Source organism: Nansenia antarctica, assembly GCF_963989245.1.
Source record: "Nansenia antarctica genome assembly, chromosome: 3".
In the NCBI taxonomy this organism is placed as follows: domain Eukaryota; kingdom Metazoa; phylum Chordata; class Actinopteri; order Argentiniformes; family Microstomatidae; genus Nansenia; species Nansenia antarctica.
The window spans coordinates 22557169-22618116 of NC_137688.1; the positions used below are offsets into that span (position 1 = coordinate 22557169).

Sequence of the window (60948 nt, forward strand, 5' to 3'; positions counted from 1 at the left end):
CTAGTTTTCCCACATGTACCGTATTCCCACATGTACCGTAACATTATGTTCAGGGAGTAACTGCTGTTTGTTGGAGTGTGAAGCAGCACGAGCTCTGCTGGTTTGATTCTCTTGAGGTATTGTATTCCCAGTTTACCGTTTGGTAGTTGCTTTGCTTGTCGAATTTGTTTTGACTTTCTTCAGACTGGTCTAGACGGGGATTTAAAGATGGAACAGACATCACCACATAAACGCAGCTTTAGAGGGATTTGCAGGTGGGTTTGGGGATTTAGCAGGAAGTTGCAGACAGGCTAGTTTATCGCTCATCGTGATCACTGCGAATGACTGATCCTCATGACATGTTTGTTTTGGTTCAAACGATGCGAGTAAACTAGCTAGGCACATAGCTAAGTTTCGTTAAATTTGGTGATATAAGTGCTGGTTCACAGGTAATTATAGAAAGTTGATGACAAGTGTGGTAATACATCCACAACAGACCAAACTGGTAAACTGGCAGAGGTCCTTTTTTGAGGAAAGTGAGTGAACGTTGAAAATCTGCGTCAATTGCAGGCAACTGACAGTAGATGGCGCACACAACTGCACTTTGTCTGTACTAGCTGGTAGTGGTGTGGTGCTACGACTAGTTACACTACAGTTACACTCAACATTCAATACGCAAACAGCAGACGTTCATGGTGTGAAAGTAGAAAGCATTGAATAAAAGCAACCAATACTCGAAAAATAACATTCATAATGATCACAGGTTGGATCAGGATCAGGATCAGAATCAGAATCAGAATCAGAATGACTTTATTCGCCAAGTAGGTTTTCACATACAAGGAATTTGCTGTGGTTGTTGGTGCAAACAGGCAACATAATAATAATAATAATAATAATAATAATAATAATAATAATAATAATAATAATAATTAAAAGTAGTGCAAAAAACGTCAAGAAGCATAGATATAAAATAAGGTAAGATATAAATATGAATGAATATTTACAATATATAGTGTCTATGGGGGCGGGGTAAGAGAAAAGTGCTATACAAATAAAATACAAAAAAACCAACAATGTATAAAAATACAATGTAAATGTAAATGTAACCCAAATTAAAGACCAAATGTTGAATTCAAAATGAACCCTTATGACCTAGTGATGTCATAATTAGCCAGAGTTGCATTGTGATGTAAAATCGCGTCAGTACTTGGACCACCATGTAGACAGTTCTATTGGTTTAGTTCGTGAAAATCAGCAATATGGTAAGATGATTAGTATTTTCTTTCACATTTGACCTGAATTTGAAGATAAATATTGATCTATTTTAGGCAGAGGTCACATTGAAGAAGCTTGGTATTATAAAGTCCCAAATATCTTTTAGGATTTAATTCATCCACTAAATCAAAAATATAGTCACTCATACTCAAATACAGTCAAATTTGAAGTTTGATCAAAGTTGTCTCTATCTTCACAGGATAAGCCAAATAAAGCAAAGAAAACTAAGAGAAAGAAGAAATCAACCAAAAAAGTTAACAATGTGAGTGCTAACTCTCCTGTGTCATATTCTATCTTCAACCTTTATTTAGCTAAATAATTAATATTGTGTGGCTCAAAGTCAGCTATATTCAGACCCTTACTATTGTGCCATGCACTCTTTTTAAACTCCTCCTACTGAGGAGGTAATTCAGGAATATGTATCTAGCTTCTGTCATCAGTATCTATCACAGGTTGATAGTGTAAGAACTCAGTCCAATAACAGCTGTGCAGGGTGTGTATTGTTGGACAAAGAGAGTCTACTGTGTGATGATTGACAGGGTGAATAGGACTGTGAAGAGCCTTCTTTGACTGAATACAGTTTAACAGAAAAGTTATTGTGCTCTTTGTCTGTTCCTGATACACGTGATCTATTCCTTTCTATCCTTTTAGTCTGAGACCAGATGCGACAACACACTTAGCGATGTCCTGAGTTTGCCCAGTCAGGAAGGTAGCTAGAACAAAATGTGTTCCCCTTCATTTTAACTGTGGTAATTGATGTACACCTTTTAAGAAACAAATGCTCTAATGTAGCACATTGTCTTTTTGAAGTGCTTTCAGATTTTGAGACGGTGGAGGATCTCCCACTTGATGAAGGTAAAGCTTCTCTAAGATGTTGGTGTGCATTCAAATACACAACTTAGCTGTTTTATATCTATAAGACTGTTTTATACAATGCAGTATGAACTTTGTTTTGGCACATTTGTCGATGAGGTATGTCAACAACTAAGGGCTAAAATGTCATAACAAAAAAAATACAATTGCACAAATACAGCATATGTCTTTTTAAAACACTACTTCTTCATTCCAGAGCCAAACAAGAAAAAGAAAAACACTAAAGAGAAGAAAAAGGAGAAGAAAAAGGAGGTCCAAGCTGTCCGTGCTGCCCCCTCCAGCCGTGGTAATGATGACCAGGCTGTGTCACCTTCCTGTAACAAGGAGCCTACCATGGGAAGAGGCAAGCTGGTTCTCAAGCCTCTGGTTCTCAAGCCTCTGGTTCTCAAGCCTCTGGTTCACAGGCTGTCATCCGTCCTTAAACTGGTATGGTCTCTATTGTCTCTCATTGTGTAAAATAATCACAATCAATGTGCTCTTAAGGATGCCCCATACCGATGTCAGACCTTTTGATAACATATACCTCTATCTCAGGACTTGGATAAGAATCAGAAAGAGGATTCTGAGACCTCTATTGCTGAGGAAATTGAGGACCAGCCCTATGCCTCCTCCAACCACAGTGCAGGTGATCAGGCTGCCTCCTCCGCCCAGAGCAAGAGAGTCTTGGAGACACCAGCTATGGGGGAGGACAAGTCCTGTACCAGTGGACAGGCATCCCTGAAACAACTGGTGAGAGTTACTCTGGATTGAGGATAATATGGATAATAATAATTGATTAGTTCATCTATAGTGTCTCAAGTCCCTTGTTATATTGTATGTATTGGTGACAAGTAGAGATGTGAATCAGAGAGTAGCCACTATGTTTACTATGGCTCTGTCATGTGATGTTTCTTCCCTAGGATTGTGATGAAGAGCGTAGAGAGGAGTCTCAGTTATCCGTTGCTGATGATATCAAGGAGCAAAAGAAGAAAAAGGAGGTCCAAGCTCTCCGCGCTGCCCCCTCCAGCCGTGGTAATGATGACCAGGCTGTGTCACCTTCCTGTAACAAGGAGCCTACCATGGGAAGAGGCAAGCTGGTTCTCAAGCCTCTGGTTCTCAAGCCTCTGGTTCTCAAGCCTCTGGTTCACAGGCTGTCATCCGTCCTTAAACTGGTATGGTCTCTATTGTCTCTCATTGTGTAAAATAATCACAATCAATGTGCTCTTAAGGATGCCCCATACAGATGTCAGACCTTTTGATAACATATACCTCTATCTCAGGACTTGGATAAGAATCAGAAAGAGGATTCTGAGACCTCTATTGCTGAGGAAATTGAGAACCAGCCCTATGCCTCCTCCAACCACAGTGCAGGTGATCAGGCTGCCTCCTCCGCCCAGAGCAAGAGAGTCTTGGAGACACCAGCTATGGGGGAGGACAAGTCCTGTACCAGTGGACAGGCATCCCTGAAACAACTGGTGAGAGTTACTCTGGATTGAGGATAATAATAATTGATTAGTTCATCTATAGTGTCTCAAGTCCCTTGTTATATTGTATGTAGTGGTGACGAGTAGAGATGTGAATCAGAGAGTAGCCACTAGTTTACTATGGCTCTGTCATGTGATGTTTCTTCCCTAGGATTGTGATGAAGAGCGTAGAGAGGAGTCTCAGTTATCAGATGATATCAAGGAGCAATCAAGTAAACTACAAGACGAGCCCTCTGCCTCCTCCAGTCACAACCCTCATGACCAGGCTGCCTCTGAAAGTGGAAAGACATCCTTCCAAAACCTGGTGAGTTACCTGTAATTACCCAGTGTTATGTACAGTATAATGTCAAGAGTTAAGAGCTTGAGTTTAAATTCATGTTGAATTGATAGCTACTATAAGGTATTGGCACATCATTAGAGTGATCATTTGTCTCCCCCCAAATAACCAACCTCAGAATTGTGGCAAGGACTCTGAGATTGCTGCACTAAGAAAGGCTCTGGAGGAGGAGAGGGCAGCCAAAGCCGTTCTCCAGACTTCGCTGGACGGGGGAAAGTGCAGCTACCTCAAGATTCAGATGAGAGCCAACAAGATGGCCTCAGAGCTGAAAGAGGGTCAGAGCATGAACATAAAGCTCCAGGGGAAGCTCAAAACCGCCCTCTCCCTGCAGACCAGGGCACTGGAAGAGAGCAACCAGCTTGCAGAGGACAGGCAGGCCCAGGTCCAGAAGCTACAGGCCCTCAGCTCTGAACTTCAGGCCCTGCAGGAGGACAACACAGCCAAGAATGACCTCCTGTTATTGCAGCAGAGCATGAGCCAGAAGCTCCAATATGACCTGGAGACGGCTTTGTCCCAGCAGCGGAGAGCTGTGGAGGAGCGCGACAGCCTGGCTGCAGAGAATGAGGCCAGGGTTCAAGAGATGCAGGAGATAATGTCATCCCTGGAGGCAGAGAGAGCTCATAGGGCTGTGTTGGAGGACAGGCTTCAGAAGAACAGTGCTGTAAACGGGTCCAATGTGCAGGCATTGCATGACAAAATCACAGAAAATGCTGTCCTCGATCAGATGGCCTCAGACCTGGAGGTGGAGAAAAACAGAAGCCAGCAACTCCAGAACGACCTCATGGCTGCCCTCTCACAGTGTATGAGGGGGCTAGACGAACGTGACCAGCTGGCTCTAGAAAGCCATCCCAGGCTTCTAAAGTTAAATGAGCTGAGCTCACAAAATCAACAGCTCCGGGGAAACCTTGAGACTGCTCTTTCTGAGCACCAAATGGTACTGGAGGATCACAACCGGTTGGTTGTGGAGAGCGAGGCCAAGCTCAGAGAGCTCCAAGATTTGACCACAGCCATGGAGGTGGAGAGGGCGAAGGGTGTTCAACTGCATGAGGGGCTCCAGAAAGAGACTGCCGAGAAGCAGGCCCTTAGCTGCGAAGTGCAGGCCTTGCGAGTGCAAAATGCAGCTTGCAATGCTAGTCTCTCTGAGAACATTGTGAGAGCTACTCAGATGGCCTCTGATCTAGGGGAAGAACAGAGTAGGAGCAGAAAGCTCCAAAGCAAAGTCCAAACTGCTCTCTCTGGGCAGAAGATGGCTCTAGATGAACAAAACCGACTGACTGTGGAGCTAAAGGATGTCAGACAGGTTTGCACTGAGCTGGAAGAGGCTGTGGCCATAGAGATGGCCGAATCAGAGAAAATCTCTGAGCAGCTCAAGGACTGGGACCAACAGCTCTATGAGAAGACTGTAGCCCTGGAGAAGAGTGTCATCGCTCAGCGTGTCATTAGTTCATCCCTGGAGGTAGAGCGGAAACACTTTGAGAAACTGACTATGGATAACCAGACCAGGATCGCACAGCTGACTGAGAGCCTCCAGGCCGAGACCGCTGCTAAACAAGTAAGCTATTTCAATGACTGTGATGCATTACGCCAGATTCAACATTTATTTACACAGTTTGTTATCTATCTGTATCTGTGTTTACAGTACAGTTTAAGCATCTAAGATAACAATTTTGAGAATAAATATTACATTAATTTGCAAGTTTAATGCTTCATGTTTAAGCTCCCTTGTCAGTGCTTTCATCTACGTGTGTGCGCGTGTGTATGCGTGTTCATCCCTTCTCTCATTCATTCACTGTCTCATTCATTCAGGGACTGAAGTTGGACCTCGTGGATAACCAGACCAGGATCAGAGAGCTGCAGGAGCGGAACGCACAGCTGACTGAGAGACTCCAGGCTGAGACCACTGCTGAACAAGTAAGATATTTCAATGACTGTGATGCATTAGGCCAGATTTACTGAGTGTTTACAGTTATTTACAAAGGGAATTAAGATCTAAGATAAACACCCATGTGTGTGTTCTGTTATCTATCTGGTATGATACTGATATCTGGCAAGACCATTTTAACATTGCGAATTGAGTTCATTCATTCACTCTCATTCATTCACTCATCCATTCACTCTCTCATTGATTGATTCATTCTCTCATTCATTCAGGTCCTGAGGTTGGAGCTCCAGGAGTTGTCGTTGGAGCACCAGGCCCTGGTGAGGGAGAGTAAAAACCTCCTCTCCAAACACAACTTCCTCATGGTCAACCAGGTCAAGAACCTCCAGTCTGAACATGAGGAAATGAGGAGCAAGTATGAGAGCCTCATCTCTCAACTCCAGGCCTCTCTTAAACAGGAGCAGTGCTCCAGCTACAAACTGAAGCTGAGAGCAAATCAGATGGCCTCCAACTTCAAAGAGAAGCAGAGAGAGAACAAAAAACTTCAGAACGACCCCATTGCTGCCCTCTCTGGACAACAGAGGGTGGTAGAGGAGCGCAGCCGGCTAGCTGAGGAGCTAAAGGAGGCAAGGGACACCTATAGGGTACAGGAGGAGGCTATCAACAAACAGCTGGCTGAGACAGAGAACATCTTCAGCCAGTGGCACGACAGGGACCAGAAGATTCTTGACCAGACTGCAAACCTGAAGAACACCACAGCAGCCCTGAACAAGCTCAAGAAGAAACACAGTGCTCTTGTGAGTTCAAATCCCGCCTGGAATACCACCACTATTGTCGACACTTAGCCCTCGTGCACAGAGCCTTTTGTAAGTCGCTTTGAATAAAAAGCATCTGCTAGTGGCCTGGGGTGCTCCAGTTGTCTAGCACCGTGGTCCACAGTGCACACATATGCCCCTGTTGTCATGGCATTTTCTCCTTATTTTCCTGCCTATCTACACGACCTCCATCCATTAAAAAAAAACATGAGTGGGAGTGCGGGTCTGTCAGGTGAGCAGGCGTAACAGCATAAGGACTGCAGCAGACTTCCTTTCCCCTTGAAGGACCAGATCAGCTCAAAGGCCAAGTGACCCAGCAGTAGTACCAGAGGCAGCTGGACTGCCAGTCATCTGCAGGATTCCTGTTCCTCTCCCAGTTTGACCAGATTCACCTGTAGAAGTACATGACAAATTACAAATCTCTTCACCATTGACAAACAGAGTTAAACAGAATTGAAAATGTTGTCTCAGGTCTTCTAGTCAGATTATTGTAGATTGAGTCTACTTTAAACTGTGCCAAAGTCCTGCAATTATTCTCCCAAGTTTAAAGAGATCATAACGAGGAAGTAGCCTCTGCTATGATAGTACATCTTGGGTTGTACGTCACTTCAAATGCCACAAGTGAATTACCTGGCATCAAATCCCACTGAAATTCAACATGAAGCACATTCAGTCCAAGCAGCTACATGAATGATTCCTGTAAAAGACAAAGAATAAATGTCAGGACCTCAAGCCAAAACAAATCCAACCACAATCTTCAAATATTGTGCTCAGGGTTCTGAGATGTCATCACCATAAATTCAGAATGAGGTTGATATCAGCAATGCACAACATTCATTGTTCACTCCCAACACCAAAAGAACATTACCAGGCATCAAGGCCGACTGAAATATTGCAGGCATTTCAGAATCGACCCAGTACAAGCAGCTCCATGCTCGATTTAAAGATGGAACAGACATCACCACATAAACGCAGCTTTAGAGGGATTTGCAGGTGGGTTTTGGGATTTAGCAGGAAGTTGCATACAGGCTAGTTTATCGCTCATCGTGATCACTGCGAATGACTGATCCTCATGACATGTTTGTTTTGGTTCAAACGATGCGAGTAAACTAGCTAGGCACATAGCTAAATTTCTTTAAATTTGGTGATATAAGTGCTGGTTCACAGGTAATTATAGAAAGTTGATGACAAGTGTGGTAATAAATCCACAACAGACCAAAATGGTAAACTGGCAGAGGTCCTTTTTTGAGGAAAGTGAGTGAACGTTGAAAATCTGCGTCAATTGCAGGCAACTGACACTAGATGGCTCACACAACTGCACTTTGACTGTACTAGCTGGTAGTGGTGTGGTGCTACGACTAGTTACACTACAGTTACACTCAACATTTACACATTCAATACGCAAACAGCAGACGTTCATGGTGTGAAAGTAGAAAGCATTGAATAAAAGCAACCAATACTCGAAAAATAACATTCATAATGATCACAGGTTGGATCAGGATCAGAATCAGAATCAGAATGACTTTATTCGCCAAGTAGGTTTTCACATACAAGGAATTTGCTGTGGTTGTTGGTGCAAACAGGCAACATAATAATAATAATAATAATAATAATAATAATAATAATAATAATAATAATAATTAAAAGTAGTGCAAAAAACGTCAAGAAGCATAGATATAAAATAAGGTAAGATATAAATATGAATGAATATTTTGAGTTTTTATTTCTGTATAAATTGTACAGTAAGATTAAGGAAAAATTCACAAACCTATATGTTTCAACAATTAACACAAACTAAGATAAACAAAGCTGCTGGTTACCACATTGAGAACAATGGCAGATGGACACTGAGCATTTAGACTAGAGGTTATCAGAAGATAACAAAGTGGTATTTACTTAGAAGTGTATGACTTTTTTCCCCCCAATCAGACTGCTCGTGGGTGGATGTGAGTTAAGCAGAATTGAAAATGTTGTCTCAGGTCTTCTAGTCAGATTATTGTAGATTGAGTCTACTTTAAACTGTGCCAAAGTCCTGTAATTATTCTCCCAAGTTTAAAGAGATCATAACGAGGAAGTAGCCTCTGCTATGATAGTACATCTTGGGTTGTACGTCACTTCAAATGTCAGTAGTGCGCAAATATATATATACCCATTATATTTATGATATTGACCCCTCACTTTTGAGGAAGATATAAGGTATTTGCTGTAAAAAAAAGTTCTGAATCTGCATACAGAGCAGTACTACTTCTCACCATCATATCCCATAAAGTCAAGACAAAGAATAAATGTCAGGACCTCAAGCCAAAACAGATCCAACCACAATCTTCAAATATTGTGCTCAGGGTGCTATATTGTGCTATATATAGCCTTGTATTTCTCAAGTTTATTTATCTCTGCTTGAATGCTTGTCTACAAGTACAGATGCTACGAGGTGTAAATGGGAAAAGGATTTAGACATGGATATAAGTAAAGAGGACTGGTCTTTCTTTTGTCTTAAAGTTCATAAATGTTCTTACAATATGAGGCACAAACTCCTTCTTTTTAACATTTTGCATAGAACTTCACTTCGTTCACGCATAAAGTATTTTTCTCATGAAAAACAGCAGTCAGAAGTGTTATTACGGGTACGTTCGTAAATGCACGAACGGTCAGTTCGCTCGGACAAACCGTCTTTTCAGTCAGAGCACCCATCTCTGAGCGCTCCCAGAGCGCAGTGTTCTGAACTTGGCCGGGCTCTGTGACGCAGACACACGTAGCGCAGCGCCCCAAAAAATAAAAGTGAGAGTGTCCTCCTCTTCCCTCTCAGCCTCTAACCACTTAAGACCCTCTCGTCGTAACCTACGTACCCTGTCCCCCAGCGCCCTCTCTTCTTCTGTCCTATCCTCCCTACCCTCTGTCGAATCCTTCTCCCTTCTATCCACTGATGTGGCATCCTCAACCCTCCTGTCCGCTCTCACCTCATCCTTCGACACCCTCTGTCCACTAACCTTGAAGCCAGCTCGACCCTCTCCTCGAGCTCCCTGGCTCTCTGAAACGCTACATGCTTGTAGACTAGAGCTCAGAGCAGCTGAGAGGAAATGGAGAAAAACTGGCCTTTCTGATGACCTTAACCTCTATCACTCTCTCCTTGCCAACTACGCCTCCTCGGCATCAGCTGCTAAAACATCCTACTATCATTCAAAAATGCATTCTTCTGCCTCTAATCCTAGAAAACTGTTCTCCACTTTCTCTTCACTCCTTAATCCACCTCCTCCCCCTCCTCCTTCCTCCCTGTCCGCCGATGACTTTGTCACCTACTTTGAAAAAAAGGTGGACGACATCAGCAGCACCTTTCTCCCCCCACCGCTCACTCCTCCCACTAACAATGCTAACACTGTTCCCACTAACAATGCTAACACCCCTTCCAAACTCTCCCCTCGACACTCGATCTCTGGATTGTCATCTTTTTCCCCCCTCTCCCCCGATGAGATTCTCACACTTATCACATCAAAGCGGGCAACCACATGCCCTCTTGACCCCATCCCCTCCCCTCTTCTCCAATCCATTTCCGCCGACATCCTTCCTTACTTTACCACCCTAATCAACTCCTCCCTATCCACTGGATCTGTCCCAGCGGCCTTCAAAATAGCCAGAGTCAAGCCTCTCCTCAAGAAACCTACCCTTGACCCATCATCTGTCCACAATTACAGACCGGTATCCCTTCTCTCCTTCCCTTCCAAAACCCTTGAACGCGCGGCATCTAAACAACTGACTGACTATCTCCGGAAGATGGATCACTTAGACCCCTTCAATCCGGCTTCAAGGCTGGGCATTCCACTGAGACTGCGCTCCTTGCTGTCACGGAAGCCCTCCACTCTGCTTCCTCCCTCTCCTCTGTTCTCATTCTCCTTGACCTGTCTGCTGCCTTCGACACAGTCAATCACCAGATCCTTCTCTCCATCCTCTCAGACCTGGGCATCTCTGGCACCGCACACTCCTGGTTTTCTTCCTACCTGGCGGGCCGCTCCTACCAGGTGACCTGGAGAGAATCGCTATCTTCTCCACGAACCCTCTCCACTGGAGTTCCCCAGGGTTCCGTCCTAGGGCCCCTACTCTTCTCCCTCTACACCAAGTCTCTTGGCTCGGTAATCTCTTCACATGGGCTCTCCTACCACAGCTACGCAGACGACACTCAACTCTTCCTGTCCTTCCCCCCGTCTGATGTACACGTGGCAACCCGTATCTCAGCATGTCTCGCTGACATTTCAACTTGGATGGCTGACCACCATCTCAAGCTCAATCTTAACAAGACCGAGCTCCTCTTCATCCCCGGGAAAGCCTGCCCTCTCCAAGACTTCTCCATCACAGTGGAGAACTCTACTGTAACCCCCTCCCTGACAGCCAAGAACCTTGGAGTGATCCTGGATAACCGACTATCCTGTGCGGAGAACATTGCAGCAACGGCTCGCTCCTGTAGATTCCTCCTCTACAACATCAGAAGGATACGACCATTCCTTACCAGAGAGGCAGCGCAACTCTTGACCCAGGCACTGGTCATCTCCCGCCTGGATTACTGCAATGTACTCCTGGCTGGGCTCCCCGCTTCAGCCATTAGACCTCTGCAGCTCATCCAGAATGCTGCTGCCCGGCTGGTATTCAACCTCCCCAAATACTCGCATGTCACCCCTCTCCTTCGCACCCTGCACTGGCTCCCGATAGCAGCTCGCATCAGATTCAAGACCCTGGTGCTTGCATACCAGGCAGCTAAAGGGACAGCCCCTGCCTACCTGAAGGAAATGGTAACCCCCCAAACCCCTGCCCGCTCACTCCGTTCCTCCACCTCGGCTGGCCGACTGGCCCCACCTCCTCTACACAGCAGTCGGGCTGCCCGATCACGTCTCTTCACAACACTGGCTCCCCGCTGGTGGAATGAGCTCCCCACGGCCGTCAGAACGGCAGAGTCACTACCCATCTTCCGTCGTAGACTGAAGACCCATCTCTTCAGGTTACATCTTAACTGCTCCTCCTGAGACATCTTCTGACCCTCACCACTACGTCTCCTAAAGACACCCGCTTTCCCCTCTACTGTGTCCCTAAGAACTTCTACTGCCCCCCTTGTACTGTTTCTCAGTTTCTCCAGAAAAAAAGAAAAAAAGAAAAAAAAGAGCTAGAGTACTCTTCCTGCAACGAATAGTGGACTGCTGATTCACATGCTTAGTATTCAAATGTATTGATTGTAAGTCGCTTTGGAATAAGGCGTCTGCTAAATGCCAAAAATGTAAATGTAAATGTGTCATCAAGAAGATGAAGCTAAAAACTCAGCTAGCAAAGGCAGAGCTTTTGATAGTTTCCAATGTGTCTGGGTAAGCTGCATTGTAGAAGAATCTTGACAGTTCATGTACAGTGCAGAAATTGCAATACTATGCTAGTCTACGATAGAAAGCACCCCGTTTCATCCCACCTGTAATGTCATGTTGACCATGGATGCACCATAGCTAATGCTAGCACAAGCCAACTTTCAACCCTTGCCATCCTTTTCTTGCATAGCACCCGCAAATGAACACAGAGTGGAATAGGCTATATAACTGTAAATAGTTGATTGTCTTTGGATTTAGCCAGTTGGCGAAGATTTATGAGGAATAGGCTATTTAATTTGTGTTGCTCATCTAACAGCGATACGGTGTTGTTCAATTTACGGTCTTGTTTAATTTCTATGAGTGTTTTCCTTGTAGGCTATGCTTGAGTGACATGTGTTTCAGTTTGTAGGCTCATTGTAATTGTTGGCTATAAGCGAGAGAGAATATTTCTTATGTTAGTTTTGATACTCAGTCCATGTCCCCGCCGGTGACGTAAGCCTGTCGTGCCAAATACTCCCTCCCCGCGTATACACACTACCCTCTGCGCTTATGCGTTCGCTTCGTTCGCTTCCTTTCAATACAGCTTATTTAATTTAATTTATTTAAAATGAGTGCTAATACCATACCATCATACCAGAACATCACAGCAGGAACAACCTATCTCAAAAAAGCGATCGTATTGTAATAAACCAGTCCGGAAAGTTCTCTGTCGCTTAGCCTACCAATAATCTAACCTGGAGAAATCAGCTACGAATGTTCCCTCCCCTCGCAGGTTCATCATACATAAATGTATTACTGTTAAGTGTTGTTGTGGATGTTATCCCTAGTGCCATTCTGAGGTTAGCATTGCGATGTGTTCGTCTTAACGTTTACAAACTAAAATATACGATCGCATTTGTTGGGAATTTGTATTAAAATAACTAAAAGTGATAAATCATGTACTATGTGCTCATTTAAATAATATGTGACTGAGGTCAGTTGAGAACAATAGGAAGGTCACGCAAAGCCAAAAGAGAGGTTCTGTTTTTGAGCGACAAGAAGAAGACAAGCTCCTGACTAAAAGAAAGTTTTATGATTCAAACCGCCTGTAAATTACTTATTTTTACCTATGTGCTAACAACCATTTTATACCTGCTGTTATGATATTCTATTTTTCTGTACTGATTTTATACTTTCATAACTAATGATTAATGATACGTCTATTCTTCTATACTATATTTTAACTTGTAAATCGAATCCTAACTCATAGGACTGTGTAACTTCAATAGTTATGTTTTCACAAGCTATTCTGATAAGGACACAATGACTCGCTCAGTGGTCACACAAGTATATCATCATGACAACGGGAGGCCAGAAGAAGAAGATAACACACAGTACACTCAGAGTTGAAGGCCACATAACTAACTGAAACACTTGCTACAAATCAAATGGTCACAGCTGCAGCAGATTTTATGCTGACAATTAAAAACCTACCAGATAGCAGGGGAAGGGACAGCCCAGCCCCAAATGTTAAATAAAATGTATAAAGACTATGTACCAAGGCTAAACGGGGTTCTTGTTTGGTGAAGCTTCTGCAGTTAACCTGTTGACGGCTAGCTGATACTGGCCTGCGGAGGTGAAACTAGATGGGACCACTTTTCCATGGAAATGAACTATTATTGCTTGCTGATGTGCTTGAATAAATATTATCTTAAAGAACAGTTCAGTAGTGGTGCCGAATATTTGATTGGATAATTTTATCTTAAGAAGTTATATCAAGGACGTCTCGTTGAGATTAAACGAACTCGCTTGTAAGTGACGACTCAATTAAATTGATTCTGGAGAAGTTGATCGCCTTACACTTTTTAGTGATATGTTGCTCCTCATGTGATGCCCTGGAAACGAACACATAAGCACTCCGAACAGCTGTCAACGTATTTTGTTGCTATAGGAAACCACTACTCTGTCTGCTTGCGATTGATCAGCTGTCAGCAGTGTTATTACAGGTACGTTCGTAAATGCACGAACGGTCAGTTCGCTCGGGCAAACCGTCTTTTCAGTCAGAGCACCCATCTCTGAGCGGTCCCAGAGCGCAGTGCTCTGAACGTTGGAACTTTGTTAACAAAGTCTAATCAAAAATTAATAAATATTAGCATCATAAAACAGTCTGTTTGTATTCTCTGATGTTGTCTGAGTTTGCTTAACACTCATAAACAGCATTTTTATTCACATTCACATGGCCTTTCTGCTCTCTGGTAAACTAATAATAATGATATTCCAACTGCCCAGTTAAATCAAATCTATTATTTGGCATTCAGTGACATGCTTTTTAAATGATATAACACAGAATATTAGTCAACATTAATATTCAGGGAAGTATTTTTTTGATGGGGGGCGGTAAGAGACCTGGATAATGGACAGGGGGGCGCTGGCCCAAAAAAGGTTGAGAACCACTGCCGTAGATGCTGCATCGAATGACCTCACACTTCACCACCACCTGTACGCATACAAGTCTGTTGACGAGGGCATTGCAGCATCAGCAATCAAGGCACTGGAGAGGCACCTCTGGTACCTGACTGGTGAGATGCTGCCGCTGGCACTCTTCAGCACCAAGGTGCCCGTTGGCGAGAGGCGTGCACTTGCAGATGCCATCTTGGAGCACCAGCCAGCTGTTCTCCCCATGCGAGCCGCACAGCTGCGCTTTGGCACTGGCTTTGGCAAGCCAAAGTTTCCCACCCTCTCGCTGACTACCAGCTTGGCCGACCTTGCCAACCCAGACTGCTGGTTCGGCATGCACCAGCTGCACATCGATCCAGCATTTCTTTCACTCGATGTTAAGGATTGGGCTACCAGTCCAGCATTCCAGGCAGGTGTGGTAAATGTACGTGCCATCAATGTTGTCATTGGACTGTGCCGAGCGTGGTGTTTAACTGACATCAGACTTTGTGGCAGCAGCCAGGAGCGAGCAGCACCTGCAGAATGTGCTGCAGGCAGTTGAGCATGACCGCTCTAAACACCCAAACCTTCGGTGCTGCAAGCGCAAGCTGAACACCGACTAGGACTAGAACAAGATGTTCAATAATGTTTTTCAATGATGTTCAATGAAAATGTAAATGTTGTTCTCAAAACCTTTGTTCTTAATAAATATGTTTCACTCTTTTCAAAAACTTGTTCTATCTTTTTTTTTAATGATTAATAGTTTTTATTATTTTCAATAAACAGACAATGAACAGACAAGTAACAGTTGACATTGGACAATAAATTAAAAAGACAAAAAATAGACACAACAAAACATAAAGGTGATGTACAGCAATGTAAATCTACAGCATTGTCTAACAATCATACTTATAGCAGTTTACTTTCACGTTTTACATTTGGGATATTGCTATTTATAGATAAATGACATTTTGTTCCCATTCTTGAGAATTCTTCCCCATTCTGCCTCTGTAAATGATACATTTAAATCTGTTTCCCATGTTAGTTTAAGGGACCATATGTTTGGGTCTGAGGCCACTAGGATCCTCGAATAGTAAGCAGAGGCTTCATGACCTAGTCCAAAAATGTTCAGAAACCATTCAAGTGTATCACCACTAGGTGGGGCACTTGTGGGGGAGCCAAATGTTTGCACCATTAAGTGTCTTAGCTGTAAATACTTCCAAAATTGATTAGATGGTAAATCAAATTCCCTTCTAAGAGCCTCAAAAGATTTTAGCGTTCCATCCTGATATAGGTCTCCTAGAACTTCGATACCTTTTTGAAACCAGGGCTAGTTGTATCTTTAGAAATTGACTCGTCATGTTGTCAAGAAATTGGAGTTCTGAAAGAACACAAACATTTCAAAATTTCAAAATTTCACATGCTGCGTTACACCTCTAAATTTCAATGAATTTTCCCAAAACTTTGCAAAAGTCATTTGTATGTGCACTAGAGCAAAATGCAACAATGAACAAGTTGATATTTTGACATTATTTTTTTTGCATTGCATTTTGATGCACCCTAGTACACGACATGGACGAATACGATATGTGCAGTGTGCACGTATCCTTTGTGTGCACTCCTTCATAATAGCCTACATGAGAGGCAATATTTCTTATGTCGGTGGAAATGGTATCCATTTCAAAGCGTTTCTCCTCTTTCACCCTTCTGCCAGCGGAGTCGCAGTTGCTCATTTCTGTCTGATGATGCATCGGTAACGTTAGCTACCTTAAGCCTGGGTTAGAGTTCTGCGTAAAATCGACGCCGTAGCCTAGCGTAGTCCCGCGTGGGCCCGCCTTGCCTACGGAGAGGGTTAACGTGCACATCTCCAAAATTTTAAGAACACGTTCAGCGCGGTCAGTTTCTACGCAACAGTAAGCTCTGTGATTGGTCCGCTTGGTAGCACATGATTCAGACAAGATTCGGACTCTCTCGTAGGCCAAAATGCGGAAGTCATGACAGAAATGTCATTCACTTTTTCTGTAATTACTTTTTTTTTTAAAGATTTGAAAAATTATGATAACCATCGTATTATCTTAGTTTAATGTCATTTCAATGCATCATAGAACTTTTATTTACAACAAGCATAACAACAAAAAGATCGCTATTATGCCGCTTTGAGCTTTGAGCTCCGTTGAGTTCCTAACCGGAAGAGGCACAGCACAGGGGCATAGAAAACACACTGCCACCTAGCGATGTGACGGTGTAATTGCAGCGCGGCCTACGCAGAAGTGTAAAGTGCGAGACCCCTTACGTAGGCTACGTAAGCTACGCACGTAAATTCGACGCAGAACTTTAAATCGGCCTTAAGAACTCACGTGAGATTGCGTAACAACGTTACAGAGAGGGGTCCAGCTGCAGCCGCAGCAAAACGTGTACTAGTGTGTAGGAAACTGTACAGTACTACCATACATGGCTCGTATCGTCGGTAATCCCATGTGCTTTAGCGTTATCATAACAAGTAACACAAGGTAAAGATGAACTATATGCTATTTTCTAACTTTGTCAATGGATTCAAGAAGACAAGAACAGGATCTTGAGCCATGATGCCTGTGTTGAAAGTAAAAAAACATTCTCAGAGTGCATGAAGAAGGTTTTGTGATGGACGCGCTACTCTGTGTACCCGAGTAATCGTTATATGAGGTGACTCACAATAAGTTGTGTATCATAGCCCACACCCTGTATTTTTGTATATTATCACTATATACGACATATTTATCATATATGTATCATAGCCTGTAAAATTGCACATTGTATATAATCTCAATGTATATATACCACTGCACATATACATCCAGTCACCATTGTATGTCATTGCACATCACGCTACCATTTGCACTTTACTGTATAGATTGCTGTAAATACTGCTACTTATCACTGCAATATAATTGCTATTTGTTGCACTTCTGGTTAGACGCACAATCATTTCGTTGCATTTTCTTGTAGCCTACTATGTAATGACAATAAAGTGAATCTAATCTAATCTAATGTGTCTGCCCTGGGGGCAGCTGTACACATGCTTCTGATCATCCTGATCCCAGCAGTCCTTAATACAGCCCATACAGTAGCTGTGTCCACAGGCAGTGGTCACCGGATCCTTCTATGGATCCAGACAAATCGGGCAGCTGAATTGGTCCTTCTCTACAGACATGTTAGTTGGTAAACTGGACTGTACACAACATATTTGTACTACCATTGTACTAACACAACACTTCTTGTATAGATATCAATTGAATTTCAACCATGAAACAAATAATTATTGACCCTTTACTGTGTCCTCCAGTCACAGTGGCAATAATTGTTCATATGACTGATGGTTGAAACTCAGTTGATACCAGAAGTGTTGTCTAGTACAGTGGTAGTGGAAATCATGTTTAGCCTTGGAAATTATTGAGTACAGTCCATTATGTGTCCGCTATACAGTACAGCAAGGTTAATTTTGATATTACGAACCCTTAAAAACACATATTATACATTGAGATGATTATATGTTTATATAGGTAGGCCTACCAACAGAAGAATATAGGGGATTTTGGCAAATATTTTTGGGCCGCATTCCACAAATGCATGATCCTTACAAGTTGTACCTTGTTGTAAAGGTGACTAATAAGGCTTTCCAACGCTAAAAAAAATCCAACGATAAAAAAAATCAGGGCCTCATCAGGTTGGGCTTGAGAGGGAAAGCCTCGTCTCCAACAAACACATAAGGTACCGGACCAAGTTGGGCTGCCCCTGGGAGTGCTGCAGCTGGTGGGATGCCGCTTGTGCCATCCTGGAGTCTTCTACCAAAGGCAGACTCCCTGAGCGTACCCCCGTCACTCGCCTTGCCATAAGCCCCGACATCAACGACCAGGAAGTTGTAGTTGGAATCGACGACTGCCAGCAGGACAAGGGAATAGGTCCCCTTGTAGTTATAAAACTCAGACCCGGAGTTTGGGGGCGCCTGGACAACCACGTGCTTCCCATCAATGGAACCAACACAGTTGAGGAAGTTCCATTTGTCCTCGAACTCCTTAGCAGTGGCTCTCCAGTCTTGTTCCTTGGGCACAGGCATGAACTCAGCTACAAGACAATCCCATATAGCCCTGGATACTGTGGACACAATAAGTGCCACAGTAGACCAGCCCACACGATAGCTAAATGCTATTGTCCTGTAGGAGTCACCAGTCGCCAGGAAACTGCAAATTAAAAAAAATAAGTTTTAGAATTAACCAATAATGCTACACACATTTTTACTGATACTACATAGGCATGTTGCCACAACACATACAGCAGTGCTTCTCAATAGGGGGGGCTCAAATGATCCCTAATAGGCTAATTATAGGAATACAGTAGATTAATTTGTATATGTATTAAAGATGCATAAAATGGTTTCCCATATGTCTACAGGTTGATCTGATATTTTGACACACATGAAAACATGGGCTAGAATTTACCTACTGATCAACCTAAACGTTAAACTTAGAATTATAGGTTCTACCAACTTGAATTATAGGTTTGTTCTAGCTGGCCAAACATAACCTATTGTGTGCTATCTTTGGTCATTCATTCATTCATAGGGTATTCTACATTTTGATACATACCGAAGACAAATGGCAAGCCGTTCAGCAGCCCTGATGGCCTGTCTGTACGAGGTGTCCGCCTTGGTAATGTTCGGACCTACTTTACGTAGGAGCAGGTCGAACTGGCACCGGTCCAACCGAAAGTACCGACGAAACTCCTCTCCATACAGTCGGAGCTCCAACACCAGCCGGTGGTACTCTCCGTGCTGTTTTCTGTTCCTATTGATGGGATGGATCCAGAAGCGCCGGACAGGTACGCTCTCCTCCACCAAAGCAATCAAAACAGCCTTCCTTGTCATGGGTGTCATATTGGCTTCAGAGACAGTAATATAGTCATCAAGGCTATTTATTATGTTTATGGCGCAAAATGTTCCCTCCAAATACAGATAACCAATAAGAATCCTGTTATTATCATATAGGCCTATAGCGAACCTGTTGCTAGCGAAGTTTCCCACAGAAGTAGCCACTGAGGTAACGGCGGTAAGCTCTACTCGTGTTGCTAGCGAAGTTTCCCACAGAAGTGGGGAAAAAAACATCAGATAAGATATATAAACGGGTTATTTTGATAAACTGGACACATTTTGTGAATATATATGGTTACTTTCTCGCCTGAAAACATATAAAAACTTCATAAAATGACATATTAACACTTGTAGAGCCAAATTACAGATTGTAGCCAATGGCGGCCAAAATCGAGGATTTTACATCTGAGGCGAGAGCTCTGGGCAAGAAACTACTTCCGGTTTACTTCCGGTTGTTTTAACGGATCCAACGCAACGCAAAAGCTGATTTTTTGGACTGATTAGCGCACCCTGACGGTCAAGAAACGCAATGCAGAGCAAGGCAACTGATCAATGCAACGGCCCCATTGAGATGAATGACTTCCGGTGCAACGCAATGACCTGGTGTGCACGCAGCTTGAGGTCAGTTGAAGTCTCACAGAACCATAAAAGAGAGGTTCTGCTTTTGAGCGACATGGGGGGAAGGGGCTCCTGACTGGGAGAAAGTGCTGTAGATTGCTTATTTTTACCTACAGTATGTACTAACAACCATTTTGTACCTGCTGTTATGATATTCTATTTTCCTATACTCATTTTATACTATCATAACTAATGATTAATGATAAGTGTGATTTGAAGAAACACACAAGGTGCTTTTAAAGTGAAAAACTCACTCCACACACACCACACACTCAATGTGTAAGAGAGTCAGTGGCGTAGCGGACGGGCCCGCAAGCGACGCACCGCGGGGGGGCCCCAGCCATTAGGGGGCCCCACTAACATTGGATACAATTTTTATATAAAACAAAGAAAATAGGTGGCCCTTCATTGTGTCAACCTTAATTTTTATACATAGGCCTATATTTTAAAAAGATATACATAGTTAGCCGTATCCAATAGCAACATGACTTTGACGTCACACGCTCAATTGGCAGCGAGACAAGGAAAATGAGCAAGCGAAAATACCTCAGCGGTGCGCAAAAACGGGAACTTTCCTATAAAAAGGAACACAATTCAGCGAAACTTCGAAAATTTTCATCTTTTCTTTTACCCAATGCAGCTTCTGAGACTAACGCGGGTAGGGATGCGATTAGCACTGGGTCAGGGACAAACGTCTTGATGCACCTGTTGCTAGCAGCACCACTGTGGAGGCCAGTGTTACTGCAGCTGGCATGGCGCGGGCTGACCCGTCCGACGACAACGAGGACCCGCCACCTGACCAGTCTACTAGCTGCACTCTCACTGATCAACCAGGCGAGGAGTCTGAGGATGCTATTATTAATCTAGAGAAGGCAACAACAACCACAGGTGAACACTATCCATCAGACAGAGCCAATTTCCCAGTTGATTTAACGGATCCTATGCTAAAGAGGACTGTATTGAGTTGGGATCGTGTAAACCGGTAGATTCTCTATTCGGACATTATAGCCGCTATATGTGGGACTGTCGGTCCGATATTGTGAAAAAATAAAATAAAATAAATAATGTTTACGGAAGTACATGTCTCAAGTATTATCTCGGTGGTTAGTCGAGTGAAAGAAAAACAACATACAGATGATAATTCACACAATATAATACCACGAAAGCGTACAGCACTAAACAATAACGTTTATTTGGGCAGCAATGCAATGCATCATACTCAAACTCAGGCAGAAGGGCAGGGTCCGGCCAGGTTTATGGGAACGCCCCCTGCGTGACCTCATCAGAAACTGAATTACACTGCGCCAGCCCATTGGCTGGCCCAGGCGACACTTGTGTCACGAGGGACGGTGACCCTCCGCCTATATAAGGCGTACACACGGCGTCTGTCATCATTCAAAAACCTCTTCTCGCTTCTCACTGGAGCTGACAACAACTGTGCGGGTGGCTAGAGCTAAACAGTCCACAGATATGAGCGACCAAACTCGTGCCGACGGGCGCTCTGCTGCTAAACTGCACTTCGTTGACGTTCACAGGAGTAGAAATACTTCTGTTGAAGAGTAGGAATACTCTGACTCGGGGTAGCGATACCCCGTGTTACGATTCGAGTAGCAATACTCGCCTTGCTCGGAACGAAAAAAGTAGCGATACTCCTCGTTCTGAACGACGCGAGTAGCAATACTCCCTGTTCTGCGAGTAGGAATACTCCGAACGGTTACGGGTAGCAATACCCAGTGTGAGAGACAAAAAGTAGAAATAACTTTATCTCTATAACGCACTGCTAGCGGGTGGATAGTAATATCCCTCCCCTGGCCCCTCTGTTTTCCCTTGATAGCTGACAAGCTAACGGGTGAAGTAGCGAGGCCTGCTAGCAGCTAGCCTACAACCCCTAGCCAGAAATGGCTAACGTTGAGGCTAGCGGACCTAGCACAGCCGAGACTAGCCGGAAGACCTGCTCGTGCAGCAAGTCAATGGCTAGCTGGGACACTCACTCTAAGTGTGCAGCGTGTCTGGGATTAACCCACGCCCAGGCCGCTGTTATCTCTACCGATGAGTGTATCCACTGTGCAGTGTTCCCCAAGAAACTTCTCCGCCGACGGCTAAGTCGCATGGCTAGCCTGTCGGGAGAAGATCCGCTTCTGTGTAAGGCAGCCGAAACGCTGCCATCACAGTCTAACGCGGACATGTCTCCAGGTTTACCGACACCATGCTGGGCGGACTTAGTGCCACATAGCCCTGACATCGGTTTCCCGGTACTGGATGACAAGGGGATTGACAGCTTTACCGCTGCTCGCTATGAGAGAGACTCGGACAATGATGAGGGAGGGTCGCGTGACTCAGACCTCATTTTGTCCACCGATGATGAGGAGGACTCCTCATTATCAATCGGTAGGCGCGGAGCTGAAAAGCCCCCCACGCCTGACGGAGGTAACCAACCCTCCGCCCCGTCTCTCATGGACTGCGACATGCAGGACATGTGCAAGCGAGCAGCAGAAAGGCTGAATATCCCCTGGCCCGTCGCCCAAACCGAAACTGCTATGTCACGCTTTGACGGCAAAAGACTGCAGACGGCGGCTAAGACGGGGAAACAAGTTATGCCGTTCTTCCCCGAGCTACTCGATGAGATAGCAGTTACGTGGAAAGAACGGCCATTCAGCGAGAAACACCCACTAATCGGGGGTTCTCGACTGGATTGTGAGGGGATGGACTCCCTCGGCCTCCACCACATCCCACCGGTCGAGCCGGTGGTGGCGCGCCACCTGCACCCGAAGACCCCCGTATCTTCGGCTGCCCCGTCCCTACCCTCCAAGTCGGACCGCTTCCAGGCTAGCCTTACAGACAAGTGCTAGAAATCAGCGGCACTGACAGCGAGGGCTCTCAATGCCTCCGCACTCCTATCAGCCTACCAGGCTGAGCTGGAGGAGGATATGACCGCTAAACCAGACAATATGCCTACCCTATGGGAGGAAATCTGGAAAGCAGTAGTTACCCCACAGTGCGCCAGCCCGTGGGCACACTAGCTGGGGCAAGTGGTGCCCTTGGGGTTGGCCAGCCTGTTAGGAGACCTAACACAGTGCAGCAAGAAATGCAACGGTTGGTAAGTGTGTACTCAAACTCTCATTAATTTTTGACTATGTACATGTTTATATTCACATCCTCTAAAAAGGTCACACTCAAAGACGCTTTACAAACTGAAAATATCGAGTAGTAAAATAAAAAGAAACAAAAAATAAATAAAAGAAAGTATAGGGGTCTAATACATTTTTAGATTACTAAATCTAAGTGTCTTTGTAGGACAATCTACTCTGTATACTGCAATTACACATAGATTTCAGTCGGAGAAACGGCGAACAAGCAACGCCAGGGTGCTCTCTCGATCTGCATTTTTTGAAAAGTGATGTCCCGATCCGATACTGATATCGCTGCGATATTGGACTTGAATGCTGGATCGCGGATCGCACCAGAAAGAAAAAGGCTGCGATCTGCGCTCTCGATCTGGTGTGTCACTCACGTGATGACAACAGTAGTAGCCAGTGGTCACGTGCATGAGAGTTGGCTAGTAGCTACCTGTGTGTGAGTCATGTCAGCAGTGTGGGAATACTTCAGTCTTTGCAAATTAACAGTTTCGAGGGGTAGCAGCGATGTTAGTCTGTGTAACACCACTAATTTAATTAAACATTTTAAAAAAACGCCACGTGGAACAGCACCAGGCATACCTGCAGCGTCTGCTGCAAAGAAAAAGCCCCTGCAACAGCAGACATTGCTACAATCAATACAGAGGCGAGAGAAACTCCCCTCAGACAGCAAAATTGTGAAAGCGATAACGGAGAAATTAGTTCAGTTGATTGTGCTCGACGACCAACCACTTTCGGTGGTAGAGAATTTGGGGTTTCGGAGCTTAATTGAGCACCCCGCGCAGTAGTTTTAAGAGACAATGCAAAAAATATGAAGAAGGGCATGGATCAACTTGGAGTGGCGAGTCTGGGATGCTTTGCGCACACTATGCAGCTTATCGTGCATGAGGGACTGTTGTGTGTGCGCAGCATGAGTGATGCACTGGCCAACGGGAGAAAAATGGTAGGCCATTTCAAACACTCGCCCTTGGCATATTCACGGCTGCAGGATATCCAAGTAGAACTAAATATGTTGCCTAAGCGTCTGCAGCAGGACGTTCAAACTAGGTGGAACAGCACCTAGAACACACACCACTACATGATTGAAAGCCTCATCGCGCAGAAACGGTCACTCTCTGCGTATGTGGCTGAACATGACCACTGCCCTCAGCTGCCGACTGTCTGCATGATCAGCCATCTCCTACCTTCCTCCCAGGTCTCCTTCAACAGTACATCCTCTTGATAATAGCACTTTTGGATTTGGAAAAAAAACATTTTAGCCATCAGAGATAGATAGAATAAATACTAAGAGGACATGATGCTCAGGACATATTACTTATTAAATTGGTCTTCATGTAAAACATCAGATTTGGGTTGTAGATTTATCATGCATCACACGGTTTGTTTTAACAAATACGTTTTTTGCTTGTTTTTTTGCAAGCTTTATAAATGAGGCCCCTGATGCCCATTAGAATACTCTGATACCCAATTCAGATTTGATCTGAGATTTATATTTACATTTCTGACATTCAGCAGACGCTTTTTTATTTATTTATTATGATCTGTAAAGGCAAGGAGGAGCTGGAGGCCATGCTGGAGTCCAAAGACGACCAGGTGGACCTGTTCTCCCTCGCCCAGGAGAACGAAAGGTGGCGACGATCATCCCCGACTGTGGCCGCAGCACCAAGATGCCCATGTATCAGCTGTCACTGACCATCAAGATGCCCATGTATCAGCTGTCACTGACCATAAAGATGCCCATGTATCAGCTGTCACTGACCATCAAGATGCCCATGTATCAGCTGTCACTGACCATCAAGATGCCTGTGGTGTTTGACAAGCTACACTCAGAGGCGTTGAGCATCAGTGCCAAGCTGCACTGGTTCGTCTTTGGGCATGCGCTCCAGGACCCGCAGGAGAAGTTTGAGATCTACTACAAGCTCTTGCCAAGCTGCAATCAATGTACACCTTCTCAGAGAGGACGTTTGAGAGCATTCAGTCAAGCCCTTTCTCCATCAACCTGGATAAGAGCACATCAAGCTCCAATAAGAAGGTGCTGTCAATCCTTGTTGGTTACTTTAATCAGGAGCTGAAGCATGTGGTCGTCGAGCACCTTGGCTCCATTGAAGTACAAAAGGGCACTGCTGAACATCTGGAAAAGGCCCTAGTGACCTTTTTCAAGGAACACACAATTCCATTTACTAACATGGTTAGCATGATGATGGACTCCTGCAACGTCATGCGAGGGAGTAAGTCCGGGCTGGAGACCACGATAAGGTCCAAGTACTGTCAGAACCTCCTGGATGTTGATGGAGATTCCTGCCACCACATCCACAATGCCGGCAAAATTGGAGATATACAAGATCCACAGTGATATAGTGGAGATATACAAGGACCACAGTGTTGGTGAGCGGGCAAAGGCCAGGATACAATTTTTCCACCAGGACCCCCCCAAAAGATCTTTCAATTAATCTAATATTGTAAAGGGGGGCCTCAGCCGCCAACAATCTTATGTGATTAATCCTCTTGTATACTGTATGTAGCCCAAAATACATATTGTATTTAATCTCTCTCTTCCAGGAATGACGCAAGTTGGGAAGGACAGGAAAGAAAGGGTGTGGAAGAAGCTCTGGTTTGAAAGTCGCAACACCGACCTCCAGCTGAGCATTTACCTCGGCGTCCTTCCCATCATGAAGGAGTATGTTACGGTGTTCCAGGTGTGTGTTTTCACACTAATGAATTAGTGAATTATCAATCTCTGATAGATAAACTAAATAGGCCTATCCTTGTATTCTCTCATCAGTTAGATTGTGATATAAACAGACCCTCAACTGCATGTCTGTGTATGGTAATAGAATTGTTGTAGCATTTTATAATATTGCCATTATTCACAGGGCAGCCAAACCCTTGTCCACAAGCTGCATGACAAGCAGCTTGAAATCGTGAAAACCTTCATGGGGTGCTTTATCAAGGCTGAGAATCTGCATACCTCCCACATGCAGGATGACCTGTCCTGGAAGGACAACACAACAGCCACCATCAAGAAGGCACAACAGCGGCTCTACATCCTGAGAGTCCTCAGGAAGGAACACAGCAAGCAGGAGATACTGGTGACCTTCTACCGCGGCGCAGTGGAGAGCATCCTCACCTACGGCATCTGCAACTGGTTCTCCAGCTGCACAACCGCGGAGAGAAATGCGCTACAGAGAGTCGTGAGAACAGCCCAGAAGATCACCGGCGCCCCCCTCCCCTCTCTGGAAGAGCTGTACAACACACGCTGTCTCAGGAAGGCCTCCAAGATCTCCAGAGACCCAACCCACCCTGGGTACGAACACTTTACCCGGCTGCCCTCGAAAAGACGGTACAGGACCATGGCCGCAAGGACAAACAGACTGAAGAACAGCTTCTACCCCAGGGCCATCCAGGCCCTGAACACAGCAAAGACCTAGGTTCTGGGCCCTGGACAGTCTGGACGGATTGATGGCAGCTGCTGGACTGAAAAAATCAGGTGTAGTGCTGAGGCACAAATATGTACATTTCAAGCCTGCAAACTGCGACACTTTAAATGAATGTGCAATAACACATTACACTATGTGCAATATGATAACCCTAGTCGTCTATCTGTACAGTATAGTATAGTGGATAGTGTACATAGCCTCTATTTATGTAAACCAGCTCCTTCCCTTCTTGTGTTTCTTTTTCTTTTCTTTTTTTTTTCTTTCCTAACACCAGGGGAGCCACCCCTCCTAAATTTCGTTGTTTGGTACCTGTACTATAGCAATGACAATAAAAAAACAATAAAGACCATTCATTCATTCATTCATTCATTCATTCAAAGAATATCATGGAGTTGGATTTCAAGGACAAAATGCTGCCTCTCTGTGAGCTGTATGTCGGACAGGTGGCGGAGAAACTGAAGGCAGAAAATCCACATAATCAGGTTAGTAAATGTATAAAAAACGGCAAATCAAACATTTATACATTTCTCCAGGTAAAATGATTTAATTGCAATCGTTTTAATGTTTTACAGAGTGTGCTGCAGTTTCTCGAAACAGCGAAGACTGCATACATGTCGACAGCAGCCTATATGCAGAAAAAGCTGCCACTGGACAGCAGGACCCTGCAGTCACTGTCTGCCTTGGACCCATTGGTGAGGGGACACTCAGAGACGGGCATCCTCCTGAAGTGGCTGGCAGGGATGATGAGCCACTTGGTGCCACACCCCAATTTGACGGGCCACTGGAAGTTGTCAAATTCAGCACAAATTCCACCCTTCCCCTGTACACTGATGGGGACAACATGGTTAACTGGTGGGCAAATGTCATTGACACTGGAAGGTACCCAGGCCTCAACCATGTGGTTCGAGCAGCGCTCTCCATCTTCCATGGACCAATGGTGGAGTCATCGTTCAGTGCCATGGGAGATATTATTGACTGCAAAAGCAGCAGAATGAGCATGGACACCTTTAGGGACAACCAATCCAGACAACCAAGTATGCCCTCAGGTCCAGGGGTCAGACAGCAATACAGATGTTCAGGAGAGAGGATGTCAAGTTCTCAAAGGTAGACAAGGTCCTATGCAGGAACATCCACACTGCAGGCTCAAAAGACAAGGCTCGCAGACAACAGGCCCTGTTGAAGACAAAAGGGAGGCAGGAAGAGTTTGGTTGCCAGCCAACAACCAGTGCTGCACAAAGCAGGAAGACTGCAGTGGAGGAGGACAGGCAAGCCACAGTGAGGCACATGGCTGCTCAAAAAAGAAAAAAAAGCACTGGAAGTGCTGGTACAGGCAAAGAAGGCAAAAAAAGCACAAGTGATGTGCTTGGTGGGATGGACTTCATCAGAATTGGTTTTATTTGTTCAAAAATAAATGTTCAAAATATATTTACAGAGCATCTTCTCCTCTTTCATTTGGGAGAGTAAGTCACCAAGGATTAGCCAACAAGTTTTACAACTTCCATATAATGATGGTGGCTTAAACCTACCGAACCTTAACATTTACTTTCTGGCTGCCCAACTTACCCAGATTAGGCAGTGGTTCTCTAGCTCATCTAGCGCATGGTCAAGACTGGAATCTTATGACATTCTTCCATATGAACTGAGATACCTGCCTTATATTGGTTTACAACAGGTTAAAAAAAAATCACAAATAATCCTATTATTATTAACAGTTTACTAATATGGAAGAACTCCCATAAACGTATGGGTCACAAGGAACACCTTTCGCCCTATACTCCTATCTGGAGAAACCCCAATTTTACATCTTGTTTTAATGATGACACCTTCAAGTCTTGGTACGACAAGGGGATAAGGGAAATAACACATCTTTATGACAGTGGTACATTTGTTTCTTTCCTTCAGTTAAAGTCAAAATATAATTTATCTTCCACACATTTATTTCGATTTTTTTTCAAATCCGTCATATGATACAGACAACTCAAGGCACTCTTGAAGAACCCAAGCCCTCCAAAATAGAAGGCCTTATCAATAAGGTGGTTCAAAGTTCTAAATGTATTTCTCAAGTTTATTTATCTCTGCTTGAATGCTTGTCTACAAGTACAGATGCTACGAGGTGTAAATGGGAAAAGGATTTAGACATGGATATAAGTAAAGAGGACTGGTCTTTCTTTTGTCTTAAAGTTCATAAATGTTCTTACAATATGAGGCACAAACTACTAAAAACTACTAAAATGTATTTTTAAAATTTTGCATAGAACTTATTATACACCTGCAAAACTTTATAAAATGAATAATGAAATGTCCTTTTTGTGCTGGCGCTGCAAAAAACAGAAAGGGGAGTTTTACCATATGTTTTGGTCATGTAATTTGTTGTTAACATTTTGGAACTTTGTAATTGACACGATAGCATTATGTTTAAATATTCACATTGCAAAATCATCTTGCTTGTGTCTTTTAGGCACAATCAATATGGATCCTTGGAATGAATTTCAAAAAAAAAATATTGATCTTGCTTTGATTGCTGCAAAGAAGTGTATTGCAATCCATTGGAAATCCGATTACTCTCCTACAATATCACATTGGTTAAATGAAATCTCTAGCTACATTCCATTAGATAAAATATACTATAATATAAGACATAAGAGTCAGGACTTTGTAAAAATATGGCAACCACATATAGATTTTATGGCAAGAAGGGCAGCTTCAGGTACTATTGTTTGATGGACAGTGTTTCTTGTAGGGATGCACGGTGATGTGAATTGCTGTTAATATCATAGCGCATCCCTAATGAATGTATTATTGTGTGTGTGTGTATGTAGGCATGTGTGTTTTGTCTTATTATTATTATTATATTTTTGTTGTGTTGTCGTTGGGCGTTGCCGCACAATGGTGGGTGGGGGGGGTGGATACAAGGGGGCGGGAAAACAAGAAAAAATGTGTTCAATTATATTGTAAAAATGTTTGAATCTTTGAGAAAAAAAAAAAGAAAAAAAAAAAAGAAGAAGAGGCGGCCCCAGGTCATCCAGGAGTTCCAGAGCCCCGCTCCTGACGGCCCCACGATCATGCTGCTGTCACTCAAAGCTGGCGGGGTGGGACTCAACCTGACAGCCGCCTCCCGTGTTTTCCTCATGGATCCAGCGTGGAACCCTGCAGCAGAGGACCAGTGTGTGGATCGCTGTCACCGCCTGGGCCAGAAGAGAGACGTCTTCATCACCAAGTTCATCGTGAAGGACTCTGTGGAGGAGAACATGGTGAAGATTCAGAGGCAGAAGCAGGATCTGGTGGACAAGGCTTTCGGCTCCAAGAACCCCACCGACAAGAAGGCGTCACGCATTAATGAAATAAAAGCCCTCATGGAGCTGTAGACGTCCCTACGTATGGGAACCTTGTTAAGAAATTCCCATTTTGAAGTTTAGTTTTGATACTGTTTGTTGTGGAATGTTCTCTCAGCACATATGTCCATCGTTACATTCCCACTCACCACACTGCCCTTGGTTAAGAAGTCTCATGATACATTTACATTTTTGGGCATTTAACAGATGCCTTTATCCAAAGCGACTTTTCTTTTTTGGGATTGATGTGTGGTTTCATGTATGTGGGAATAAATGTTTTAAGTGACAAACCAAAAAAACAAACTTTTTAAAAAAAAAATATATATATTTACAAAATAAATACATCTTTCTTCTAATTCTAATAGATGCGTTTTCATTATTGTTACCGCTGCTTCATAGGGGAGCTGCTTCATAGGGGAGCCACCCCTCCTAAATTTCGTTGTTTGGTACCTGTACTGTAACAATGACAAATAAAGTCCATTCCATTCCATAGGTCTGAATAACACTGACAGGCTTTATATGTGTCCCTTGAACAGAGCTTGTATAGAAAAATTATAGCATGCATCATAGGAAGGTGCCTGGGCGCCGCGCAATGATAATTTCCGTCGTTTTCAGTGAAAATAATTTTGTCACCTTTTTGGGCCATCACCAGTTTGCACCCCTGCATTCCCAAAGAATGTGATAGAAATGAGCCATTGAATTGTTGCACTCTCTCCAGCAATTCCCAGTTCCTGGTGTACCATTCTGTAAGTATTTTCTTCTTGGGGTAATAAAAAACCTAATAATGTTCTTCCATGAAAATTCTCTCCATTGTCCAGAGCTAGAGGTGGTGGATTGTATTTTACATATGTTCAACCATTCTTCCTCAGTTAGGACTATGTTTGCTTCCTTCTCCCACTTATCCCTAACATATAAGGTGGAGTGATTCTTGGTGGACTGTATACTCTTCTGTATAATTCTTGACACCAGTTTCTTGTGGGTGTTGCCCTTATACGCATCAATAAAAATGTTGACGAGACTCATTTCAGAAACCTCATTATTCTTTATATTCTTATAGAAGTAGTTATGCCTCAGTTGTAAATACCTGTAGAAATCTTGTTTCTCTAGGTTGTGATTATCAATAAGATATTGAAAGGCCTGTATTGGATGAAATTAGGTAGGGATGTCCCGATCCCATTTTTTCACTACCGATACCTGGGCTTCAGGTATCTGCGATATCGATATCAATCCGATATTTGTATTTATTGTTTTACTCCTGAATAATAACAAATACTTCCCCAGTATAGTCCACAACATTTGGCTATTAAAGACTGCCAGCCTTTATTCAAGCAACAAAAACAGTACTCTGCAGTACTCAGTGACCAACTGGTTTCAAGTTAAAACAATTTAAACAGCAGCATTCAGCATTGTAGAAAAAAATGAGTTACTGTCTGATTTCTAGTTGTAGTGCCTTCAATTCTCTATTCGTTTCGTATCTCACTATGGGAACGCCCCCTGCGTGACCTCATCAGAAACTGAATTACACTGCGCCAGCCCATTGGCTGGCCCAGGCGACGCTTGTGTCACGAGTGACGGGACCCTCCGCCTATATAACACGTACACACGGCATTCAAAAGCCTTTGACTCACTTCTCACTGGAGCTGACAACAACTGTGCGGGTGGCTAGAGGCTAGAGCTAAACAGTCCACAGATACGAGCGACCACAACACACACACACACACACACACACACACACACACACTGTATGGAAAGTTTGAGCGGCAGTGACGGCCGCGCGCTGCACTTAGTATTTATTCTTGATTATTTTGAACGTCTCGCTCAGCCCGTCAGTGACGGTGCAGTGTGTGTGTGTTAGCCCGTCTGTGACGGTGCAGTGTGTGTTAGCCCGTCAGTGACGGTGCAGTGTGTGTGTGTTAGCCCGTCAGTGACGGTGCTGAGCCGTGCTGTACGTTAACAAACACGTTTGTACAGCTGTTCCTTTGTGTCGACCTCCCTCTGCCTAGAGACTCTTACACTAACGTTACCACCAGGTGCTAGCTAGCTACGGTAGCTAATGTTACCACCATGTGCTAGCTAGCTACGGTAGCTAATGTTACCACCAGGTGCTAGCTAACTATGGTAGCTAATGTTACCACCAGGTGCTAGCTAGCTACGGTAGCTAATGTTACCACCAGGTGCTAGCTAACTAAGGTAGCTAATGTTACCACCAGGTGCTAGCTAACTAAGGTAGCTAATGTTACCACCAGGTGCTAGCTAACTAAGGTAGCTAACGTTACCACCAGGTGCTAGCTAGCTACGGTAGCTAATGTTACCACCAGGTGCTAGCTAAGGTAGCTAATGTTACCACCAGGTGCTGCAAAGAATACCTCTGTCATTGGCTGCTATAGGCATAAAAGGAGAGAAACTCATGGTGTGGCCCCCATCTTCCCCTGACCTCAACCCTATTGAGAAGCTTTGGAGCATCCTCAAGCAAAATATATATGAGGGTGGGAGGCAGTTCACATCAAAACAGCAGCTCTGGGAGGCTATTCTGGCATCCTGCAAAGAAATTCAAGCAGAAACTGTCCAAAAACTCACAAGTTCAATGGATGCAAGAATTGTGAAGGTGATATCAAAGAAGGGGTCCTATGTTAACATGTAACTTGACCTGTTAAGATGTTTTTGTTTGAAATAGCTTTTGATTTCAGTAAATATGACCTCCTAATATGACCTCCTAACCCTAAATTCATCAAATTACCATTTTTAGTTCTTTACAACCTATAAAATGTTTTGAAACTCTGTGCATAATAATTTGGAACAGTGCATTTTGAGTGTTTTATAAAAAAAAAAAAATACTGTTATCATTGGGAGGTTTGTTCAATAAAATTTGAATTATAATCTAACGGTTGATGACTTGAAAATTATTCTGATTGTCATTTGCATCGACTATTTAGGAAAATCTGAGAAAAATATAATTTGCATAATAATTTGGAACGAGGTCTATATGGATCTATATCTATCATGGTATATGTGTGATGTCCGGACTGGACTTGTAAATTGTGATGTCCGGACTGGACTTGTAAGTAATAATAGTAGATAGAGAACGTGGTCCATCAAACGCAGGTTTATTCTTTACAGCAGTGGTCACCAACCTTTTTAAGCCCAAGATCCCTGACCTCAGCCTTGGTGAAGGCAAGATCTACCTATTGAAGCGTTGAGAGAAAAAGACAGACAAGATTGAACTTCAAACTTAATGCCTTTTATTTGCCTGTATTTTAATTACATGCAATGCTTTGGTCCAACATTAAAATTGATGCAACAAAAAAAAAAAGACTGTATCAAGCATATCAGGCAGCTGTCTTGCTTTAAGAATTGTACATAACTGAAACGTTAACAAATTGACATTCTTGACTGTAACAGGTTCGGGCACAGAGGGAGACAGACAATATGATTCTGCGGTTTAAGGAACGGGTTTTATTTGTGCAGCTGGTTTGGAGTCCGGTTTGGCTGAGCCTCGCTCAGGGGAGAACGTCTTGCCCGACCCTTCCGGTCGCGGCTCTCCTGCAGCGCTCTCCGACGTCTCTCTACAACCGACTCTCCGCTGCTTCTCCTCGATTCCTCCGTTCTCCGCTCACTGCGTCCTACCGAGGGAGAACAAAGCAACACATTAAGAGGGCACGTTGATGAGGACCCAATTGGCATCCCTTCACCAACCGTCCTGTAGCTCCCTCTGCAGGTCGGAACGCGCCATGTTCCCCACATTGACATTTTGACACTTGACTGACTTAATTATTATTCTTACTTATTAACATTGACAAACATATTTACAATTAGCATTTTATAAAGTAGAACTGTAATGTGTACTTTCTCAGTCAATGCTAAGTGCAGTCATCTTATGCAGCATCACTTTTCACATCAAAACAAAAGTAAAACTAATGTGTACTTTCTCATATTAACATTGACAAACATATTTACAATTATAGCATTTTATAAAGTAGAACTGTAATGTGTACTTGTGTCTCAGTCAGTGCTAAGTGCAGTCATCTTATGCAGCATTACTTTTCACATCGAAACAGTCATGTTACTCACTCAAGTCAGTGTGATGGTTGTGACTGGATACTGTCTACAAGTGCTTTGAAGTTTGGCTCATAGCTACTGACTGCCAGTCTGAGACAGTCTGTGAGGTGTCTGTCAGTAAGGCGGCTCCTGTACTTCGATTTGATTATTTTCATCTGTGAAAATGACATTTCACAGAGATATGTGGATCCAAAGTAGGCACTCACTCTTAGTGCACATGCAGTGAGAAGAGGAAACTTCTCTCTGCTGACAAGTCCCCAAAAGTCACTGTCCCTTGACCTGGCTTTCAGCTCTATATCATTTTGTAAATCCACCATCTCCATGTCAACTCCACTTGGCAAAGTAAATACTTGCTGGAATTTGGCTGCTACCTGCTCTATATCAATGGGCACAAATGGGTTTGAGACAAATGCAGCAATATCTCCCATGACATCTAACTCGCCAAAACGCCGATTGAACTCTGTTGCCAGTTTGTCCAGGGGAGCACAGTACTGCTCAGGGTGAAAAGCATCATTGTCTTCCAAGGCCTGTGCCATTTTCTCCAGGTTGGGAAAGTGTGTCAGCCTCCCATTCTTTAGGTGTGTGGTCCAAACACCGAGCTTGGCCTTGAACCCATTTACTGCGCTTATCATGTGGGGGAGGTGTCGGTCTTTTCCCTGCAGCTCGTAGTTGAGTGCGTTCAGTTTTGCGGTTATGTCTGTCAGGAACCCCAGGTCCAGTAGCCACGCATCGTCTGACAGTTCCTTGTGCTCCTCGTTCCTTGTAAGTAAGTAAGTAAGTAAAGCTTTATTTATATAGCACCTTTCATACAAGAAATGCAGCTCAAAGTGCTTTACAACAGGAATAAGAACATTACGTGAATACAAACATATATAAAAACATATACATGCATAGAATGAATATAAAAGCAGGGGAAAACAGTAAAAAGAAAACGTAAAGATCTGACTTTCCACACCAATTTAAGTCCTTTGCCTATGAAAATATTTACTACCACTTGCCTTGTCGACAGGAACGTCTTGATCTCGGGCAGCAAGTCGACAAATCGCTGCAGCACTTTGCCGCGACTCAACCACCGCACATCAGCATGGAGAAGCAGGTCTCCGTAAGCAGCGTCGAGCTCGTCCAATAACGCTTTGAATAAGCGGTGCTGAAGCGCTTTCGCTCGAATCGAGTTGACTAGTTTCACCACCAGTGTCATTACATGGGAAAAGTCCAACACCTTACCAGCCAAGGCCTGCTGATGGATCACACAGTGATAATTGACGAAGGAGGGAAAATCAGGGTCATTACGACACAGTCCAATAAATCCATTGCGCGCACCGAGCATTGCTGGGGCCCCGTCAGTAGTAATCGCCACTAGTTTCTGAATGGGTATGTCATTTTCACCGACATATTTTTTGAACTCATTGTAAATATCCACACCCCTTGTTTTCTCCTTTAAGTGCAAAAGAGTGAGGAAATCCTCCTTTGTTGTAGAATCCTGGAAAACCATTTTGACAAATGCAACAAGCTGAGCTGTGTCCATTACATCCACGGATTCATCGAACTGTAATGAGAAATATTCACAGTGTGCCAAATCCGTTAACACTTGTCTGTCCACGTCCTCTGACAGTGACTCGACCCTCCTTGTCACTGTTGCAGGGCCCAGAGGTACACCACGTAGTGCGGTTTTGATTTCTTCTTTGTTTTTGAAGTCACTGAAAACAGTCTCCGCGGTAATGGCTATTGCTTCCTTGACAAATTCTCCATCTGTAAAGGGCTTCTTGTGTTTAGCCAAAAGGTAACTTATCCGAAACGACGCTTCACTAGCAGCCTTATTTTGATTAGCAGGTTTGGTGAAAAGGGATTGCTGGACCTTCAACCCTGATTTCAGCTCGTTAACTTTCCTTGCACGGATAGTGCTCTTTGGCGGGTAGCTGTCTTTGAATTTCTGGTGGTTGGTGTTGTGGTGCCGCTCCAGATTTCCTCTTTTAGCCAGTGCTTGTGGTTGGTTGCACAGCATACATACACACTTGTCTTTCACCACGGTAAAGAGAAATTCTTCTTCCCATTCTGGATTGAAATTATATATTTTGGGTTTCTTCCGTGGAGCTTCCGCCATGCTAGCTATTTCACCAACTGTGTCGATTGTTTTTTGCGAGTCAGTCACGCGTAGTCACGTTTTTTTGCGAGTCACGTGGCAGTACTATTCTCTTATCTGATTGGTCACTTTCATGCAGCATGAGAGAGAGAGAGAGAGAGAGAGAGAGAGAGAGAGAGAGAGAGAGAGAGAGAGAGAGAGAGAGAGAGAGAGAGAGAGAGAGAGAGAGAGAGAGAGAGAGAGAGAGAGAGAGAGAGAGAGAGAGAGAGAGAGAGAGAGAGAGAGAGAGAGAGAGAGAGAGAGAGAGAGAGAGAGAGAGAGAGAGAGAGAGAGAGAGAGAGAGAGAGAGAGAGAGAGAGAGAGAGAGAGAGAGAGAGAGAGAGAGAGAGAGACGCGGAAATCCGACGGAAATCCGCGTCTGATTTTTTGGGACAGGGAAAGTCAGTCAAAGATCTACAGGGAAAGTCTGAAAGATCGACCAGTCGATCGCGATCGACGGGTTGGTGACCACTACTTTACAGCATGAGTATGGCAGCCAACTACCCAGCATACACTTCAACTTCCTAGTTAGTCTAACACGTGATTCCGTCTTAAAGGGCAGGACACAACATTTCCCCCTTTCTGGAAAAGAGTTACTTGTACTAACAACAAGGCAAGCAAAAATGAAATGGTAGATTCAGCATGTATAACCAAAACAATATCACATTACCCAATCAATATCACATAAGGAAACTTAAATATTATTAATCTAGGTAATGACAGTCTAATACAATAACAATAGACTTTTTTTTTTTTTTTTAAATGTTCAGACTTTTATTCAGCAACAGAATGTATTCTGAAGTGTACAGAAACATCTTACCTTCAATACAAAAAACATACTGCCATGGCAACTAGGGAAAAAATAAACAGATTTTAGGCAAAAAGACCTCACAACAACTAACTTCAGGCAGTTATTATTTGCATTACTGATATTTAAACATTTAAACTCCACCCCCTACTCTAAAACGTATTGTGTGTATTCTTACTATAAGATACAACTCTCAACAAATTAACTGATATATCTGCCCCTATGTCGTCTTTCAAAGGGCAATGGAACTGTCTTTGTTTGGACCATGATGCTTTCTCTTGTGTGTCAACAGGTTGCTGGAATTAGTGAAACTCTTCTCACACTGAGAGCAGTGGTACGGCCTCTCTCCTGTGTGTATTCTCTGATGTTTCTTTAGGTCTCCTAGTTGACGGAAACTCTTCCCACACTGGGAGCAGTGGTACGGCCTCTCTCCTGTGTGTATTCTCTGATGTACCTTTAGTTGGTCTAGCTGACTGAAACTCTTCCCACACTCAGAGCAGTGGTGTCGCTTTTCTCCTGTGTGTATTCTCTGATGAAGCGTTAGGCGGTTAGAGTGTGTGAAACTCTTCCCACACTGAGAGCAGTGGTACGGCCTCTCTCCTGTGTGTATTCTCTGATGTGTCTTTAGGGTTCCTAGTTGACTGAAACTCCTCCCACACTCAGAGCAGTGGTGTGGCTTTTCTCCTGTGTGTATTCTCTGATGAAGCTTAAGGCTGTTAGAGTGTGTGAAACTCTTCTCACACTCAGAGCAGTGGTATGGCCTCTCTCCTGTGTGTATTCTCTGATGTGTCTTTAGGGTTCCTAGTTGACTGAAACTCCTCCCACACTCAGAGCAGTAGTGTGGCTTTTCTCCTGTGTGTATTCTCTGATGAAGCTTAAGGCTGTTAGACAGGTCAATGGATGAGAAGATGGTGGAGCCTTTCAGGCTGGAAAGGAGCTCATCCATATGAGGCAGTGGAAAGGCGTCAATAATGACCGCCTTATTGGGCTCACGCAGGTCGACACACATCCTTATTTTTCCAGTCTTCTTTTGTATGACGACAATGGGGGACACCCAAGCAGAGGCGTCGACAGGTTCGATCACTCCAGCAGCGAGTAAGCGCTTCAGTTCATCAGAAACTGCGTCTCTGACAGACAGCGGTAGCCGGCGCAGCTTTTGGCGTACCGGTGTGACAGAGGAATCGACCTTCACGCGGTGCACAAAGTTTTCTGCACACCCTACAGCAGCGGGAGCAGATGCAGTAGTGCACTGGAGCACAGGAGTAGGCAGAGATGCAGAGTCATTAGGAGGCACCACTTTGTTGTTTGCAATATGCACACTTAACACAGTCATTAGGTCCCTCCCCATCAGTGAGGTCCCCCTCTCCACAATGAAGAAGGTACCTGGAGCAGTGCGGCCATGGAGAGAAACATCAGCAGACATGCACCCCAGCACTGGAATGCTGGTTTTAGAGTAAGACACCAGCCTGGCAGTCGGTTCAGTAAGTGGAATGTTTTTAAAGTACTGTGCGTAGATGCTCTGTGGCAGTATAGAGACAGATGAACCAGTGTCAACCAGCAATTCCACTTTACTGGACTGTGAGTGTTCTGAAATAATCTCCACAGTGCATGTGATCTTATCACTATTACGTGCAGAATGTTCAGTATATAACACTGTAAATTCAGGGAGATCAACCTCACGTACCTCCTTGGTGTGTGTCTGTGTACTGCGACACACCTTGGCAAAGTGACCCACTCTGTTGCATTGTCTGCATGTAACTGATGCAGCTGGGCAGTTAGTTGCATTAGCTAAATGTCCATCTGATCCACAGCGGTAACATGTTTTCCGCTGTGAAGCCTCCCTAGGCTTTGTACGCTTACCCCACTGTCCCCCTTTTCGTTGTGGAGTGTGCTGCACCGCCTGCACAGATGCAGCCCGCGGCTCACAGAAGGCCTTAGCTTGCTCCGTAGCAGCCTCAATCTGTGTAGCAGTTGTCATGGCCCTTTCCAGTGTAAGTTTATTGTCCATCAAAAGTCTTTCACGGATCCGCGGGTTGTGTAGATGTTCAACTAGCTGATCACGGATCGCCTCATCCGCACGATCGCCATAGTCGCACGTAGCTGCAAGTTCACGTAGTGCAATCACATACTGAAGGACCGTTTCATTCTGCATCTGTACTCTCTTACGGAAAGCATGGCGTTCAGCAACAGTGTTTGTCTTGGGCACAAAGTACTCCTCCAACGCAGTCATTGCAGTATCGTAATCTGTACCTGTGTTCGGGAGCGAGTAGAAGAGACGCTGTCCCTCGGTGCCCAGGCAGTGTAGTAAGACGGCTCTACGCCGTGCAGCAGGCCAAGCATTACCGCTAGCATTGATGACCAGCAAATAGTTCTCAAAAATTTGCCGCCATGTCTTGAATGGAATGGTGGGCTCACCAGGCGCAGGCAGGAAAAAACAGGGAAACGGCACGTTTACAGCCATTGTAAAAAACTAGTAAACTCCGATTACTCGTCGCCAATTGTGATGTCCGGACTGGACTTGTAAATTGTGATGTCCGGACTGGACTTGTAAGTAATAATAGTAGATAGAGAACGTGGTCCATCAAACGCAGGTTTATTCTTTACAGCATGAGTATGGCAGCCAACTACCCAGCATACACTTCAACTTCCTAGTTAGTCTAACACGTGATTCCGTCTTAAAGGGCAGGACACAACAATATGTATATGTATATATGCTCTATATGGATCTATATGATCTATATGGATCGCAACAAGTGTCCAAAAAAGTGTAGTTTGTTTTTCTTCTTTTGAGAGGTGATCTAATGAATCGACGCTTGAAACAGGTGGTTGATGACAGGTCGGTGCTGCAGGTCTGCGGAGTTTCCACTATGGCCGCCAGGGCTCTGCGCCAGTCACGTGACTGCAAACTATGAATAGGCGTGTTGCTCTTGAGACAGTGCTTTCAAATAGGTATCCTTACCTTTTCTTGGTTTCTTCTATTCTCCATCTTCTAGTTGTTTTATCCAACGTATGAAGCTATAAAAACAACGTGACATGTGAGATGTCTACCAAGTTGTGATCGATGACAAGACGCACCGTGGTTTTATAGTGGTACACTAATACGTCATAATACATTGTGCATGATGTCGTCACAATCAACAAGTGGCCCGCTGAGTTGTTTTTTTATCGTTGGAAAGCCTTATTAGTCACTTTTACAACTTGTAAGGATCATGCATTTGTGGAATGCGGCCCAAAAATATTTGCCAAAATCCCCTATATTCTTCTGTTGGTAGGCCTACCTATATAAACATATAATCATCTCAATGTATAATATGTGTTTTTAAGGGTTCGTAATATCAAAATTAACCTTGCTGTACTGTATAGCGGACACATAATGGACTGTACTCAATATAATTTCCAAGGCTAAACATGATTTCCACTACCACTGTACTAGACAACACTTCTGGTATCAACTGAGTTTCAACCATCAGTCATATGAACAATTATTGCCACTGTGACTGGAGGACACAGTAAAGGGTCAATAATGATTTGTTTCATGGTTGAAATTCAATTGATATCTATACTTGAAGTGTTGTGTTAGTACAATGGTAGTACAAATATGTTGTGTACAGTCCAGTTTACCAACTAACATGTCTGTAGAGAAGGACCAATTCAGCTGCCCGATTTGTCTGGATCCATAGAAGGATCCGGTGACCACCGCCTGTGGACACAGCTACTGTATGGGCTGTATTAAGGACTGCTGGGATCAGGATGATCAGAAGCATGTGTACAGCTGCCCCCAGGGCAGACACATTAGATTAGATTAGATTCACTTTATTGTCATTACAGTAGGCTACAAGAAAATGCAACGAAATGATTGTGCGTCTAACCAGAAGTGCAACAAATAGCAATTATATTGCAGTGATAAGTAGCAGTATTTACAGCAATCTATACAGTAAAGTGCAAATGGTAGCGTGATGTGCAATGACATACAATGGTGACTGGATGTATATGTGCAGTGGTGTATTTAAGCAATAGCTCACGACAGGCCGTGGTATATGCTTATTATATCACAGCTAAGGGGCGTTGTTCGGCCCGACGCGAAGCGAGCATGTAACAGCCCAGGCTCAAGGCACTGTACACAAAATAAGGGGAGACCACACAGCTTTAAATCAGAACAAAAGTATGTATTTAATTAACTTGCTTAAAGTAACCATAGATATGTTAGTCAGTATCATCAGTAGTGAATGCAGTGTATGGATGAGTGGAAGGTGTAGTGTAGATGTTGTAAGGTGTGTTAAAGTAAAAGTAAAGCTAAAGAGTAAAGCTCAAAACAACCAAACCTGGTGGAAGGAGGAGAAGAGAGAGAATCAAGGGAGCAGCCAGCTTAAGTAAGCCACTCCCCAGGTGCCTCAGATCACCTAATCAACCCCTCCATATATGGTTATGAGTGAGAGGGCTGCCACATTCTCCCCCTCAAAAACCCAATAATCCCCCCCAATAACCAAACAAAAACAAACAAGAATTCATAAATTCCCAGTAACCCTGCTCATGGCTCAAAATGCTCAAAATGGCTGATCGCAAAAAGGTGAGGGGATTGTGGTAGACCACCAACGGAGCAACGCCACCCCCCCACGTACACGTAAAAATGCTGAAGACCTCAACTGATCCAGACAATCCTCCATTCTAGGAAGAGGAAAGGAGTCCGGAGGTCTAACCCAATAAAAACGCTGCCGGATGGGTGTTGCATCCACATCATCAGGGGTGCACATAACTGGTGCGCCAGTGCGCATGCGTCGCCAAAATGCATGCTGCGCGGCAGATCAGCGGCATGAACGCGCTCTTGCGCACCATTTAAAAAAAAAAAAAAAATCCTAGCACCAGGGGAGCCACCCCTCCTAAATTTCGTTGTTTGGTACCTGTACTATAGCAATGACAATAAAGACCATTCATTCATTCATTAAAGGAGTCTGACAGACTTTCATGCTTAAAGAGCAGTCATTTGATTTTGCATTTGTTTCTTTTGTTTTGCACACAATCATTTGTTCGTTCATCTTTATTTATGAATAAATGTCGTTTTGCTAATATAAGTTATCCATGTATCCCTTTTTTATCCATCCTGTGGGACGGGTCGTGACTCGCGAGCTCGGGGAGCACCAAGCAGCATCCCTAGGTGCTCCTCTGAGCACTGGCCCCAAAAAGTTATGTGCACCCCTGTCTATGACCATATAAGGACAGACAGCAAGGTAACGTCTCTATGACCATAATATTATATTATAAGGACAGAAGACTTCCGACAGGGGCGTTTTGAGCAGCGCCGGTATCTCCACATTGGTGAAAACGCAGAAATATCCATCTCACAGCCCAGCTACCATGTCTGAAGCCAAGTCCACAGAGTCCCTGGGTTCACAGCAGGGTCCAGAGATGGTGGCAGTGAAGTTGGAGGACTGCAGTCAACCACTGGAACATAATGTGTTAGTGAAAGAGGAAGAAGAAGAAATGATGGTGGCTGGAAGAGAGGAAGAGGAGGAAAAAGCTATGATGGTGAAAGAAGAAATAGAAGAGGAAGTGGAGGAGAAAGATTGCCCCCGGCAACCACCGACCTGGATCTAGTCAAACTCTGCCAGCCGTATGGCAAGATCGTATCGGCTAAGGCCATCCTTGATAAGACAACAAATAAATGTAAAGGCTATGGGTTTGTGGACTTTGACAGTCCAGCAGCAGCCCTGAAGGCAGTCCATGCCCTGAAGACGAGTGGAATACAAGCTCAGATGGCTAAGCAGCAGGAGCAGGACCCTACCAACCTCTACATCTCCAACCTGCCCCTGTCAGTGGACGAGCAGGAGCTGGAGAGCCTGCTGAGGCCCTTCGGCCAGGTCATCTCCACCCGCGTCCTCAGGGACTACAGTGGGAACAGCAGAGGGGTGGGCTTCGCCAGGATGGAGTCCACAGAGAAGTGCAACGCAGTGATCTCCCACTTCAATGGGAAGTTTATCAAGATGGTGCCAGGAACTTTGGCGCCCCCTGAGCCCCTGCTCTGTAAGTTTGCTGATGGTCAGAGGAAGAGGCACAGTCACAGTCCGTTTGTCCCCAACGGACGGACATGGCCCAGGGAGGCGGAGCTGCGACTGGGTGGGATGACTCTGGCCTATGATCCATCCTCAGCCGCTATGCAGAATGGGTATTACGCGTCTCCGTACACCCTGACTAACAGGATGATGGCTCAGACGGCCATGTCTCCTTATATGTCTCCTGTCTCCACCTACCAGGTGCAGAATCATTCTTGGATGGCCCATCAGCCTTACATTATGCAACACCCGGCAGCTGTGATGTCGCCCTCTGTGGACCACACCATGTCAATGCAGCCTACCGCCATGATGACACAGCAGATGGGCCATCTCTCACTGGGGAACAGCGGCGCGTACATTCCTGCTAACACAGCCATGCAAGGAGCCTACATCCCCCAGTATTCCCACATGCAGGCTTCTGCTGAAAACGGCACGCAGCAGCAGGTGGATTCGTCCAACAATTCCTCTCCATATAGTCAACAAAGCAAGTAATGAGCAGATGACCTCAGTGAGCCCTAATGGATGCTGTGGGCGATGACAGATGATGTCACATTGAGGGCAGTCTCAGCCGCTGTTGATGGACCAGACCCGGGACCCTCTTTTGCAGCTTCAACCAAACATCTGTGGAAGACGGAGTCAACAGAAACTACTACGGCGGAGGATGGAAAAAGGTGTAAATGGACTAAACGAATTATTCCCAAAAAAGAAAGATACAGAAAAATAGGTAGACGAAAGACGTGTATTTTCTACCAAGGATTCTCAAGTTGATGCAATGGGACACGTAGGCCTACCGCGTGATGTGATATTGAAAATGCATGCGATTGAAAGTTTGTTTTTTTCTATAAACGATTTCAATGATTTTTACAGGTAGTTTATTAGTCAGATATATGAAAAAAAATATGTTGCTTGCAATGAGTGTTCATTTGGTGAGATGTTACTGGTTTTATTTTGGTCTTAAGCAACCAACCTGTACATCCGCGGGTTGCCCCCGGCAACCACCGACCTGGATCTAGTCAAACTCTGCCAGCCGTATGGCAAGATCGTATCGGCTAAGGCCATCCTTGATAAGACAACAAATAAATGTAAAGGCTATGGGTTTGTGGACTTTGACAGTCCAGCAGCAGCCCTGAAGGCAGTCCATGCCCTGAAGACGAGTGGAATAGTGAGTCCGTCGAGGTCGCCAGCTTGTAAGGTAACGTCTCTATGACCATATAAGGACAGACAGCAAGGTAACGTCTCTATGACCATAATATTATATTATAAGGACAGAAGACTTCCGACAGGGGCGTTTTGAGCAGCGCCGGTATCTCCACATTGGTGAAAACGCAGAAATATCCATCTCACAGCCCAGCTACCATGTCTGAAGCCAAGTCCACAGAGTCCCTGGGTTCACAGCAGGGTCCAGAGATGGTGGCAGTGAAGTTGGAGGACTGCAGTCAACCACTGGAACATAATGTGTTAGTGAAAGAGGAAGAAGAAGAAATGATGGTGGCTGGAAGAGAGGAAGAGGAGGAAAAAGCTATGATGGTGAAAGAAGAAATAGAAGAGGAAGTGGAGGAGAAAGATTGCCCCCGGCAACCACCGACCTGGATCTAGTCAAACTCTGCCAGCCGTATGGCAAGATCGTATCGGCTAAGGCCATCCTTGATAAGACAACAAATAAATGTAAAGGCTATGGGTTTGTGGACTTTGACAGTCCAGCAGCAGCCCTGAAGGCAGTCCATGCCCTGAAGACGAGTGGAATACAAGCTCAGATGGCTAAGCAGCAGGAGCAGGACCCTACCAACCTCTACATCTCCAACCTGCCCCTGTCAGTGGACGAGCAGGAGCTGGAGAGCCTGCTGAGGCCCTTCGGCCAGGTCATCTCCACCCGCGTCCTCAGGGACTACAGTGGGAACAGCAGAGGGGTGGGCTTCGCCAGGATGGAGTCCACAGAGAAGTGCAACGCAGTGATCTCCCACTTCAATGGGAAGTTTATCAAGATGGTGCCAGGAACTTTGGCGCCCCCTGAGCCCCTGCTCTGTAAGTTTGCTGATGGTCAGAGGAAGAGGCACAGTCACAGTCCGTTTGTCCCCAACGGACGGACATGGCCCAGGGAGGCGGAGCTGCGACTGGGTGGGATGACTCTGGCCTATGATCCATCCTCAGCCGCTATGCAGAATGGGTATTACGCGTCTCCGTACACCCTGACTAACAGGATGATGGCTCAGACGGCCATGTCTCCTTATATGTCTCCTGTCTCCACCTACCAGGTGCAGAATCATTCTTGGATGGCCCATCAGCCTTACATTATGCAACACCCGGCAGCTGTGATGTCGCCCTCTGTGGACCACACCATGTCAATGCAGCCTACCGCCATGATGACACAGCAGATGGGCCATCTCTCACTGGGGAACAGCGGCGCGTACATTCCTGCTAACACAGCCATGCAAGGAGCCTACATCCCCCAGTATTCCCACATGCAGGCTTCTGCTGAAAACGGCACGCAGCAGCAGGTGGATTCGTCCAACAATTCCTCTCCATATAGTCAACAAAGCAAGTAATGAGCAGATGACCTCAGTGAGCCCTAATGGATGCTGTGGGCGATGACAGATGATGTCACATTGAGGGCAGTCTCAGCCGCTGTTGATGGACCAGACCCGGGACCCTCTTTTGCAGCTTCAACCAAACATCTGTGGAAGACGGAGTCAACAGAAACTACTACGGCGGAGGATGGAAAAAGGTGTAAATGGACTAAACGAATTATTCCCAAAAAAGAAAGATACAGAAAAATAGGTAGACGAAAGACGTGTATTTTCTACCAAGGATTCTCAAGTTGATGCAATGGGACACGTAGGCCTACCGCGTGATGTGATATTGAAAATGCATGCGATTGAAAGTTTGTTTTTTTCTATAAACGATTTCAATGATTTTTACAGGTAGTTTATTAGTCAGATATATGAAAAAAAATATGTTGCTTGCAATGAGTGTTCATTTGGTGAGATGTTACTGGTTTTATTTTGGTCTTAAGCAACCAACCTGTACATCCGCGGGTTGCCCCCGGCAACCACCGACCTGGATCTAGTCAAACTCTGCCAGCCGTATGGCAAGATCGTATCGGCTAAGGCCATCCTTGATAAGACAACAAATAAATGTAAAGGCTATGGGTTTGTGGACTTTGACAGTCCAGCAGCAGCCCTGAAGGCAGTCCATGCCCTGAAGACGAGTGGAATAGTGAGTCCGTCGAGGTCGCCAGCTTGTAAGGTAACGTCTCTATGACCATATAAGGACAGACAGCAAGGTAACGTCTCTATGACCATAATATTATATTATAAGGACAGAAGACTTCCGACAGGGGCGTTTTGAGCAGCGCCGGTATCTCCACATTGGTGAAAACGCAGAAATATCCATCTCACAGCCCAGCTACCATGTCTGAAGCCAAGTCCACAGAGTCCCTGGGTTCACAGCAGGGTCCAGAGATGGTGGCAGTGAAGTTGGAGGACTGCAGTCAACCACTGGAACATAATGTGTTAGTGAAAGAGGAAGAAGAAGAAATGATGGTGGCTGGAAGAGAGGAAGAGGAGGAAAAAGCTATGATGGTGAAAGAAGAAATAGAAGAGGAAGTGGAGGAGAAAGATTGCCCCCGGCAACCACCGACCTGGATCTAGTCAAACTCTGCCAGCCGTATGGCAAGATCGTATCGGCTAAGGCCATCCTTGATAAGACAACAAATAAATGTAAAGGCTATGGGTTTGTGGACTTTGACAGTCCAGCAGCAGCCCTGAAGGCAGTCCATGCCCTGAAGACGAGTGGAATACAAGCTCAGATGGCTAAGCAGCAGGAGCAGGACCCTACCAACCTCTACATCTCCAACCTGCCCCTGTCAGTGGACGAGCAGGAGCTGGAGAGCCTGCTGAGGCCCTTCGGCCAGGTCATCTCCACCCGCGTCCTCAGGGACTACAGTGGGAACAGCAGAGGGGTGGGCTTCGCCAGGATGGAGTCCACAGAGAAGTGCAACGCAGTGATCTCCCACTTCAATGGGAAGTTTATCAAGATGGTGCCAGGAACTTTGGCGCCCCCTGAGCCCCTGCTCTGTAAGTTTGCTGATGGTCAGAGGAAGAGGCACAGTCACAGTCCGTTTGTCCCCAACGGACGGACATGGCCCAGGGAGGCGGAGCTGCGACTGGGTGGGATGACTCTGGCCTATGATCCATCCTCAGCCGCTATGCAGAATGGGTATTACGCGTCTCCGTACACCCTGACTAACAGGATGATGGCTCAGACGGCCATGTCTCCTTATATGTCTCCTGTCTCCACCTACCAGGTGCAGAATCATTCTTGGATGGCCCATCAGCCTTACATTATGCAACACCCGGCAGCTGTGATGTCGCCCTCTGTGGACCACACCATGTCAATGCAGCCTACCGCCATGATGACACAGCAGATGGGCCATCTCTCACTGGGGAACAGCGGCGCGTACATTCCTGCTAACACAGCCATGCAAGGAGCCTACATCCCCCAGTATTCCCACATGCAGGCTTCTGCTGAAAACGGCACGCAGCAGCAGGTGGATTCGTCCAACAATTCCTCTCCATATAGTCAACAAAGCAAGTAATGAGCAGATGACCTCAGTGAGCCCTAATGGATGCTGTGGGCGATGACAGATGATGTCACATTGAGGGCAGTCTCAGCCGCTGTTGATGGACCAGACCCGGGACCCTCTTTTGCAGCTTCAACCAAACATCTGTGGAAGACGGAGTCAACAGAAACTACTACGGCGGAGGATGGAAAAAGGTGTAAATGGACTAAACGAATTATTCCCAAAAAAGAAAGATACAGAAAAATAGGTAGACGAAAGACGTGTATTTTCTACCAAGGATTCTCAAGTTGATGCAATGGGACACGTAGGCCTACCGCGTGATGTGATATTGAAAATGCATGCGATTGAAAGTTTGTTTTTTTCTATAAACGATTTCAATGATTTTTACAGGTAGTTTATTAGTCAGATATATGAAAAAAAATATGTTGCTTGCAATGAGTGTTCATTTGGTGAGATGTTACTGGTTTTATTTTGGTCTTAAGCAACCAACCTGTACATCCGCGGGTTGCCCCCGGCAACCACCGACCTGGATCTAGTCAAACTCTGCCAGCCGTATGGCAAGATCGTATCGGCTAAGGCCATCCTTGATAAGACAACAAATAAATGTAAAGGCTATGGGTTTGTGGACTTTGACAGTCCAGCAGCAGCCCTGAAGGCAGTCCATGCCCTGAAGACGAGTGGAATAGTGAGTCCGTCGAGGTCGCCAGCTTGTAAGGTAACGTCTCTATGACCATATAAGGACAGACAGCAAGGTAACGTCTCTATGACCATAATATTATATTATAAGGACAGAAGACTTCCGACAGGGGCGTTTTGAGCAGCGCCGGTATCTCCACATTGGTGAAAACGCAGAAATATCCATCTCACAGCCCAGCTACCATGTCTGAAGCCAAGTCCACAGAGTCCCTGGGTTCACAGCAGGGTCCAGAGATGGTGGCAGTGAAGTTGGAGGACTGCAGTCAACCACTGGAACATAATGTGTTAGTGAAAGAGGAAGAAGAAGAAATGATGGTGGCTGGAAGAGAGGAAGAGGAGGAAAAAGCTATGATGGTGAAAGAAGAAATAGAAGAGGAAGTGGAGGAGAAAGATTGCCCCCGGCAACCACCGACCTGGATCTAGTCAAACTCTGCCAGCCGTATGGCAAGATCGTATCGGCTAAGGCCATCCTTGATAAGACAACAAATAAATGTAAAGGCTATGGGTTTGTGGACTTTGACAGTCCAGCAGCAGCCCTGAAGGCAGTCCATGCCCTGAAGACGAGTGGAATACAAGCTCAGATGGCTAAGCAGCAGGAGCAGGACCCTACCAACCTCTACATCTCCAACCTGCCCCTGTCAGTGGACGAGCAGGAGCTGGAGAGCCTGCTGAGGCCCTTCGGCCAGGTCATCTCCACCCGCGTCCTCAGGGACTACAGTGGGAACAGCAGAGGGGTGGGCTTCGCCAGGATGGAGTCCACAGAGAAGTGCAACGCAGTGATCTCCCACTTCAATGGGAAGTTTATCAAGATGGTGCCAGGAACTTTGGCGCCCCCTGAGCCCCTGCTCTGTAAGTTTGCTGATGGTCAGAGGAAGAGGCACAGTCACAGTCCGTTTGTCCCCAACGGACGGACATGGCCCAGGGAGGCGGAGCTGCGACTGGGTGGGATGACTCTGGCCTATGATCCATCCTCAGCCGCTATGCAGAATGGGTATTACGCGTCTCCGTACACCCTGACTAACAGGATGATGGCTCAGACGGCCATGTCTCCTTATATGTCTCCTGTCTCCACCTACCAGGTGCAGAATCATTCTTGGATGGCCCATCAGCCTTACATTATGCAACACCCGGCAGCTGTGATGTCGCCCTCTGTGGACCACACCATGTCAATGCAGCCTACCGCCATGATGACACAGCAGATGGGCCATCTCTCACTGGGGAACAGCGGCGCGTACATTCCTGCTAACACAGCCATGCAAGGAGCCTACATCCCCCAGTATTCCCACATGCAGGCTTCTGCTGAAAACGGCACGCAGCAGCAGGTGGATTCGTCCAACAATTCCTCTCCATATAGTCAACAAAGCAAGTAATGAGCAGATGACCTCAGTGAGCCCTAATGGATGCTGTGGGCGATGACAGATGATGTCACATTGAGGGCAGTCTCAGCCGCTGTTGATGGACCAGACCCGGGACCCTCTTTTGCAGCTTCAACCAAACATCTGTGGAAGACGGAGTCAACAGAAACTACTACGGCGGAGGATGGAAAAAGGTGTAAATGGACTAAACGAATTATTCCCAAAAAAGAAAGATACAGAAAAATAGGTAGACGAAAGACGTGTATTTTCTACCAAGGATTCTCAAGTTGATGCAATGGGACACGTAGGCCTACCGCGTGATGTGATATTGAAAATGCATGCGATTGAAAGTTTGTTTTTTTCTATAAACGATTTCAATGATTTTTACAGGTAGTTTATTAGTCAGATATATGAAAAAAAATATGTTGCTTGCAATGAGTGTTCATTTGGTGAGATGTTACTGGTTTTATTTTGGTCTTAAGCAACCAACCTGTACATCCGCGGGTTGCCCCCGGCAACCACCGACCTGGATCTAGTCAAACTCTGCCAGCCGTATGGCAAGATCGTATCGGCTAAGGCCATCCTTGATAAGACAACAAATAAATGTAAAGGCTATGGGTTTGTGGACTTTGACAGTCCAGCAGCAGCCCTGAAGGCAGTCCATGCCCTGAAGACGAGTGGAATACAAGCTCAGATGGCTAAGCAGCAGGAGCAGGACCCTACCAACCTCTACATCTCCAACCTGCCCCTGTCAGTGGACGAGCAGGAGCTGGAGAACACCGGCCTCCCTCAGGCTGGACCGCAGGCTGGCAGAGGCCAGGATGGGTGTTCTTATGAGGGCATTATACAGCAATGGCTCCTCAAACAACCACATCCCAGGTGTTATTGCTGTACCTCTGTGGACCTTAAAAACTTGCCAAGCCTGCAGGACCGACGTATAGAAGGACTTCAGCCCAGTAAGGTCCACTAGCTCAAGCTGAAGCAGGAACAGCTGGTAATCGTAGCCAAGGCGACCAGCCCTCCTCATCAGAAGACGGGCTGTATCCCGCCAGCTCATTCCAAAGTTATAAATCAATCTTTGCGCTGCCTGCAGCCTGAAGGCCTTTATCCTGCCAGCAATGTCTATAAGGCCCTGCCCCCCTTCCTCCACTGGAAGGTACAATGCAGGGGCCTTAATCCAATGCTGGCCTGACCAGAAAAAACTCACCACCGTCCTCTGTATCTCCTCGACCAGGCCCCTTGGTGGAGTTAGAACGGTCAGTCTGTGCCATAAGGTCGAGGCGACCAAGTTGTTGACGACCAGAACTCTCCCCCTATATGACAGCTGTGGTAACAGCCATTTCCACCTAGACAATCTGGTGCACACCTTCTCCACAACACCTTCCCAGTTCTGCCTCTGAAACTCCTCCGTACCTAAAAACAAACCTAAAACCCTCATACCTGCTCTTCCCCATTTAAGCCCCCCCGGCAGACTGGGAGCTGCCCTATCCCGCCATTGTCCTACCTGCAAGGCCTCACTCTTCTCCCAGTTTACTTTTGCAGAGGAGGCCTTTTCATAAAGACCTAAAACCTCAACTAAAAACTCTACATCCCTCTGCGCTTTTATAAAAACACTCACATCATCAGCATACGCTGACACCACTAAGGGTGGGCTCTGTGGTAGCCCCGGTAGGGAGAGCCCTGTAAGACCATTCCTGAGTTTATTTAAAAATGGTTCAATTACCAGGGAGTATAACATCCCAGAGAGGGGGCAGCCCTGTCTGATCCCCCTCTCCACAGGAATAGGACAGCTCAGCCCGCCCCCCACCTTAACCATACAAGACGCGTCCTTATACAATAATTTTATTAAAAAAAAAAAAACCCTCCCCAAATCCAAAAGCCCTGAGTGTGGAAAATAAAAAAACATGGTCAACACGATCAAAGGCCTTCTCTTGATCAAGAGATAAAACACCAACATCCAAATCATACATTTTACACATATCTAAAACATCTCTCATTAAAAACAGATTGTCCATTATAGTCCTATCCGGGATGCAATATGACTGGTCTTTCTGCACCAGTATTCCCAGATAGACTTTTAGTCTGTTCGCCAACACCTTCGACAGCCATTTATAATCTGTGCATAAAAGTGCCACAGGTCTCCAGTTTTTAATCAGGGCCAAGTCTCCTTTTTTTGGGAGTAGAGATGGAGTGATGGTGAAAAGCCCACAGTGGGGTCCAGAGATGGTGGCAGTGAAGCTGGAGGAAGAGGATGTAGAGGAGAATGGTGTGATGGTGAAAGAAGAGGATGGAGGAGACCAAAGGAGGGAGGAGGGAGTGATGGTGAAAAGCCCACAGTGCCCAGAGATGGTGGCAGTGAAGCTGGAGGATGAGGATGCCCGCCGGCAGGACACCGGTAAGACACCCCCCCTAACACACTCCTGTAGGACCTCCAAAAAGTCTGTCCTCAACCAGCTCCAGAAGTGTTTATAAAAGTCTGCAGGCAACCCATCTATGCCTGGAGCGCGACCAGGTGCTAACTGTCCCACAGCAGCAGTGAGCTCCTCCAGGCTGATCGTGGTGTCCAAGGCAGAGACCTCCTCCCTCCCCAACTGGGGCAGTCCCTGCAGAAGCTCTGCTGAAGCTCCTGCATCGGAGTCCTCCGCCCTGTAGAGGGCAGTATAAAAGCCTACGGCATGCTTCCTCATCTCAGCCGGTTCGGTGGTCAACCTCCCATCTTGGAGCTGGAGGCATACCATCTGCTTAGTCTGAGCCACAGATTTTTCTAAATTAAAAAAGAAGGAGCTAGGTGCATCCATGTCTTTGATCCTCATAAAACGTGCCCTCACCATAGCTCCCTTCACCCTCTCACATAAAATCCTGCTGAGCTCTTTCTTTTTCTTATTTAAAAAATCTCCATCAAAACCCCCCCTGAGACCACCCTCAATGTCTCTGATCTCCTGCTCTAGCGTCTGAATGGCTGCCTTGACCCTACTGGTTGAGTGAGCAGTGTACTGCTGACAAAAAACCCGGATGTTTGTTTTCCCTACCTCCCACCACTGGCTTAAAGAGTCAAACTCTTCCTTCCTGCCCTTCCTGCCCTTCCATATCTCCCAAAACATTTTAAATTTTTCACAAAATAAATTATCTTGTAATAATTTAACATTAAAATGCCAATAAAAACTACACTTTGTGTTGGGGGAAAGATACAAGTCTATGGTGACGAGGTGATGATCCGTAAAACCAACAGGGTAGATAAAACTGTTCAATAATTTAGGGCTAAAAACACGTGATACATAAAACTAATCTAGCTGCACTAATGATCCCATCGTTTATCCTCACCCATGTGTACTGTCTAACTTGTGTATTCTTTATTCTCCATACATCCACTAAGTCTGCCTGTTTAATGATCCTAGACAACTGTGTGGAAGACTGTAGATGGGGTTCCTCACCGGTCCTATCTAGTGTGAAATCCACCGTGCAGTTACAATCCCCTCCTAAAATGATGCATTCCTCCCGCCCACACTGCTGTAAGGCATCCTTAAATTTTTTAAAAAGGTCCAGTCTCTCTGAGCCCTGATTGGGAGCATAAATATTAATAAAACAAAAACTGACCTCACCAATCTCAGCCCTGACCATCTGAACCCTACCCGTTACTATTTCAACACTGGAAGTTACTTTTACAGCCATTCCAGGTGCGAACAACACAGCCACCCCAGCACTTGTATTAGTACCATGGCTTAAAAAATACTGACCCCTCCACATTAAACCCCACTCCACTTCGTTTTCTATGTTGCTGTGTGTTTCCTGTAAAAACAAAACATCTAATCTTTTTTGTTCACACAGTTCGGACACTAAAGCCCTCTTCTGTCTATCCCTCCCGCCATTCATGTTCAAGGAACCAAACCCATGCATAGAGAAATTTGAGGCTGAAAACCAGTGAACAGACAGAGAAAACAGATGGAAAAGAAAACACACCAAGTGAAACAGCATCATATTTTCCATTTATTTAAATTTGCTCAATTTCTTTACCTTCACCTTCCTCATCGCGGTGACATGCTTTCGTAGCCTAAAACGTTTTTTTTCATCTAAGTCATCAAGACTAACCCGCTTTTGCAACGTCAGCACAGTCCTTATAAATTTCTCACTGTTGGGAAAATATTCGTTCACCCTGTTCATTTTTTTCCCGTATGTTGCATCAAGGAACATGTTAATTTCCTCCAACGTATACATGTCACCTTGTGAGTCAGCTACTGAAAATTCTGACTCAACGTCAGAAACAAAGTCCATCTCCTCGTTATCGAGGACGAGGTTCTCATTGACGGGCGGCTCGGCCGCCTTTCCCTCACCCTGTTGTGCAGCCACCCCTCCGCTACCAGCACCACTCGCGACTGGGCAGTCTGCTCCTACTGCAGGTTTATCTGTCCCAGCGCGAACCTCCTGTTCTGCAGCCTCTACCGGCTCCCCCTGTTCTGCAGCTTCTACCGGCTCCTCCTGCCCTCCCTCCCCGCTCGGCCCTTCCCCTGCATTCATCTCGGCCTGCACATCACCCGCCGCCCGCTCCTCTTGTCCTCCCTGCCCACTCGTACTTGCCTCTGCCTCCCCCGCCCCGCTCTGCGCAGCACCCGGCTCTGCGCCGGCCGCCGGCCGCTGCCTGTGAGGACAGGCGGAGCGCTTGTGTCCTACGTCCCCACACTCAAAACACTTCATATTCCCAGAGCTCGCATACACCATGTAAAAACCCCTATCATGTTTCACTCTGAAAGATACATCTAACGACTGTGTGGGGGAAAGCAGAAACATGTACACCTGTCTCCTTAAGGACTGGACATGTCTTAGCTTCTCGTCCTTACACCCTAACCCGACACTTCTGAACCCACTCGCTATTTTCCCGAAACGCTGCAACTCTCTCTCCAGCGCTTCATTGGGTATAAACGAGGGGACACCTGAAATCGTGATCCTGGTTGACGGCTGGGCCAACGGGGAAACGGACACATATGAATCATTAATGACAATGCCATTCTCAACTAATTGATGAACAAAGCGCTCCTCCTTCAAAAAAACAACTACCGCTTTGTTCATCCGTGAAGCGTAAGTCAGATTACCATGCCCGACAACAGCGCCCACAATGAGTAGAACCTCCTCTACACTGACGCCCGGGTCTGACGGTATTCTTACTCCATGACGGAGGGAAACCGCCGACGTCCCCTGGGACGCCATTAGCGCACAAACAAACAAAAAAACTAACAAAAACCTAAACCCTAACCCCAACCCTAACCCCGCACAAACTAAATAATATACGATCTGTACCATATACTAAAAACTACATAAGAAAAAAAGATAAAAAAGAAAACATTGCAAAAGTCGCTCCCACCAAACACACTCCCACCAACCCGCACACTCACCAAACTTCCCAGCATAGAGAGAGAGAGAGTCTCAGTTTTTTTTTTATCAGAAACTAGCATTTTGGGTGAAACCCACCTATGTTCAACTGCCGAGTATGAAAAGAGTAAACGAGCAATAAACTAACTTTTTTTCCCTGATGAAAGTAGAGTCTATTCTTTCTTCTGGTGGTGTCGGTTTTTATCTGGTCATACAACAAAATATTCTGTGGGTCTTGAAATATCAGTCAAAATGCTCTAAAACGGCTGGCACTGGGCACTAACCCTCTTGAGAAAACGTCTGGCACTCAATGTGTTAACATCTACCTAAAGTAGCCTACAGTAGTAGGAGTAGTAGCAGTAGTAGGCATGCCAGGCGACCTAACTACAAAAACCTTTGGACTTAAGACGTTCTCTGTGTCTAATAGCAGGGCAGTAGGCCCAATGGTGGCCCTGTGTGTATGTGTGAGTGCACGTGTGTGTACCAAGCTGAATGACACCTGCTAAACAATCATGTCTATCCACAATAAAAGCTCATTTGACGTGTTTTAGTCATCAGTTAAAGTTATTTATGCTAAACGCTTAGCATCTACTGTTCATTTTTAAATCACTCCTCGCCATTTATATCTGTCTCAACACTATCACTATCATCATAATAATCATCATCATCATCATCGTTGTTGTCGTCGTATTGGTCGCTGTTGCTGGACCCCTCCTCCTGTTCAGACAGCTGTCCTAACGTCCACGCCCTCGTCCTATAGGGCCTCGTATTTGTCAATAACTATAAGGCTCCGGAGTAGGCCAACACCCACTCCAGCTCTGGGGGGAGGAAGACAGAGAGGGGGGCGGGTCCACGGTCAGAGGAAGTCTCTGTGCAGTCCGACAGTCTCTTCCTGCGGTGTTGTGATGTCGGCCTTCACAATCACACAGGGGTCTGTGATCACCTCATCAGAGACAGGGACTTCAGTGTGTTAAGTTCTGTCCATCTTAGCTGAACTCCAGTCTGGTTGCAGAGGTCATTGAGATCCGGCCAGTCAGACCAGACCCCGAAGCCCTTGGCCTGGGAATCCAGTTTCCCAGAGTCTTTCCTCCTGAAGCCGAGGAAGTCGTTCTGGTGTGCGCTGGCCAGGGGGATCTTCCTTCTGCGTAGATCCAGTAGGAGAGAGGCCCTGGCCATTTCTCTAACGGTGGCATCGTCATTGTTAAGCATGTGGAGCAGGTGGGCTAGCCTGGTGGCTATGTAGGCCCACTCGACATTGGGGACTCCCAGCCCTCCCTCTCCACATGGGAGAAAGATCATGCCCCGTGTGGAGTGTGTGTTGAGGTCCACCCACTTTCTGACCAGCTGGACAGTTCTGTTCGTCATCTCTCTCAGTGCCTTGAGAGGGATGTGCACATTGGCGAAGAGGTGTTGGATTTTGGCCAGAGCCACACACACACACACACACACATACTCGTTTAACCTGCGTGGTGGGGACAGTGGACAAAGGGGTGTCTGCTGGGAACCACCCTTTCTAAATGAGATACAGACATGGTTCCAAGTCTTTTTTATTTTTTCAATTTTATATTTTCATCTATCACTTTAAATGTTAAGATTTCTCATTTAATTTTTTCACTTATGGCATATGACTTTTACCAACACGGTGGGGACTTAAGGGGGGGGGGGGGCGGGGCACAACACCAGGTAGTTTGGACTCATTAGTGCCCCTGCTGGTTGAGAAGTGTAAATCATCTCTTAGCAGTGTGGTAATACTGTTGCTGTATTACCAGAGGTGGGTAGTAATGAGTTACATTTACTCAGTTACATTTACTATTTTTAGAGTAGTTTTAATGAAAGATACTTTTTACTTTTACTTGAGTAATATTGTTCTAAAATAACAATACTCTTCCTTGAGTACAATTGTTGGCTACTCTACCCACGTCTGAGTACAATCTCAATATTATATATACAGTAAGTAAGTAGCATTTTATTTATATAGCACTCTTCACAGTACGAATACACAGAGTGCTTCACAGTAAAAACAACATCATCATCATCATCATCATATAACTGCATGGTGCAGAACAGTGCTTTGAAAAAGTGCAAGTGCAATTTTTCAATATATATAAAGGATATATTTGTACCTTGATTTATGTTACTTTTGTAAAGATTTAATATATTTTTGTTTAAAATTTGCAGATTATTTATGTTATTTGACAAATACATCAGACATAGTTTTCTCACCAAATACTTTTTTACTCTTACTCACGTAATTATTAAAGTAAATTATTAAAGTATAATTAGTAAAGGGAACTGTATGTTACTTGTATTTTGTGTCTATAAAAAAAACAATTTCTCAGTCGGATTTTCATCAAAGTTTTTTCTAAGTTGTGTGTGAATTGAGTTTCATCTAAAGTACCAGTAATTGTAGAAATAGTGGACATCCCGAAACCAACAATGTCTGTATGAGACTATAAACTAACCCCCTGAACAGGTTATTGGTCAAATACCTTTGCTTGGCGGTGATGAGGCATCAGACTCATGGTCCTCCTCTGTAGGTGACCTCTTGATGGGTTTCTTCCTCACAGGTCTTGACCCTCCTTCGCTTGGCTGTGATGAGGTGTCATACTCTGTCCGGGTCCTTGATGTAACTGTAGGCAAACAGATTGACAGTATAATTTTATGAAAAGCTCATTTGGAGGAGCACTGCTTAGAGAACAGCTGACCAGATCCATGCACCATAAGAAAGCAAGTACTGTGCGCATTTGGGAAAGAGGCATCAGACTCCTGGTCCTCCTCTGTAGGTGTCCTCTTGATTGGTTTCTTCTTCACAGGTCTTGACCCTCCTTTGCTTGATGGTGACGAGGCATCAGACTCATGGTCCTCCTCTGTAGGTGTCCTCTTCATTGGTTTCTTCTTCACTGGTCTTGACCCTCTTTTGCTTGGTGGTGATGAGGCATCAGACTCCTGGTCCTCCTCTGTAGGTGTTCTCTCTACAGGTCTGGTCTTTTTCACTGGTCTTAGACCTTCAAGGAAAACAAAGATGCAATGTTAGAAAATCTCACTTGAAGCACTGAATGTACTAAATCGTCCATGGACTATGAGAACACAAGCCATGCCAACATTGACCTGTTTTGTTTTTAACTATATAGCAGGGTTGATACCCCATCCAAGACCCCAAAATTGACATAAATTAGACTTCAGACCTCCATTAGATAAAAACTTGAAATGATTTACGTAGATAAAGTTTATTAAACTCATGACGAAATAGATTCTGTAATGCGTTATGGTGCTAACAAGAGAAAACAACTTATTCCCCTTCTTGCTGGGAACACCCAGGAACCCCTGGAAGTGCCCAGACCCCATTTCTAGAACCAGTGGTTCAGTGAATGTACCTGATGAGTTAGAGGATGGACTCGACATCACATCTTCATCTTCACTTCCAGATAGAGAGCTGTCTGTCTTCAGGTACTTCGTCTGAATAAACACAGCAAAAAATGTTGTGAACCAGCATGACAACCCATGATACATTTAAACCATCACAAATTAAAATGATAAAAATTGTGTGTGCAAGTGTTTGAGGTTTTACCATTTGGATCGACGTTGATGTCGTCCAATGTCATGCCTTTAAATTGTGACAGCTCTCCTCTCCCACAGGCTAAAAGCAGCTTTGCAACTTTGGCAACTTGTAATGTCCCTTCAGGGAGACGATAATATTGTCGATGGACTCTGATGTTGTGACCCATGAAACCTGCGAGGCAGTCCTGTTCATTGTCTTTTAAGTTCAGAACTTGTGACATGGTTGCCATTTGTTTCCTTAGTCTTGTTGATGTCAATGTTTGAGGGTCCTTAGCCCCACATTCACAGGCGATAGCACGGATGGCATCAGATCCTCTGAGATGACTTTCTGCCTCAGGTCTACCAAACAGATACACATTTTCATCCGGCACATCACATAGTCGTCGGTGACTCACCAGCATCTTTATGGAGGACACCATGTCTGGGCTGAGTAAGACGGGAACCTTTTTGTCCCGCTTACCTTTGATTTCCACACGCTCAAAGTATTTGCAGAGCTTCTTTTCCACGTCGGTCAAGGCAAGGTCAAGATCTGGATTACTGGCAAAGGTGTTTCTCAACATGAAGTCATTCATGGACATCTTTGAAACTTCTCCCTCTCTCCTACGATTGAAGACGATCACTTCACAGAGCGTTAGTTTAGCAAGACTTAACCAGTTCCTCTTATTTGGTGAGGTTTCAAGATGGGACTGATACTTGTGCCTTTCTGCGTCAATATGGTTGTGCAGTCTCACAACATCTTCGCAGTAGGGGATAAGAAGAGGTTTATTCCATCTTGACTCCCTGAGGTTTCTCAATGCATGAGAAGACACCCACTCATCCCATTTTTTCTCTTTCAACGTCCTGAACGTCACCACATTTTCAAGGACCTTCTTGTTCTCTGAAATCCTTGCTTCAAACTCTGCAATATCTGCTATTTGAGTTAGACTATGTCCTAGTTTGAGTGCCAAAGATGGGATCTTGAAACTGTTGGTATCTTCCCTCCATCCACAGACCATCTTCACAGCATTCACGACGTGGCAGAAGTTTGCGGGCAGAAAGAAGTCTTCTATTGTTTTCAGTTTGCCATGGTTCTTTGCTTGTAGAACTAACCTTCCCATTTCCCGCATCTTTTGTCTAATGTATTGGTATTGGCTTTTGTCTGTGCCTTTTTTGTTATAGAAGTGTTCTCCTAACTTCAGAATATATTTTTCTTGCCGAATTATGTCTGCTATGCTGTCTTGATTCATGTCATTTACTAAGCCCCAGACTTTGTCATGCATCTCCTTTGGGACAGGTTGTCCAGCAGCACATAGTGACTGCACTCTACTTCTGCCTGGCTTCATGCTTTTCTTTGCCAGCTTGCATTTTTTCATGTGCCGCCACATCACTCTCCTTTTCAGTAATGCCTCACAGTATGTGCAGTGCAAATAGTCTTTTTCAGTCACTGGTGCACTACTTTGCTGAGAGGGAACCATCACCCATTTACCCTCCTCCACAACCTCAAAATTGTGTTGACGATTACCTTTATTTCGAATCAGAGTTATCTGCAGCTTTCTCTCCGCTGATCCTTTTGGATAACTGAACGCTCGTGCTACCTCCTTCACGTTGCTGTGTTTCTTGTCCAAGTGCCGTGCAATTTTGGCATAGGGTTTGAAACAGTATAAACAGTACTGCCTCTTATTGTAGAGTCTACCACCGTTGTCTTTCTTTCTCAACCTCAAGACTTTTACACTGGAGGATTCTGATACCTCACTATCAGCCAAGGAATGTGAAGAGGAAGATGTGCTCTGTCTGCATTTAACAGGCTTGACACGACCTTTCTTCAAGCGTCGACCATCGGAGTTATTCGATGAACTGTGATTTTTTGTAGACTTGAGCAGTTTGAGTTCTTCCTCCGATACTTCTGATTCCGATGTCGGATTAGGAACATACTCATCCTCCCTTATTTCTTCGCTTGTCATTGATTCATCGTCAGCGATCCCAAGTATTTTCTTTGTAAGCTAGAAAAGAAAAGGTCAGATGGGACTCTATTACTTGATTTTGAATAATATTTCCCATTTAAATTTTCCAATTGCACCCTTCCCATCAAAAATAATATAGTTTGTAATTTCGCCATCACAACTGATTTCAAAATACACACTGGTTTGTCTGCAAACTTACAAAGACACTCTCAGTTCTCTCCAGTGGAGGAACATCTGGGTCTGAAGGGCACTGGTCCATTTCCTGAAAGAGTTACCAAAAACATACTCTGAAATACAATTTCCAATTACAGAATCATCAATCTTTACATTGTGTTAAGATAGATCTATAGCATATTATAACAATAACTATTAATAAAAAAAATACTTTCACTGTAACAAAGAAAAATCTACTATAATAAGTAAGAAATGAAGAACCAGCTGTGTAATAACCAAAAACTATAATATACAGTATATAGTGGTACGTTTTCAGACCCTCTTCAATTTGTTATGTTGAAGCCTTATGTCAAAGTCAAAAAATATTTTTTTTCCTCATTAATCTCCACTTGTTACCTCATGAGGACAGCCCAAACCCAGATTTTTTGTACTCAAGTAAAAGTACTGTTACTTCAGAAT

The 60948-nt window shown here is 44.9% G+C and overlaps 4 protein-coding genes across 4 annotated transcripts; all 4 read left to right on the plus strand.

Moving 5' to 3' along the window:
• Positions 1-41328: 41328 nt before the first annotated feature.
• LOC308153897 (RNA-binding motif, single-stranded-interacting protein 1-like) lies at positions 41329-43318 on the plus strand (the record flags this gene model as incomplete). The annotated part of the gene is made up of 2 exons (XM_080527081.1): positions 41329-41346; positions 42275-43318. 2 exons carry the CDS (start codon positions 41329-41331, stop codon positions 43316-43318), a joined length of 1062 nt encoding a protein of 353 aa, XP_080383207.1.
• A 7-nt stretch (positions 43319-43325) lies between these two features.
• LOC308153898 (RNA-binding motif, single-stranded-interacting protein 1-like) lies at positions 43326-45369 on the plus strand (the record flags this gene model as incomplete). The annotated part of the gene is made up of 3 exons (XM_080527082.1): positions 43326-43353; positions 43786-44018; positions 44560-45369. The coding sequence occupies 3 exons, from the start codon at positions 43326-43328 to the stop codon at positions 45367-45369; spliced, it is 1071 nt and encodes a 356-aa protein (XP_080383208.1).
• Positions 45370-45376: 7 nt separating this feature from the next.
• On the plus strand, positions 45377-47420 carry LOC308153899 (RNA-binding motif, single-stranded-interacting protein 1-like; the record flags this gene model as incomplete). Its single annotated transcript, XM_080527083.1, has 3 exons — positions 45377-45404; positions 45837-46069; positions 46611-47420. The coding sequence occupies 3 exons, from the start codon at positions 45377-45379 to the stop codon at positions 47418-47420; spliced, it is 1071 nt and encodes a 356-aa protein (XP_080383209.1).
• A 7-nt stretch (positions 47421-47427) lies between these two features.
• Positions 47428-49471, plus strand: LOC308153900 (RNA-binding motif, single-stranded-interacting protein 1-like; the record flags this gene model as incomplete). Its single annotated transcript, XM_080527084.1, has 3 exons — positions 47428-47455; positions 47888-48120; positions 48662-49471. 3 exons carry the CDS (start codon positions 47428-47430, stop codon positions 49469-49471), a joined length of 1071 nt encoding a protein of 356 aa, XP_080383210.1.
• Positions 49472-60948: the final 11477 nt, after the last annotated feature.